Genomic DNA, 72,089 nt, shown 5'->3' on the forward strand with positions numbered 1-72,089 from the left:
GAAAAAAGACCTTTGAGAGATTCTGGGTAAGGGGGTAGGTTATACAAAGGGAAGGTGTTAGCACCCTTTGTATCCATGGTTATCCATGGGCTCTTTAGTTTGCTTAGCTCATTTGCTTTACTTTTCAATTGATTCGGAATGCTTTACCTGTGTTTTTGAAATACCTTTGCAAATAGAATTTGTAATGATCCTTGTGCGGATATATACAAATGCTTGTTTATCTTTCGAAAGATGTTTTGAAAAGATCGTTAATTTTGTAATGATCCGTGTTTGGATGTATACAAAATATTGTCTTTTGGAAAATTTGTTTTGAAAAACAACAGTGTATGAGAATTTTGTTTGTTTTGATTTTGAGCAAGCAAACTAGGAGGTCTACCCTGAGTTAGGAGGTCTTTATCCTTGTTCCCTTTAAAAATCTATCCATTCGTCGGATATAAACAAAAGGTTCGATTTTGTACTCGAAACAGTAGAAATGTAACTTTGATTTTGAAAAGAGTGAAAAGGGGTTACCCTAGGAGGTGCAAATGTGATTGTGATTGAATTCAGATATTTATCTTTGAAGTTAGTGATCTGACGGTTCAGTTTTATCTTTGACATACACGCAGTTTATATGGGTGCTGGAAATTAAAGTGCGGAAATGTAAAGTGCAGAAAGTAAATCTACGCTATTACATCGATTGTGCGGGAAATGTAAACTAGCCTATTTACATGAATTTGACATCCTATACATTTATCTAGGAATTTTAAATTGCAAGAAATAAAAGGCATATTTTTGTATTTTTGTGATTTATTTTAAATATAATTAATGCATTATTAATTAATTTAAAATAAAGAAAAGATGGAAATATGATTAAACCTAGCAAATAAGTTTAAAAATATGTACAAAATGTTTGTTAATTGATTTTAGAACAAAATTAATTTTTTTTGGAATTTTTGAAATTGTTTTTGGATTTTTTAAGTTAATTAGAACATAATTATATAAATAATTATACAAATAATTAAAACTTAAAGATAAAATTATTCAAAATATGTACAAAATTAGTTTATAATATATAAATAATTTTTAACATTAAGAACAATTTTTTTTATGATTTTTTGATTGGTTAGAATAATTAAAAAGCAAATATATAAATATATACTAATTAATTATACAAAATATTGAAATTTTGAAGAAAATAAAATATTTTTATTTCAGAAAATAATATATATTTTTAGAAGTCTAAAATATTTTTTTGTGGGATTTTTTGAATTTTTAAAAAGATTTTTAATTAATTTAACAAAGAAATTAAAATAAAATAGAAAATAAAATAGAAATAAAAGGATACTAATCCTGTGTGGTTTGATTGAGGGGCCATAGCATGGAACTGCGTGTCTGGAGCGTTGGATGGTGGATCAATGAGATCAGATGGTGTTCAAATTGAGACACATGGCACAAGCGTGAGCTGCAAAGCATTGGATCAGAAATTTTTTAAAATAAAAACACGCGCGCGCCCTGGCCAATAGGAAGGAGCCACGCATCATCTTCTTCACCAGACCCAGTCTTTTACACCTTGCGTTTGCAGGTGGTGTAAAAGCTTCCATCTATTACACCTGCAAAAAATAGCGAATGCAAGTAAAACGAAGCATTAATCTGGCGCGATACCATGGTTAAGTTCGTCTGGTTCATACGAATTCAATGGAACCTATTTGAACCTATAATTTGGCCTATTTCAGGAAACCCTAATTTTGAGCTATGAAACCCTAAAATGGCAGATGCATCAAACAGTCATGGAAATCCAATTGAAGCTCCAGAAACGACCAGAGCTTCAAACCAAACATAAATATGCAATTACATCGTGCTAGATTTACGTGTATGATCAGATATGAGTCAATCTTAGTTTGCACCAACCGTGGCTTGTATAGCTCGATTCAGTGGGTTTTAAGACTTGGAAATGATTTGAATAGTTTCAGTGAATCTTAGAGATGATGTTTAAGTGTTTAGTTTGAACTGAAACCAGCTGGAAATTAAAATTCGAATTTTAAATTTCCTTGAAAAAGAACAAGTGAGTACAAGTATGTTATACACTATTCTTTTGTTCTGAACTTGTCTCCCTTTGTTACTGAAGTATGCTAAGCTATATATAAGCATTTGAATGCTTATAATTGAAGCTAAGTTGCCTTGTTGCCTTTGTTGAAAGTTTGGTTTTTAAATATTAAAAACCTTGAATTTTTGACCAAGTCTTGACTTGCCTTCAATGCACTTGCCTTGCTCTCCAATCTTCTGCAAAAATCAGAGATTCTTTGTGGTGAGTCATGCTTGGAAGTTAAGCTACCATTATCCATGCATTTTCCTTTTAATTTTAATCTTAAAGTAAGATAAAATCATGCCAAAAATGGATAAAAATGATATGGGCTTAGTCTTGGTCGTGGGAGGCCCATAGTAACATGGAAATGATGTTTGAATGCTGAAAACTTGGCCCCATTTGGAAAAAATGCAATTTTGAACAATGTTGGTTTCATGCATTTTCCCAAAATTTAGCCAACTTCAACAAGGTGTAAATCCTTCAATTTTTGTCATATGAAGGAGATCTTGCACTTTTTAGAAACCTCAAAGAGTCCTCTAACCAATGTCTTTGGTCTCATGTCAAAATGATTTTTGAAGCTCCTTGTGTGTCCTTTTGAAAAAAGTGTCTTTTTGTTGACTTTGAAAATGACCTGTAATGTCTTTGATCATATTTTTCAAATGGTGAATCCAATGACCATGGGATCAATGGCATTTGAAAGATAATTGAATTTCCTTCAAAACAAGCTTTGGTTTGAATTTTTTGGATGAAGGATGAGAGAGTTATGATCAGTCAAAGTTGAGTTGACTTTTCAGGCAAAAACCCTAATTTTGAATCTTAGGGTTTTGTTGATTTTTGATCTTTCCTTGATGAATTGTGATCATCCAATGATCAAATGTTGAATCCTTTGACAAAATATGGACTTTGACAAAAAATTTCATTTTTGACTGTCAGTTGACTTTTTTGGTCAAACGGGTCGTCTGTTGACTGTTTGAGCTGCTGACGGTGCGTCTGAGTGAATTGAAGTTTGAAAATTTGTATGATGGTACTTTGAGATGTATGGATGTATATGAAATCCATTTGAGCTCTCAAAAACTTGTTGCTCCTGTTAAAACAAGAAAAACCCTGATTAGGGACTGTCTGTATAGGAGGCAGTTAAGCGTACCTGATTTTTGTGCAGTGCTGAGTTTCTGCTAATCGCGTGATATTCAGAAGACTTCTAACACAAAAATCTTGGAAATTTGAATTGTGAATGATTGATTTGATTGATTGTACAAATCACTGTGAATTGTACTGTCTGCAGTTTGTCTGTCAACCGACTGTTCGTGTACTGAAGCAGCAGTTAAAGTGAAAAAATCAACTGTCAAAGTTAATTTTCTTTTTTTTGTTGTTATTTTTGTTTTTTTGTTATATGTGAAGCATGAAAATTTATTTACATGACTTGTTAGAAACAGAAACATAATAAATAACTGGTATTTACGGTATGCGGGCAAAATTACCGATAATAACCTGAAAATTGTTTACTGCACAGAAATAGAAATATTTGACTGGCAGAAAACACACAAGTTAAGATTTGATTTTTGAAAAAGAGATTTGAAAAGATTTTGAAAATAATGGAATATAGTACAAAAGTTAGTGGGAAACCAAAAACAATTGTTACCAGTACAGTGTGAGTTTCCTGCTTTTGCGCCTGCAAAAAAAGTTAACTCTGCATGATTGTGTTAGTACTATTTATCTGTAAATAAATAAATAGTATTTGTGATGTAATGAACAGTATTTGGCGTTTGCGTAAGAATAAATTCCTCTGTAAGCCAAGCTACTGTATAAGAAAAGTTTCTGAAATTTAAGTACTTCATATGCTAGGATATTTGAAATAAAAATCCATGATTATATGAAACTCTTAATTTTCAGATTGGTGTTTTCTTGAAAAAAGATGTGGGCAAATTTTGGGGTATAACACTTCCCAATTTTGGTCAACATCTAGTATGTGAAGTACAACCATCATTTGATCAAAGATTGATCATGATTCCATTAATAGAAACTCAGAGATGAAGAAATACACAAAGGTTCAAATTAGGGTTTCTTAGGAGAAAGTCAACCCAACTTTGACTGGGCATAACTTTCACATGGAAAATCAAAAATTCCCCACTCAAAGCCTATGCTGAAGGAAATTGGAGTATCTACAAATTTGTCTCTCACAAGCCAGGGCTAGAAATGATTCATTTGAGAGATACAGTGCAAAAGATTACAAGTCCTTTTCAGGCATCCTCCAAAAGCAGTTTTTTGTCAAAGAGGATATGATCGAGATAAAAGCTCCAAATGAAAAATATGTTCCAAAGTGGCTTATAGAGGATCTCTTGAGGTTTCCAAAAAGTATTAGAACTCTCTCATAGCTTGAAAATTGAGTGAGATATGCTTGATCAAAGTTGGTTGATTTTGGAGGACCAAATATGAAAAAGGAGGGTTCAAATTGAGAAATTTTGCAAATGGGCCTATGTTTTTATGGTACAAACTTGATCCACAAGCCTTTAGCTTATCCAAAACAAAAGGGCACGAAATTTAGCATATTAATTGATGTAATATATTTTTTATTTCATTTTATGATTTAATTAAGTATGAAAAATCAAATATTATGGTAAAATATTCATATAGGCCAATTTCAATCAGTATTAATGGCAAAATATATTGTTATTTTCGTGCTAAATCAAATGGAAAGGAGTGATACAATATTTGGACCAAATTAGAAACTTTTTATTCAAGAAATAAAATCAATTTTTTTCAAAGAAGCAAGATTGGATTCAAGGGAAGTTTTGGACAGAATTTTAACCTAATTCTACCCTCCTATAAGTACACAACTTAGAGCATAGGATTAGGGGGGGAATTCTGGCCGGAGAAACATATTCAAAAACTCAAAAGTTCTCCAAGAAATTTGAAATCGGTTTCGGATAATTAAAGCGTTTCAAGGAGATTCAAGGTGTGCAAAAGCTCCCTCGAGGCATTCCGAAGCTACCTGGATAGTTACTCTGCTTCAGCAACCCCAGAACTTATCCATACGAGCCCAGGTATGTAGCTTTGAATTTTCGATCGATTGCAAACATTAACGCATCTCTATGTGAATTTGTTTGTGTATTATGTCTTGTTTCCATGTTGTGAACGTTTCTGGATCGTTAGTTTAGCGTTTGTATGCTTAGAACTCACCCTGCCATTAACGATCGGTTTAAGCTTTTAGGGTTCCAATTTGGGTTTTTAGATAGGGCTGAAATTGGATTAAAACAAGTACATGGTTGGATTTGTATGGGTTAAACGAGTAGAACAGGCTGGTTGCGAAATGTTTATTCCTGAACAAGAGCTAATCGCTATTTTTGAGGTCGGTTTGCTACGAATAAGGTTGCAGCAAATTCGTAGCAAAAGTTGCAGGCTTTTTGTGAAATTGGTAGGGACGATGACTGCGTGGCAGAGCGCTATTGGATCGTTTGAAATCCGCGCGCTCGTTTCCATTTGTTTCTTGATTTTCATATATGATAGGTGGAACGTATCTCTTAAACGCGTGTTATGTTTGGCTGGGACGGTATAGAAGCGTTCGTGTGGGTCTGGGGGTGCGGGTTCGATCCCTCACTCCCACCTTCTTTTTTTTTTCAAGAAAATCCTTCTCTGATCACATGCACCCCAGCCTGTACACCTACCATGCGTCCTTTAAAATTTGACCACTAGATCATCATTCAGCCAGATCCAAAGGCCCTAGGACGAATGCCCATAACATGCACCTCAAAGCTGCCACACAGGATTTAAATCCTAATATACTTAAATAATTTTTATTATTTATTTTTGTTTTAATTAAAATATCTTTTAATATTTATTAATTATATAATAATTATTTTTATAAATAAATTATTATATGATATTTATATTAAAATTCCTAATGTGTTGTTCGAGCCGATTAAATCGATTAATCGCCATGGGCAATGATAATTTTAATTAAAACATTATGTAAATAAAATACAAATCAAACTACATTCGATTAAATGGTTGCAATCATCTTATTGATTGTGATGATTAATCATCCCTCGTTCCAAATTTAATTTGTTACTATTCGTAATCGAATCAATCGGTTATGAGAGGTAACAATACAAAACAAAATTCACAAAATTAATAAAACACAATAATTCATTATTGGTGATAATCGAATCAATCGATTTGAATCGGTAATGGTGCAAAAAAACCCCTAATCTTTTGACTATGGTGATCAAACCTATTGATCATTGCGGTTAATTGTGCCATATCAGGGTTGTACGCCCAAACCCTAAAATAATTCTAAAATCCATTCAAACTTCAAGTTCAAAATACAGATTTTTATCTACAATAGGCTATTCAAAGCCTCCAAACCTTCAAATCAAACTTCAAACCTTAAGGGCGTACAACCCGTCCCCTGAACTACGTTGACTCTGATTCTCCATAAGGAGATACGTAGGCACTTGGATAACCAAGGCGAGTCCCCTTCCTCAAAATCTCAATTTTCCCCCTATCCGATTCTTTAGCTATAAAACCTTGACAGTTAGCCATAAACCTTTATCTTTGAATAATAGCCTTTAGGAAAGGGTTGAGGGTGCCTAATACCTTCCCTCGACCTGAATATAGTATCTTACCCCGATCTCTCAACTACGTAAGGTTTCCTATTCGCCTTGGTAGAATAGGTGGCGACTCTCTAAGTTAATTTTTAGGCAGGTTGCTACAGCTGGCGACTCTGCTGGGGACAACTATAATGGTGAATACTATGCTCCTATAGGTTTTAGGTTTTGGCAGAGGTTTTGGCAGGGTTTAGGTTTGAAAACTTTTTAGAGTTTGGCTAATTCGCCTTTTTTTAGGGTTTGCAATTTTTTTTTTGTTTTTTGTCTAAAAATATTTAATTGTTTATAATATGTTTATATTTAATTGTTTATATTAATATATTTATATTTAGTTGCCTAATTGTTATATTTTTATATACACTACTGGCATTATGTGATGTTAAAACCCTAAGTGTGGGAGTTAACTTTGAGACCAAAAGGGGACATGAATCGCCTTACGAGTCTCACTGATAACTCCACTCGGAGTGGGTTAGGTATTTGGAAAGGTCCGAAACGAAGCTTGACTTTGTGGAGGGCTGGACTGGATACTTAGCTGATCTCTCCGGGAACCTACCCCAAAAATTCGAACCTCATGGATAAAATGAGTTGTTCTAAAATCCGAAGAGACAAAAAGTCTCGGAGGCTACGAACGACCCCATGAGACCTTCTAGAACACCCCCTATTAAAAGGTTGGCTCCCAAGAGCCGCTACGTCGAACCTATGAACTTATGTGATTTGTGCTATATGTATATATTGTGTTGATCATTATTTTTATTATTTCTTTTTTCATTCATCATACATCATGTGCATTCGTGCATCATATTTTATTCAAAAAAGAAAAAGAAAAAAGGATATCATACATATCATGCATGGCATACACATCATTTTCATGACATTAAGAGAAGATTCCTCTTCCATCTCCAGAGCAAGGGACCATTGGGAAGGATAATCTAACATCCCGCCCATATTATCAAACAAGGTTTCAGCAGAAGAAGTCAATGGATCAACTTGAACAGAATCAAGCCGCCCTTCGTGAGGAAGTGGATCAACTAAAGGTTAGCGTGGAAGAGGTTAAAGGAGGTATGGCTCAGATGCTAGAATTCATGAAGGCCCTCCTAGACAAACAAGACAAAGCAAAAGAGGTTCAGTCTGGGGATACCCTGGTTCAGGATGAGATCCCTAATGACGAAAACCCGCTGCTAGGGTTTGTTTCAGGCTTTGGCCCAGCTAAGGACAAATCTCAGGCCCGATTTGTCAGGAGAGCTATCCAGTTCCAAGAGAAAGGAGAGACCTCCCAAGAAGGATTTGTCCCCACTCCACAAGCGAAAGGGACAACCCGCACAGTTCGCATTCCTGCTAGCAATGTCCCTAGGGATGAAGAGTACCTGGATCTACAGTACGGAGTGCAAGAGGTGGACAATACAGACCAAGCACCTCAAACACAACAGTCTATTCCTAACTCTGGGGAAGACTCCAAGGACAGTGAGCAAATCAAGGCGCTAGAAGAGAGACTAAAAGTGGTAGAAGGATATGATGTCTTCGACGTGGATACCTTCGAAATGAGCTTGGTCTCAGACTTGACTATCCCTCGCAAATTCAAGATTCCCGACTTCGAGAAATACAAAGGACTCACATGTCCGAGGAATCACTTGCGCATGTATGTGCGAAAAATGGCTGCCTACGCCCACGATCCAAAGCTAATGATACATTTCTTTCAAGAAAGCTTAAGCGGAGCGTCTATTGACTGGTACATGCAATTAGAGAAGTCTTCTGTCTGAAGCTGGAATGATCTGGCCAACACCTTCTTAAAGCATTACAAGTACAACCTGGACATGGCACCCAACCGAATGCAATTACAAAATATGTCACAGAAGAAGGGTGAATCATTCAAGGAGTATGCCCAAAGGTGGAGGGAAATGGCTTCTCGAGTCCAACCTCCCCTAATGGAAAAAGAACTGGTGGACATATTTATGAGCACCTTGCAAGGACCATACTACGACAAGATGGTCGGAAGCATATCTTCAGGGTTCTCGGACTTGGTAGTCATTGGTGAGAGAATTGAAGATGGAATCAAAAATGGGAAGATACAAGGGGCACCCTCAGGTTCCTATCATCCAAAGAAGTCATATGACGAAAAGAAAGAATCCAACACTGTGGGGGCAATCATGGGTAATCAGACTCCAGTGTCACATCAACGGGATCAGCAAAAACAACAGGGTGGCCAACGCACCTGGAGGCCTAAGCCAAAATGATCATTCACTCTGTTGTACATGCCATTGGCTCAAGCTTTGCAACGTCTGCTCAGTTAGAACCTGATAACTCTGCTACCTCCATACTCAGCTCCGGCTAACCCCGCTCCCGGGTACAAGCATCATGCTAGGTGCGCTTATCATTCAGATAGTCCTGGCCATGATACAGAGGATTGTGGGCCGTTGTAGCACAAGATCCAAGATTTGATTGAAGAAGGGCTCGTTGAGTTCGAAGATCCTAGCAAGTCTAATACCATAGGTGGCTAGAATGAGGATTTCTTAGATCATTAGTTTTGTTTCCATTTGCAATTTCCTTCTGTTTGTTTAAACATTAGTCTTATGACATATGCTATGTACTTTTCCAAAATCATTAATGCATTGCTTACGTTTGTCTTGATTTACTTCTGGTGTTCTCACTATATCTAAAACTGTGTTTCTACTCGGTTTTCTTATCTGTGATATTCAACTCTAGTGGAAAGTTTTACACCTTTTGAGGGAGAATGACGAAAACGATACCACAATTTCATACACTATGCTTTCGAACAGACCGTGTTGACGATGTACAGGCATTTGTTCAAATCCCTAAAAAATGGAGATATAAGGATGTTAATCCCTCGTCAACCCCTTTGAGCCCAAAGAAGTAGGAGTTTTCCTTCATACAAAATAAAACCCTTCATATATAACCTGGGGTAGGGTAGCTGCTCAGTTAACTTAATCATTCCAAATTGTTCCTTTGAACATAATCACCGATGGTTCCCCATCATCATTAAGTCCGACAGTCAATGTCCTCAAAGAAAAAGAAAGCAATACAAAAGCCTGCTGAGTCAAAACCTATTAAGGAGACTTAGGCAACATTGGGGCATCCCGCTGACTGCAGTTTTAAAACAAAACAGTTCAGGCAAAAGTTAGGGATAACAAAGTCGAAAAAAGGTTACTATGTACCTTCGACAAAAGGAAAAAATTACAAAAAAGGAGAATGACTGCCTTTGCAGATAAACCTTTGGTTTTGAACCATCACAAATGTCAATATCACAATTCCCAAATTCTTTTGGAGACTAAATGCATAGCTAACTGAGCATAGGACTGGAGAACATCACGAAGATTGGGATGGGTACAAATAAACTTTGAGCCTCTATCTTTTGTTTCTTTAAACCGTGAACCAGGCCATGTTACAACCTTTAAAAGTCCTAACTGAAGCATGGTTAGTTCGAAAGCGTACCATTACCAAAGGTATCCCGACTCCTTAAGGTGTACTATAACTCTTGAGTTGATATCACTTTCTAAAATAAAAAACTTTGTTTTACTCAAAAAATGTTTTCAAACTTTCAAGACAGACATATGCATTTGCATTTCATTATAAAGTACACTTGTCTATATAGATTTAAATGTTAACATCAGGGAGAAGTTGCATGGGGCATGGCTAATGGCTAAAAATCCTACTGACTGATGAAGTAGCTTTTAAAAGCTTGTCAAAAAAAAAAAGAAGAAACATCTCTTACGCATGACCGGGATGGCTAATGTGTACACATGGCATAACCCGTCATCATCCCATTTACATGGGGCAATCTAATCAGGATCCATAGAATCTCTCAAAGACGCTGAATAGCCCATGGGGCAGGCCCATTACATGGGGGCACGTTGCAAAAGTCACTCAGTATCAGATGATGTCAATGCCACTCTCACATCCTTTTCAGGAACATTTATAGGATACTTCTAAATCTGTCCATATAGTCTTCTTTAAGACGTGTTCAAATACTTCTTACCCTTTCTAGGAACCTTTGTCAAACAGTCTTTTAAAGACTCGCCTTCTTATCCTAACCATTTTCAAGCCCTTTCAGACAGTCTTCTCTAAGACAGTTGCCTTTCTACGAATCCTTTCTACGTAGTCTTCTGTAAGACATCTCTTAACTTTTTCAGTTAGTCTTTTAAGACATATTCAAACTTCTCTTACGCTTCCAAAAAAAACCTTGTCAAACTTTGTTTAAAGTACATAGTCTTTTCTAAGACAATTCACCGTCCTTTCTAGGGGTAATCTTCTCCAAGATGTCTTTTCCTAAGTTTTGTTTAAAACACCACAAAAACAATCCTTGTCCTCTATAGGAATATTTTTGACACTCCTCACAAACATACCCCTTTGAGCTTTGTTTAAAGCGCAGTCTTGTTTAAGACAATTTCTCATTCTTTCCAAGGACCTCTTCAGGTAATCTTATAGTAGACATCATCTCATTCATGAGTACTCAGCAAATCACTATCCGTCAGGCGCGACCGAAACGCATGACTCAGCATCTGCTTCATATTCAAACCAACACTTAGCATCAAGGAGACCTCTAAATTGGTCTAATCAAAGACGATCATTCCTGATAAAAACCCTTAGATGGGGAAACCACGTTCAGAGGGTTTTCCTAAAACAGGGGCATACAATCCAGAATCCTATTGACTGGGGGGCATATCTTTCAAGAATTCAAACACTGGGGTAATGCATATCAGGCAAGACATGGTGAAATTCGAGTTCCCTCGAAAGGTCCCTCCTTCAGATTAAGGGGCACATCTCTCAAAATTTCCAATATTCGGGAAGTCACATTGGCATCATACAAAAAGCATTGTTGCATATTTGATCTTCTCACGCCTGTACTATTCACATCCCGCAGTGTGGGATAGGCATATATGCATAATTCTCATTGAGAATCTCATTACATGACACATACATCATGACATTGCATAAAACTAACGCTGCCTTTTCAGGTCACTTCATAATTCAAAAGGGTGTTATCATCCAATTACAGCACGAGTACGATCGTATCAACGATTCAATCTCAACGCTCACAGATAAATTCAAAATACCTCATTCCAAGTCTTTCTTCAAAGACAATCCAGAAGCAATCAAAGAATTTCTTACCTCTCCAGGTAGTCTTGTCCAAGACAGTTATCCTAACCTTTCCAAGCAGTCTTGTTTAAGACATATCCCAAACCTTTCTAGGTAATTCCGTTTAAAACGCTCGCATCCTTTATAGGAATCTTTTTAGATAGTTTTGTTTAAAACGTTTCATATCCTTTATAGGAATCTTTTTAGATAGTTTTGTTTAAAACGTTTCATATCCTTTATAGGAATCTTTTTAGATAGTTTTGTTTAAAACATTTCATATCCTTTATAGGAATCTTTTTAGATAGTTTTGTTTAAAACTCATCATTCCCTTTATAGAAACCTTTCTAGATAGTTTTGTTTAAAACGTATCCCTCCCTTTATAGGAACCTCTCAAGGTAAGTCTTGTTTAAGATATCTCGTATCCTATCTAGGAGCCTTTCCAAGCGAGTCTTGTGTAGGACATATCATACCTTTCTAGGTAATACTGTTTAAGACGTTTTCATTTCCTTTCCAGGAACCTCTTTAGGTTAATCTTGTTTAAGACATCCCATCTCCGTCTAAAAACCTCTCCAAGTGAATCTTGTTTAAGACACATCTCAGCCTATCTAGGACAGTCTTGTTTAAGACACATCATGCCTTTCTAGGTAGCATTCTTAAAATATTTATCCAATCTTTTCTAAGACGTACCTTATTCTTTTAAAAACTCTTGAAGTAGTCTTCTTCAAGACATTCTTTTTCTGAGGACCTTTCCAGGTAGTCTCTTCTGAGACAAGCATCGTCAGTTCCAAAAAAAAAAACCTTGCCAGGTGGTCTTCTTGAAGACAAATTTTCATATCCATCCCAGAAACCTCTTCAGGTAGTCTTATGTAAGACGTTACTTCTTCTCTCCTCAAATACAATCAAATGATCAAGGTCAGAAAAGCATATGCTTTAGAAAAGTATCCTGCCAGACAAACGGGTGGCATCTATAAGCCCATCTCTCACAGAGCTCTTTCCCTACGCAAGCAAATTTCAGGGCAGTTCAGTGTCCAATCATCTTCTACCTCTTCAGGTTCAAGAAGATTGAACAGGGGCAGCTGTCATACCCCAAAATTTGCCCTCCATGTTCCATTCACAAAGCTCAAGGTTCAGTTCCAAAGATCACTCACTCAAAGGTCCAGATGATCCATAGTCAACTGGTTTGACCTAAAAAGTCAACCATCATCAGAGCATAGTCAAAGCTTCCCAATTTTGGTCAACATCTAGTATGTGAAGTACAACCATCATTTGATCAAAGATTGATCATGATTCCATTAATAGAAACTCAGAGATGAACAAATACACAAAGGTTCAAATTAGGGTTTCTTAGGAGAAAGTCAACCCAACTTTGACTGGGCATAACTTTCACATGGAAAATCAAAAATTCCCCACTCAAAGCCTATGGTGAAGGAAATTGGAGTATCTACAAATTTGTCTCTCACAAGCCAGGGCTAGAAATGATTCATTTGAGAGATACAGTGCAAAAGATTACAGGTCCTTTTCAGGCATCCTCCAAAAGCAGTTTTTTGTCAAAGAGGATATGATCGAGATAAAAGCTCCAAATGAAAAATATGTTCCAAAGTGGCTTATAGAGGATCTCTTGAGGTTTCCAAAAAGTATTAGAACTCTCTCATAGCTTGAAAATTGAGTGAGATATGCTTGATCAAAGTTGGTTGATTTTGGAGGACCAAATATGAAAAAGGATGGTTCAAATTGAGAAATCTTGCAAATGGGCCTATGTTTTTATGGTACAAACTTGATCCACAAGCCTTTAGCTTATCCAAAACAAAAGGGAACGAAATTTAGCATATAAATTGATTTAATATATTTTTTTATTTCATTTTATGATTTAATTAAGTATGAAAAATCAAATATTATGGTAAAATATTCATATAGGCCAATTTCAATCAGTATTAATGGCAAAATATATTGTTATTTTCGTGCTAAATCAAATGGAAAGGAGTGATACAATATTTGGACCAAATTAGAAACTTTTTATTCAAGAAATAAAATCAATTTTTTTCAAAGAAGCAAAATTGGATTCAAGGGAAGTTTTGGACAAAATTTTAACCTAATTCTACCCTCCTATAAGTACACAACTTAGAGCATAGGATTAGGGGGGGAATTCTGGCCGGAGAAACATATTCAAAAACTCAAAAGTTCTCCAAGAAATTTGAAATCGGTTTCGGATAATTAAAGCGTTTCAAGGAGATTCAAGGTGTGCAAAAGCTCCCTCGAGGCATTCCGAAGCTACCTGGATAGTTACTCTGCTTCAGCAACCCCAGAACTTCTCCATACGAGCCCAGGTATGTAGCTTTGAATTTTCGATCGATTGCAAACATTAACGCATCTCTATGTGAATTTGTTTGTGTATTATGTCTTGTTTCCATGTTGTGAACGTTTCTGGATCGTTAGTTTAGCGTTTGTATGCTTAGAACTCACCCTGCCATTAACGGTCGGTTTAAGCTTTTAGGGTTCCAATTTGGGGTTTTTAGATAGGGCTGAAATTGGATTAAAACAAGTACATGGTTGGATTCGTATGGGTTAAACGAGTAGAACAGGCTGGTCGCGAAATGTTTATTGCTGAACAAGAGCTAATCGCTATTTTTGAGGTCGGTTTGCTACGAATAAGGTTGCAGCAAATTCGTAGCAAAAGTTGCAGGCTTTTTGTGAAATTGGTAGGGACGATGACTGCGTGGCAGAGCGCTATTGGATCGTTTGAAATCCGCGCGCTCGTTTCCATTTGTTTCTTGATTTTCATATATGATAGGTGGAACGTATCTCTTAAACGCGTGTTATGTTTGGCTGGGACGGTATAGAAGCGTTCGTGTGGGTCTGGGGGTGCGGGTTCGATCCCTCACTCCCACCTTCTTTTTTTTCTCAAGAAAATCCTTCTCTGATCACATGCACCCCAGCCTGTACACCTACCATGCGTCCTTTAAAATTTGACCACTAGATCATCATTCAGCCAGATCCAAAGGCCCTAGGACGAATGCCCATAACATGCACCTCAAAGCTGCCACACAGGATTTAAATCCTAATATACTTAAATAATTTTTATTATTTATTTTTGTTTTAATTAAAATATCGTTTAATATTTATTAATTATATAATAATTATTTTTATAAATAAATTATTATATGATATTTATATTAAAATTCCTAATGTGTTGTTCGAGCCGATTAAATCGATTAATCGCCATGGGCAATGATAATTTTAATTAAAACATTATGTAAATAAAATACAAATCAAACTACATTCGATTAAATGGTTGCAATCATCTTATTGATTGTGATGATTAATCATCCCTCGTTCCAAATTTAATTTGTTACTATTCGTAATCGAATCAATCGGTTATGAGAGGTAACAATACAAAACAAAATTCACAAAATTAATAAAACACAATAATTCATTATTGGTGATAATCGAATCAATCGATTTGAATCGGTAATGGTGCAAAAAAAACCCTAATCTTTTGACTATGGTGATCAAACCTATTGATCATTGCGGTTAATTGTGCCATATCAGGGTTGTACGCCCAAACCCTAAAATAATTCTAAAATCCATTCAAACTTCAAGTTCAAAATACAGATTTTTATCTACAATAGGCTATTCAAAGCCTCCAAACCTTCAAATCAAACTTCAAACCTTAAGGGCGTACAACCCGTCCCCCGAACTACGTTGACTCTGATTCTCCATAAGGAGATACGTAGGCACTTGGATAACCAAGGCGAGTCCCCTTCCTCAAAATCTCAATTTTCCCCCTATCCGATTCTTTAGCTATAAAACCTTGACAGTTAGCCATAAACCTTTATCTTTGAATAATAGCCTTTAGGAAAGGGTTGAGGGTGCCTAATACCTTCCCTCGACCTGAATATAGTATCTTACCCCGATCTCTCAACTACGTAAGGTTTCCTATTCGCCTTGGTAGAATAGGTGGCGACTCTCTAAGTTAATTTTTAGGCAGGTTGCTACAAGAACAACAAGAGTACGAATGTAAATTTGCATATGTTAATGGAGATCTGTGTGAGGATTATTTGTTCGAAGCACCAAAGTTGGGGATTTTTCCCCGTGGGGATGAGGATGGAGGGAAAATTCCCCCGATGACACTTTGGGGTGGGGATTGGGAAAGTACCCCCGCCCTGTGAATTCTCTGACTCCGACCATATTATTTAACTTTATATTTTATGTATTATATAATATATAATTATATAATTTTACATAAAAAATATTAATGTATTAGAAAATGAATAGTCATTAGTGGATCATTTTATTTTTATGTTTTATTGTATAATGTATTGTTTAACTTGCGTTGGATGATAGCGGTGCCATAGTAGTAAATTAGTGGAAGCATGGTAGCAACAAGTTCTATTAATATTTATTATTTTTTTACAAAAAGAATATTAGCAAGAACATGTGCTTTTGTCTTCTTTTTTTTTTGCTATTGATGCAAGATGTATTTTTATTAAAAAAAAGATGCAAAATATATGTGTTTTTTAAATAAAAAAAAGGAAAAAAATTACAAAATACTCATAGTTTTGATCGAAAAATATAAAACATTTCTTCAGATTTGATCTCTATAGATCTCCGTGGAGATTTATGGGGTTGGGGATGGAGGAAAATATTCCCCTGTGGTGGGGATTTGGGACAGGGATGAGGAATAGATTTAGGGGCGGGCGGGCGGGGAAGCATCCTCCGAACATTCTCTGTCCCATTGACATCCCTAAACAAGAGTGGAACTCGTTGAGTACAACGAACGTGAGGGGTGCTAATACCTCCCCCATGCGTAATCGACTCTCGAACCCGAGTTTGGATGCAAGATCATGTTCTTTCCCTTCTGAGGCTTTTTCAATGTTTTCCTGTCTCTCCTTTAGAATAAATAAAGTTCGATGGTGACTCTGTATTTTTTTCGCGATAGTGGCAATGGGCATGTAACACCCGAGGCCGAAGAGGGCGGGGATTGTTATCCGAATTAACATCGAAGTGAGAGAGATCTTGAGGCTGTGCAGAGAAGATACTGCATGGTTAAAGGAAGACTTATAAGGATTGATTGATACTACTTATACCAACAAGATGCATATTCTTTCCGGTAGCCTAACAGATAAGAACTCCATGGTTAAGGAGACTTGACTTGGACTAGTATATGGACGTGTGACCTTCTAGGAAGTTTTCCAGAAAGCGTGTGAGTAAGGACAAATGATGCTGGAAAGACTCACGTTGGTTTGTGAGGTCAGTCGATAATCCTGAAAGCAGTCTAAAGAGTTACATTACTCATTCGCACCTCAGACATTTCCATCATCCATCATTTTTTCTATTTTGAAAGCAAAGAATACTCCATCCAAGACGTCTATTTTGAAAGCAAAGAAGACTCCATTCAAGAGGTCTATTTTGAAAGCAAAGAAGACTCCGTCCAAAATGTCCACCGCTTCTGCAAAAAAGAAGAAAACTCAAAAAAAGAAGGAGGATGTCACTAACAATAAGAAATATAAAGAAAAGAGAGTGGTTGTTGAAATAAATGTACTTGTCCTTCTCCTTGATAATGTCTCATTTCACTCATAAGAAAGTATGCTGAAGTGGAAGTTTGTGTGCCATAAAAGTTGGTCAAAGAATTCATAGTAAATTTGCTTAAATGATTTAATGATACATGAAATGGAGATTTCAGAAAAGTTCATGTGATAGACAATTGTTTTGGGTTCTCACCCAACAATCATTAATGAGTATCTAGGACGAGGACATTTGATAACTACTGAACGTGTGCCACCTTTAAAGATCATAACTCAGGAGATAATTGGAAATGTCCATGAGGAATGGCATATTAAGAGATTATTATATGCTGCAAGTCTGAGTGTCAAATATGCCATTCGAAACAAAATTGAAGTAGCTAACTGGGCTCATACAAATTACAATTCAGATATCACAAACTCACTTGTCGTAATTTTGTATCAAATAGGCACTAGAGTTGCGTTTGACTTTGATGAATATGTGTTTTATCATATCCTAAAACAAGTTGAATCATATGATGTTAAGTTTCCCATAACTTTTCCCTATTTAATTAGTGGTGTATTGATAAAACAAAAATATGATATCTTAATTAATGAAGACGTTGATGGTGTTTCCCCCAGCCCATTGAATTTTAGTTACAGGTTGTTTGCTAGTAACCATGTCCCAAACATTCCAGAATTTGGTATTGCTGATTTGAAAATAGGCGTCAACCTTCTAGAGGTTAATCCTATGTCAAGAGATGCAATAGGACATGTTCTGAATAAGCTCATGCATGTCTTCAAGGACTATGCTAGACCTGATTATCTTCTCCACAACTAGGAAAGACAAGGTTGATGGAATCATTAGGTTAATGAATCCTAAAGTGTTTGAAGCGTCCACTTCATAAGCTAGAAGACATGATGTTGGGAAAAATGCTAGGAATGATGCAGATAATGATATGGAGAAGTATGCAAGTGAAAACAATCTGCAAATTGATATTGTTAGTAATGAAGAAGAAGAGTACGAATTTGTCTTCTTTGGTGACTCTGAGAAATTTTCATGTTGGTTGCTAAAGTTTTTTTATTTATAGTTGTGTATGCAAAATGTTTGGAAGGATTCTTCGTTTTATTCTCTACCCCTGCGTGGGTTTTATTATTATGATATTGTTATTTCCCTTCACGGGTCAGATAATGGTTCTTGTTGTCCTTTGTTGGGTTGGTTCCTATGTTTGTTTTTCTGGTACTTATGCCCATTCTAGGCTAAATATTTTAGTTCTACCCCTTGTCCATTTTGAGGAAATTAGGGGGAGATAATAATATGTAAAAAATAATTATCATGTTGCTTCTACTTGGTGTTATTAAGAAGTTGTGAGTTGTTATTTTTACTATCTGCAAGTTGTGTTGTTAGTATTGTTATTTGTAAGAAGTTTTGTTTAGTTAATGATGATATCTGTAGGTTGTGTTGTTAGTAATGTTATATGTAAGCTTATGCTTATGGATGCTTATGGTTGTGATTTAGCTAACATATTTTTGGTTTCATTTCATTCTGATAATCATATAATGAAAAATGAAATGATATTGTTATTTCCCTTCACGGGTCAGATAATGGTTCCTGTTGTCCTTTGTTGGGTTGGTTCATATGTTTGTTTTTCTGGTACTTATGCCCATTCTAGGCTAAATATTTTAGTTTTACCCTTTGTCCATTTTGAGGAAATTAGGTGGAGGTAATAATATGTAAGAAATAATTATCATGTTGCTTCTACTTGGTGTTATTAAGAAGTTGTGAGTTGTTATTTTTACTATCTGCAAGTTGTGTTGTTAGTATTGTTATTTGTAAGAAGTTTTGTTTAGTTAGTGCTAATATCTGTAGGTTGTGCTGTTAGTAATGTTATATGTAAGCTTATGCTTATGGATGCTTATGGTTGTGATTTAGCTAACATATTTTTGGTTTCATTGCATTCTGATAATCATATAATGAAAAATGTATGTAAGAGTGTGCATTACATTTTGCAAGTTGTATTTGCCTAAAAATTGGTCAAAGAGAGAGTTTGTTATTGCATATAATTGAGGTTATTTTATATGAAACATGTGTCTCAATATGTCATGACATTGTGTGAGACATCCGGTCTCTCCGTGTTCGAACAAGGAAGCAACATGTTAAGCATAATGTTTCCTAGTTTGTGAGACATTTTGTCTCGCCCAACAGCGGCCGAGTGTTGAGTAAATATCGTGTTGATTAAAGATTCGTTTCCTTATTTATCTAATCATGTATAATCTTTTATGTGCTTTTTGTAATACAGAAATTTTTCCAAAAGATCATTATGATCATATTACAATTGAGGAATTTTGATATGATCAAGATTTAATCAATCAAATATTGTCAATCAACATAATGGAATATTGTCTGCTTGCGCTTATAGATTATTTAGTCGCGCTCAAAGACAAAAATCCTAATGGGCTTTGAAGTTGGATCTTGTTGCTATTTAAGGAGGAGCTCTTTATTGTAAAGTCTCAGACCTTGCACAATCAAGCTAGGCGTGTTTATTTATTTTGAGTTTATTTCTTTTGTTTTGAAATACTCTATTAGTGAGTTATTCCTATGTTAAGGAATTTAATATTTTGTGTTGTAATTTCGTTCCATCATTTTTAAACTCTTATAGTTGTCCAAACACCAGGGATAATGTTTTAGTGAAAGTAAGATGTGTCTCATATTCAAAGAGAGTCATGAATAGAAATTTACGATTAGTATTAGGAAAATAGACATTGAAGTAGGAGAGTTCAAATCAGACCAATTAATACTTTTGAATATTAATAGTGAATTTCTATTTTTAGGTTAACGCCCTCTAGACACAGGTGGTTTTGCACCAAACTGGATTACCAATTCCTGCGTCATTTTTTTATGTCTTTATTTTATGGCTAAATTACCTCCATGGTCCTTTAAGTTATTTAATTGTTACAAATCAGTCCTTTATGTATTTTTCATTCCATGTGAGTCCTTTATGTTAATTAACGCATGCACCGTTGAACTATTTCTACTTTATTTTGTTCTATTAATTTTATTTTAACTTCTAAAATTCATATTAATCCGTTGTTGGTCCAAAAATTATGAAAAAATTCCTAAAAATATTTCTTCTCATTTTACACTTCGTGTAATTTTATGAGAATTTTATTTTTTGTTTTACTATTTTTCTTCAATTTTTTCTTTTGCGTGCATTTTAATTAGTTTAAAAATACTTTTATGTACTAAAAAATTATGAAAATTTTATTATATGATCCAATGATGTTCTTTGACCTATGTATGTTACATGACATATCACTACCATTAATGTTATTTCAATTTTTTTGGAAAGAATTTTGAGAAAAAGGTCAACGACGCAGACGTTAGTTAACATAAAGGACCAACATGTAGCGAAAAAGGACTAACTTGTTACAATTAAAACACAAAGGACTAACTTGTTACAATTAAATAACTTAAAGGGTGCGGGAGGTAATTTAGCCTTATTTTATTCATTACATATTACACTTCTCATACACATTGTTACGACATTGCGTATGACATATTGATATCTAGCAAACAAAATTTTAGGACCATTCTCTACTATTTGAAGGCTTTATCACCTTAGCGTTCTAATATAAAACCCCAATGACAACCATTATAGAGGAAAAAGAGATAAGAAAAGTAAAAGCCCATGCTTGTTGATGAAGGAATGAAAGTTGTACTTGGTGGAGTTTGTAAGTAAGTTGGCTCTGAGCTTGATGGAGGTTTAAATGAGAGTTTTAAAGGAGAAGGTATATGAAAAAGGGGAAAGTTAAAGCTAAACCCATCTTTATAGGGTTCAAAAGTTGGGCCTATAGGTAATGAGTAACCTCTCACTAAGTACATCAACGATTGAAAAAGATTCCCCATGTCTCTAACACTTGAAAATAACCCAGTCCAATTTGACTTCCCAAAAGAAACCCACCATTAGCTACATTCAATGTTGCTTATGTGACGTATGAGGGACTCAACTCAAGTTCTACTCGAGGGACTCGCCCCAAGTTCTGCTCGAGGGACTCGCCCTAAGCTTTGTTTAAGGTAATTGACCAAAGGATGACTCTAAAACTTCTTTGGGGATTAGCCCAATGTGAAGGTTAAAAGCGATCGAACTAAATCACTTCATCCTTTACAAGCCCTTGTACTTGAGGGGCTGTGTACTGTTATAATTATAGTGGACCCTAATAAGTAACAACCCACGTGAGGAAGACACAAACACTAGTATGGGAGAGTTACCTTATAAAGCCAGGGGTCGCCCGAAATAGGCCACAAGGTCGCTTAGATTTTAGTAGCTGTCCTTTAGTTCACTTTAGTCCATCTTAACTCAGTCCCACTACCCACTTGCCCAATAAATATGGGAGAGGACATGTCCCATCATAACAGACTAGAAGAAGGGTCAATGAAGATAACCATCACTTTTATGATCCAAGGAAGAATAACTCCCTTACTCTCCATTTTTTCTGAGGGGGAACTGAGATACCCATTCTCTAACCTAGACACAAGAAATCTCTATAAATACTTCAGTCCTATATTTGAGAAGTAGGAACATTTTTCACCTAGACACGTTGTCTCAAAATATATCCTCTTTTCACTATCAATATATATATATATATATATATATATATATATATATCCTATTTTCTCTTTCAATAATTATTTATTTAAAAATTTGATTAAATAATATGTAAAATGATTTTACCACATTTTAATAATATAAAGCACATTTTCTGTGAAAAAATAAATTTTGAAATTTCCAAACGCGTAACCCTTCTCTTCTCTCCTCCCTTCACTCTTAAACAGAATTTAGGGTTTCTGCCCTAAGAAATTCCAATTCTTTCCTCCCAACTCAGCAATGGCTAAAAAGAAACAGAAGGAGCCGCAACAAACTCCTAAAAACGACACCGTCTCATCCTCTTCCAGCGTTTTCGATGTTCTCTTCGGCAACGCGCCGGAACAGATAACCGGAGCTGCCGCCTCTCTTTTTTCCGATGACAACCCCTATAAGAGAAAACCACCACAACCTGCTCTAATTTCCGACGTTACCGATCACACTCCAAACTCCGAAAACGGCGACGTAGATGAAAAGAAGAGAAAGAGGAACAAAGAGAAAAGCCCCGTGCTTGATTCAAATTCTGCAATCAAAGTTTCAGAAAATTCAGAGAAGAAGAAAAAGAAGAAAAGTGGGTTGAACGAGAAGGAAGGGGAAGAGAAAGAGAAAGAGCATATTTTGGATGTAGAAACGATTGGGAAGGAGAAGAAGAAGAGGAAAAGGGATGAGGTTGAGAAAGAGTGGGAGGAGAAGAAGTATGGGATTGTTAAGGGAGGAGATAAGGATGAAAGGGAAGGGTTTGAGAATGAAAAAGTTGGGAGCAAGAGAAAAGTGCGTGATAATCCAGCTGATATGATGGTCTCAAAGAAAGGTTTTGATGATGAAGATAAGCTTTTGAGGACTATTTTTGTTGGGAATTTGCCTCTTAAGGTGAAAAAGAAGACTTTGTTGAATGAGTTTAAGAAATTTGGTGAGGTTGAATCTGTTAGGATTCGCTCTGTTCCTTTGCAAGATGTAGGTGTTCCTTTTGTTTATTGTTTTGGTTTGGATTTGTTGGTACTCTTTGAGGCTTCAATGATATGGTTTTAATGCTAACTTTATGTGTATTCTTTTTTTTTTTTTTCATGAACTAGACTAAAATACCTAGAAAGGGAGCCATCCTTGCGAAGAAGATCCATGAGTTGGCTGAAAGGTAACTGTTACTCAATGACCTGCTTGCAGCTTGTTAAGATTATTAATTGTTTATAGAGAATGCAGTTATTTTGTATATTGAGTTGAAGGAAAAGCCTATATTAAGCTAGGTGAAAACGTTCCGTTTTGATGATTTGTAAGGAGTGTCTTAAATTCTCCTTAATGTAATTTATATTGCAAATTGAATTTGTTCTAGGGTGACTTGTATACAGTGAATACATGCATTTTAATGTAAAGGAAATCTTTTCATACATTTCTAATAGAGAAATATTGGGGTTTGCAGTGTCAATGCTTACATTGTTTTCAAAACTGAGGAATCTGCCCAGGCTTCATTGGCCCACAACATGACTGTGGTATGTACTTGTTTCTCTAAGTTGGATTGGATCAATTATTGCCAATGCCATGTATTTCTGTTGAAGGATTGTGTCTGACAATCGTCGAATATTATTGTTTCGTTATCTGGCTGTAGGTTGAAGGATTCCACATTCGTGTTGACAGGGCATGCCCGCCCCGCAAGAAACTTAAAGGGGATACTTCTCAGCTCTATGATAATAAGAGAACTGTTTTTGTGGGTAATCTCCCATTTGATGTAAAGGTATGTTACCATTACCAATCTGTTGTTTTTATTTAAGGTCACACAATTCCATTTCCCCTTGTTGCATCTATCTTGTCCAATGATTCTAACATGTGATCTTTTGGTGCAGGATGAAGAACTTTATCAGCTATTTGGTGGTATACCAAATCTAGAATCAAGTGTAGAAGCTATAAGAGTTGTTCGAGATCCTCATCTTAATGTGGGAAAGGGAATTGCTTATGTGCTATTTAAAACAAGGGTATGCTGTTTTGGTGCCTTATTTGCTATACATTTTGATTTTGATAAAAAGTTTTCATTGTGTACTTGTATTTTTTTAGCTCAAATATCATGATTGAGGTTTTCATGTGCTTTCCTTTAGGCGCTAAAACACGGGGCTGTTTGTGACTATCCCATAAATACTTAAGTAGCTCAAATTTGTCAGATTAATTTTAAGAATAGCATGCTATTATTACTAAAAGGCACATGTATTCTCGAACACAAACATTGAAATGGATGGTTATGTGTGTTGTGGTTTTGTTAACTTTAGTTTGGATGAGCTATCTAATATGCCTTCTCAGTTACTAGGTACATGTAAATTTCAGAAAATATCACTATTTGATGAGAATATTAGTAGTTAGAGACTGACATGTATGGTAAAAATAGTTAGGAGCATTTACATTTTACACTTTTAAAGAACACAATTTGAAAATCATGTTAAAGCCTGTCTGTTTACCAACAATATCTGATTATTTCAACGCCCAATCCCACTCCCTGATATTTGGGATACAGACTGGAAGAGAACTTGAGCTTTCAGTTGATGAATGATGTCCCTTGGACATTTTCTTAGTAACAAACCCTTTTGGTGCTGAAATATGGGGCTGTTAGAGGTTGATGACAAGCCCCTGAAAATATCCTTGTCATGGAGAAACCATCTTATTTGTCTTATTGCTTTTAGAATTTCATGTTATGTTATCTATTTCTTTAAAGCGTATACATTTTGGAGCATAATCTGGAACGTAAGGATAGTTGCAAGTAATGTGGTTCTGTTGACTTACTCCGGTTTGGATTGGCTACTATTTTTATATTATATTATGCCTCTCTGTAATTAGATACATCTCATTTTCAGAAGTTATCTTTTTTCAGTGAGTATATAAGAGTTGATAATCATAGAACTGGACATTGGCGTGTCATACCAGTAGAGTCAGGCTACATTATACCGATCCTCATAAATTGAAAATTTGATTATTACAGAAATTCTTTTGGGGTGTAACATGGGCTGTTTGTTATCGGCGAACCCAAGTCCTCATTTTGTCATGGGCTATTTAATACGGGCTGTTTGATATCTTTTTTCCTCTCTTTTGACTTCAACTGCTGCCTGGAGATGTTTAAGCTTTTCTTTGTTTTTATGGAATTAGTTGTGCTTCACATAGGGGTGGGAATAGGCTAGGCTAGGCTTTATAAGGCCTGGGCCTGACCTAAGATAAATTTACAAGGCCTGAGCCTGACCTATGGCCTACTATAGGCTCGTTTTTTCAGCCTGGCCTGGCCTTTTTAAAAGCCTGACCTGGCCTATTTAAAAGCCTCTTTCTTATTAATGTTTTCAACTAATTCATATTACTTAAGAAGCCTTTTAGGTATATATATATATATATATATATATATATATATATATATATATATATATATATATATATATATATATATATATATATATGCCAATCTATTTAATACTTTTTCTAATATATATGCATATATAGGCCAATCTATTTAGACTAATTTTAATATATATGAAAATATAGGCCGACCTACAAGGTTTCATAGGCTTTTTTAATAGCCTAGACCTGGCCTATTTTATTAAATAGGCTTTTAAAAAAGCCCAAGCCTGGCCTTTTTATCAAATAGGCCTGGCCTTAAGTAGGCTAGGCTATAGGCTGGCCTGGCCTATTCCCACTGCTTTGGTTTGCACAGTCCAGACCTCAATGAATAACTGACAGAAGATAAAACCATAGTATTCATATTCAAAGTGTTGGTTGACTGTATCTAATTTGAGATATTGCTTTTTGTTGTTGAAGAAAAAACATTATTGCATTTGTAAAGTGGCATAAAGAATGTTCATACTTATTTTCAGGCCTTATCACCTGGAACTCTGTATACCGATACTAATTAATTGTTTGTGATTGCAGGAAGCTGCCAATTCTATTGTTAATAAACGATCCTTGAATCTTCGAGATCGAGCATTGAGACTTAGTCGTGCCAACACAAATGCTGCTACTACCCCATCTAAAAGGCCGGACTCTCCAGGGGCACGACTCACTCATGGCAAACCAAATGCTACTCCATCTAAAAGGCCATACACTCCAGCAGCACAAGCTCATAGGACCCCTGTGAAGAAGTTTTCAGCTGCTTCAAAGTCTCCTTCAAGCAGTAAAAACGGGTCCAACAGAAAAACTACTGCATCTTATCAGGGTCTGCGTGCAACCAAGTCTGATGTCTTCAAGAAAAGTCATGGTGGAGAAAAACCAAAAGTGCGCACACAGAAAAGACCAACAGTAGCTGCCAGAAAGGCTAAAGCAAAAGTGCAGCAGGAGGGTGGTACACCCAAACATGCAGGGTCAAAAGGTACACCAAAGAAAGCAGGGTCAAAAGGTACACCAAAACAAGCAGGGTCAAAACGCAAGTTTGATAGTCGAACTCCTGATAGCTCCGGACGAGTTATGAAAGCACAAAAGAAATGGTAGAATGTTTCTAATGGCATCAGGGATTAGATTTTGTTTTCTTAGAATTTTCTAGCTCTAAAGGACATGGAGGAAAGAGCTTGACACTGATGATTTTATGCAGTTGGGCGTCTTCAGGGTCCTCAGCTGAACTTTCCACTGTTAAAAAAGCAGTAGACGGAGGATAGAAATTAGCTCTTGTATCTTTTAAATCATTTTACATTATCGTGTAAGTTCCATTATAGAACTTGTATAAGGTTTATTGTGGCACTTTGTCTAGAAATTGAAATTGCCCATCAATTTTTGCTCCTGAACTTTTGTTTATCAAGTTTTAGTAAAGCTGCTTTCGCCTAACATTGGCAGCGATATATGTTCGGATCCTCTACAGCTTAAATTTCTATGATATATTTTATTAATATTAGTTGTTGATTTTAAATATCTTATTAATTTAATTTTTTAATATAATTTTTTACGATTTTATTATGTTTCAGATATTATCATTTAATAATGTTAATTTTGGTGTATATACTATATTTTGCATAAAATCTATTATTTCTTTACCATATATCTTTATTATATTAATGATAAGGGGAAATGATAACTTACTTAATTTTTGTCTAAATAAAATCTCAGAAAACAAGATGATATGTCATGATCATATATCCAATTGTTAGAGGGATTTTATGACCTGCCGCTGCAACAAGCAGTGGCAAAGTGGATGTTGAAATTATTCGGTAAATTACAAGAGTAGAAAGATCCATTACACGACAGATTTACAATTTCTTCAAAATTTTCTTAGAAAGAGAAATGATGATTTTACTTGCCCTCTTAGATTTTACGTCCTCTTTTGAAAGTTCAGATTTGAATAGAAAACTCAATCGATTTTTGGTATATAGTCTATAGTCTTTGATTTGGTACAGATGAAATCTTTAAGTTTAACTTGATCAAAGACGTTCAAGAATTCAAAATTTTCTCTTTTAAAAAAAGCTTGCATCCCAAAATGAGGCTTGAGAATAGATGGATTACTCAAAGACGTTCAAGAATTCAAAATTCTCTCTTTTAAAAAAGCTTTCATCACAAAATGAGGCTTGAGAAGAGAGATCGATTACTAAAGCTATTGGATGGAAACGTGACAGGATGGATGAAAAAGGAAGGAAATTTGTACCATTTATAATCAGGTTCTATTCAATTATCTTTTTTCCCAATCGATTAGATACCATTTATGTAATCGATTAGGATGTATTGGTAATCAATTGCAACACAAATTCAAACCATAATCGATTAGACGAAGGACTTAATCGATTACTGGACGCATCTAATAGTCATAATCGATTAACCATAGAATCTAACTGATTACAAGGCGAGAAAAACCAATTTCTTGTGCTTTTCGGGGCTGGTTTGATAGTTCTTTAGCCCAATCCGATATAAAAAGTTTGTCTTTGAAATATAGAAGTCCCTTTGGGAACTTGTACATATCTGTTTCCTCTGACTCTTTGTTATTCATCAAAGTTTGACCTTCTAAATTTATCAAATAGTAATGGCGGAGGCAAGACAACATATCTGGAATTGAGGAAGAATTGGCTAACAATAAGAGTTAAGCAGTGCAGTACTTTCGACAAAGAGCATCAACAACCAAGTTTAATCGACCAGGTTTGTAGAAAATTTCAAAGTTGAAGCCTTGAAATTTAGCTACCCATTTATGCTGTTTCAGTGTTTGGATCTTTTGTAATAACAAATTTCTAAAACGTTTTTGATCTGTGTAGATGTGGAAGGTCTGATCAATTAGATATTGTCGCCATGTCTTATGGATTAGATAATAAACAACATTTCTCACACATACATTAAAGTAGCTTGCATTCTAGGACACGTTTTCTTGCTAAAGAAAGCGAGTGGATGCCTAGCCTGCGACAAAACAACTCTGATAGCTACCCCAGAAGCATCAGTCTCTATAATAAATATTTTGTAAAGTCAAGACCTCACTTGAATATGTTTTGATGAAAACAAATATGATAAAAAAAGAGAAAATATTATATCAAAATTATGATCTTCATTCAAATGTATAAAACAATCCAATACACAAATATCTTAGAATGCTCAAGGTCTTTTATTAAATTTCAACCATCTAAACTTTGATTTTAATTCATTCATCTTAAAACTATTTTAGCATTTCAAATATATTGTGCTTACTTTTCATGAGTGATGGAATTGCTCTAGTGGTTGAAATGCTTAGTTTAAAACTACCTAAAAGGTCTTGTGTTTGTCATTTTTACTTAATAATTTTTCTAAAAGTTTTCATATAAACCAATCGGTTGGTCTTTACAACAATCGTTAAAATTTCTAAGCCAATTAATTGACAAGTAAGTGTAATTGATGGCTTCTCATGCATTTTTCAAAATTTTTGAATTTTCATAACATCTCTTCATGTCATCTTTTCGTGGCATCTCTTTGTAAGCCATTGCCATTTATTTTCTGTTTATATTTTTCAAACCATGCCATGATTAACCAAGAGATGCTTGTATCATATAAATAGAAATTATTTTTCAAAATTTAATCCACTTTTTTCCTTGATAATTTCAAAAAGCGTTCAAACTTTGATAAAATAAGAAACTCGTTTTTCTGCATAAACTTTCATATCGGTAAAAAGTTTCCTTTGAACACTTTGGAGATTGTATGATTATTATTGTTATAGGAAAATGGAAGAACAACTGTTGGGATTTATTTCATCCTATTGCTTCCAACTTTCATTTATCAAAAATTCATATTTGTGTATATACTTTGTTGTCTAGGATTGTTGGAAACAAGAGAATGAAAAAGAAAAAATTGTTTTTTTTTTCTACTTTGTAAAATCATAAGGTAGTTTGTCTTAGTGATTTAGTTAGTAACATCTCTATAGAGGCTAGGATTTGTCTTGTACAAGACTCTAACAAATAATGAAATCTCTTACATGTTGTAAGGGGACTAAACGTACTCTCAGACTGTAAGAGGAACTAGTATAATTCCTTTGTGTTCTTTACTTTTGTGCACTTTACCGCTTTCATAATCACCATCAAACCAGAAAATTAAAGTAACACTTCTCTAAAACCAAAAATCGTTCAAAGCACCTATTTCACCCCCTCTTAGGCGCACTATGTACTTACATGTTTTTGTAAAGTCTGGAAAAGCTAACACCGGTATGTCGGTCATTTTATTTTTTCGATTCTGTAAAGGCCTTACTAGCCTATGTACTCCAAGAAAATTTAGTGGAACGAAGCAAATTGGTGAGCAGAGCGGCGAGAGTGGCATAATTGCGCACAAAGCGCCTTTAAAAACCAATGAGACTAAAAAATCCTTGGAGAGTTGTGAGTGAACGTGGTTCAGGCTAATCCAAAATGGCTTGAACTTTTTCTGGATCTGGTGCAATAAATCCAACTGAAATCACATGACCTAGATAATTAACTGTATCCAACGCAAAAATAAACTTAGGTAACTACGCAACAAAATCATGTGTTTTTAATAAGTTGAAAACAATAGTTAAATAAGTTAAATGATCACACAATATAGCGCTATAAATTATAATGTCGTCAAAAATACAAAAATAATCGTCTTAAGTAAGGACGTAATAGATCATTCATAGTTGATTGAAAGGTAGAAGGGGCATTAGTGAGACTGAACGACATCACGAGGAATTCTTAACGGCCGTAAAACGTATGAAAAGCTATTTTGTGAGTATCTTCAGATGCAACACGAATCTGATGGTATCCTGAGTGTAAGTCTATCTTTGTGAAAATTTTGGCAGAACCTAGATCATCTAAAAGTTTATCAATGGTAGGTATTGGGAATCTGTCTTTAATTGTCACAACATTTAAAGCACGGTAATCAACATAAAAACGCCAAGTTTCGTCATTTTTTTTACAAGCAAGACTAGGGAAGAAAATGGGCTATTGCTAAGGACAATTATGCCTTCCCTTAACATGTCTTGTATTATTAATGTCATTGCTTCTTTTTTAATACGGGGATAACGATAGGGTTTTACATTAATTGTGGTAGTATGGTAAGAGAGGGATGTGGTGGTCATGTGGTCTTGATGGTGGAAACGGCTTGGGGTTTGAAAAACAGATGGGTAGTTTTTTAGTAGAGTCGCAATTTTTGGAGGAAGGGATGCAAGAAGGTTATCCAAGGTTATGGGCATTGGTTCTTTGTTATTTTGGGAGTTTAAATTGGTAAAATTCATAATATGTAATGAAGCGATATAGTTTGTGTATATAAGCTGGCAGAGTTGGTGGAAGGTTGTAAGGGTTGGATGTGATTTAGGGTCCCCTTTCAAGGTAATCGGGTTGTTGTTGTGGGTGAATTTTATGGACGAGATTGAAAAATCTGGTTGAATTGGTTAAAGGGTACGTAACCACGCCATGTCGAGCACAATATCAATGCCTTCAATAGGCAATAAGTAAAATGGGATGGTGAATGGCTAATTTGCAAGAGTGAGCTTAACCTAGTTAGACGACGGAAACTTATATAGAGGGGGTTGAATAGATCCCAATTAAAAATACTTGGTGAAAAATAGTTTTAAAACATTTTTAATTATGGAAAGCAGAAAACACCTTTATCAATTCGTCTAATCTGAACCGTTATTAAAAAACTTAGATATGCGTTAAAACCACTACGACTTGCAATGATAATGAAAAGAAATTGAGTCAATATATTTCAACAAACAACGTAATACGTTAAAATTCAAACAAACAAATAACCTATTTCCACTGAAATCATTAAACAATAGTTGAGTGAAGCAATTTATCAAACACTTATTGTGTAGTCAATTTTGATCAAAATTTTCTTATGGTTTTGTTGATTTGAAATCCAATCACAATCACAAGGATTGTAATCAACACAATAATTTTTTTTGAAATGATAAAGAATCTATCTAATCGTATCGATTCCATAATCATTGAATTCAATAATTTTCAATTGAAAGAAAATGAGAGAGAGGGGACACAAGGACTTGTTTAGGCAGTTCACCAATCATCTTTGCTATGGCTACGTTTGCCCCCAATTCCAAAGGGAATTGAGATAATCAATCTTACTTAGCAAAATATGTTTACAAGAGAAATTTAGAAATCTAGCCCTACAAACCCTATGTTTGATGTTGATCCTAACTCTTTCTATTTCCTTGATCTTGAGCTCGAACAAGAAGCCGACAATACCAGTTGATCTTCCGGGTACCCCCACTTCTTCGACAGAACCACTTTCTTCGAAGCTTTCACTTGGTTGAATCCAATTGGAAATTATCGTGACCCAAGACTCTTAAAGAATCCTCTAGTTACCGCTACTCCTTCGACAGAATCAACTTCTTTAAAGCTTTCACTCGGCGTAATCCGAATTACAAAGTCTTGTGCAAACCTACCAAATCAACACCTTGATCTTGGAGGACAAACCCTCACAGTTTTTCCCAATGAAACCCCTAAAGATTCTCAACCCAATTTACAATTTAACAACCTAAATTCGACGTTATCAACCTAATCTAGATGGCACCCAAATAAAGAATGATTATGTGTAATTTGTTTGTGTGTATGCATAGATGTGAGGTTGAAGATGGAGAGAACTATTTGTATGTTTATGGTTTCATCACTTTGAAATGATGCATGTATGAGATATTTATATGTGTGCAAGTTGGATGCAAAAGGAAACTAGAGGTTTAGAAAAATTATGCGGAATTTCAATTTTTTTACAGCATGTGTCAACACATATGAGTCATGTGTCAACACAAATTGATGCATGTGTCGACCTATATCAAGTCATGTGTCGACTCATGAGAAACATAAGCTACTTGCTTTAAAATTGAGCAGCATGTGCCGACACATTCATCGTATGTGTTGACTCATAGAAGAAAATTTTCTTCTATCTGTCGACTTGAAAGTACTCATGTGTCGACACATCCAAACAGAGGCTACATGCTTTAATAATGATCCACATGTATCGACACATAGCATGTATGTGTCGATACATAAACTTGTTTTTCACATAAAACATGATTTTTGATGCATAAAACCTTTTCTAAGTGGATTTTAAGTTCTCTAATATGAAGATGCATATTAAGAATCAGATGATTCCGTTCAATATACAAAAATGCTAAAATATCCTAGTTTTTACATCATGCAAAAAACATATAATAGGAAAGTTTACTCACAAAGCTTTTTACATATTTTTGGCATTGTAAATGTGATACATTTCCCACAATTACTGAAAATTATGGAATTGGTGTGGCCTTGAGGTTGACATGTTGGGCGATGCGAGGTTGTAGTATGTTGTGAGTGTTGTTTGTGTCAATGAGGACCATCACTTGTAATCCTCCGACCAAACATTTGAATTTAAGAGTTTGTGGGGAAAACTGACCAATCACCGTTTGCCTTGACAGCTAAAAATAAGTATCACTAAAATCTGCTTCACTAGTTTCTGTTTCAATGTTGACTTCCTCCATTTGGTCAGATTGGTGTGAGTCATCCTTAACTAATAGTAAAAGAAATTTTCTAGTAGTACACTTGTGTCCGGGAATAAAATTTTCATCACAATTATAGCAAAGTCCTTAGGCACGACGTTCTTGTAGTTGAGCTTGGGATACTTGTCTAATAGGGAGCTTAAGAAGTTAGGGTTTTAGGTGAGGTTTATTGAGTGGAGGTTGTTGTGATACATTAGACTGTTGGGTTTTAGGATGGTTAAGATTTTATGGGCTTATTGTTTGAGCGGTTGTAGGGAGTTTGGGAAAGGGTCTCGGGAATTCGGGATTGGGTATCTTTTAATTTAAATTCAATGAGTTTGGCAAGTCCAATGGCTTGAAAGATGGATGTTGGGCGGTGAATTGCCATTTCGATTTTGATATCAGAGTCTAAACTTGAAATAAAGCAATTAAGTATAGCATCCTCGGGCAATCCTACCACTTGACTTCCCAACTTTTCTAATTTAGCTTGATAATCAATAATTGACCCTGTTGTGAAAAACGATACCAATAACAAAGTATAATAGGGAATTATAGGGGAGAAGAAGAACACAATAATTGGTTATAACTGCTATTCTTTCACTTTCTCTTAAAACAAGATTACAAGTTTACAAGAATAACAAATAACCTCTCTCACCCTAAATTAGGATTTGCAGCTTAGCAATGATGAGAGACTAGTATGCTATTTATAATAAAACCTAACATACTAACTAATGGGATTTTTCCACAAGGCCCATTACACAAGTCAACTTAATAAACAAGCTAACTTAACAAATTAGGGTTTAAACACTAAAACCTAATTTAACATGCTAACAACCCTAGCATCTTCGACACAAGCATGTGAACAACCTTCGACTTCATGCTTAACCCTGTCGAACCAAGAAGCTACCCTTCGGCCATACTAGAGTTCGATCCAAAATCTCACAAATCTCCACCTTGGATCTAACTCTACAACATCAATGGAACAAACTAGCTTTCTTCATGCAGCTTTATCAACTGCATACAGTGGAAAAATTTGCAACTCGGCAATGTCTTGGTGATCATATCAGCAGCATTGTCTTCAGTCGAAACCTTCAGCACTTGGACTTCTCCACGCTCGATTACTCCTCTGACGAAATGCAGCCTCACATCAATGTGCTTAGTTCGCTCATGATAGGCTGAATTCTTCGACAGGTGTATTGCACTTTGACTATCACATTTAACAGTGATACCTCGACCTTGAAGTTTCAGCTCCTTCGCAAAACCTTCAAGCCACAATGCTTCTTTCACAGCTTCAGTTAATGCAATGTACTCCGCTTCAGTGGTTGATAGAGCAACAACCTTCTGAAGTGTTGCTTTCCAACTAATTGCTGTGCCAAACATAGTGAAAACATATCCAGAAATAGATTTCCTGGAATCCATACAACCTGCATAATCAGAGTCGACATATCCTTCGATTACTGCTTTACCATCTTCACCCAAGGCTCCACCATAAATTAGGACTCTATTCAGAGACCCATTTATGTACCTTAAAATCCACTTCAATGCTTGCCAGTGAGCCTTTCCAGGATTCGCCATGTACCTGCTTACAAGACTTACTGCGTATGCTATGTCGGGTCTAGTACAAACCATAGCATACATCAAAGAACCAACTATATTAGCATATGGGATGCTATTCATATAGGCTCTTTCCACATCAGTACTGGGACACTGATCAATACTCAGCTTGAATTGAGGGTTTGTTGGAGTCACAACTGGCTTCGAATTCGACATACCAAACTTTTCAAGAATCTTCCGTAGATATGCCTCTTGAGATAGGCATAACTTCGACTTCTTTCTATCTCTTCGAATGTTAATTCCAAGAATCCTGGAAGCAGCTCCCAGATCCTTCATATCGAACTCCTTATTGAGTTCAGCCTTCACCCTCATCACATCTTCGACACTGTTGCTTGCTATGAGAATATCATCCACATAAAGCAACAAAATAACAAATGAATTACCAGGTCGAAATCTGAAGTAAACACAGTGGTCGAACTGACTTCTAATGAAACTTATGCGTGCCATGAACTTGTCGAATCTCCTATTCCACTGTCGAGGAGATTGTTTCAGCCCATACAAGGATCTCTTTAACTTACACACATAATCATCCTTCCCCTTTTCGACATACCCTTCAGGTTGCCTCATCAGGATCGTTTCATCTAGATCACCATACAAGAACGCAGTTTTCACATCCATCTGTTCCAGTTCAAGATCGAACTGTGCCACCATGGCAAGCAGCATTCGAATGGACCTATGTTTCACAACAGGAGAAAACACATCATTGAAGTCGACACCTTCTTTCTGAGTGAAACCCCTTGCGACTAACCTTGCCTTATATCTTTTCGACGTCACTCCTTCAATTCCTTCCTTAACTTTGAAAATCCATTTACAGCTGACTAACCTTGCCCCAGCAGGTTTCTTGATCAGTTCCCAAGTGTGATTATCATGAAGAGATTTCATCTCATCATCCATGGCCTTCAGCCATTCAGTCTTATTTTGACTCCTCATAACTTCCTTATAATCTCTAGGTTCATCATCAAGAACCTCACTGGCAGAGATTAATGCATAAGCTATAAGATCTGCATACCCAAGTCTCTGAGGTGGTTTGATGACTCTTCTCGACCTATCTCTCGACAATAGGTAGTCATCGTCAGTTTCCTCAACTTCCTCAGCATCTTCTGCTTCTTCTTCGACTTCATCAGGGACATGCAATTCAGCATCAACATGCTCCACCTCAACAGGAATCTCTACCTGTTCCAGCTCTTCGTCAGATGTTTCTGTACTTCGACCAACATCATTAGTTTTCTTAAAAGCCATTTCAGCTTCATTGAAAACAACATCTCGACTGGTGATACACCTCCTGTGACCTGGCTCTAGGCACCATAGCCTATAAGCTTTGACTCCTTCTGGGTATCCCATGAACATGCATTTCAGAGCTCTAGGTTCGACCTTGTCTTGCCTAATGTGAGCATAGGCTATGCAGCCAAATACTCTCAGTTTGTCGAGATCTGGTGGATGTCCCGACCAAACTTCTTCAGGTGTCTTCATATCTAACGCTGTCGAAGGACATCTGTTTATCAGATATGTTGCTGTCGCAACAGCCTCAGCCCAGAACACCTTCTTTAACCCCGCACTAGTCAACATACATCTAACTCTCTCCAAAATAGTTCGATTAAACCTTTCAGCCAAACCATTTTGTTGTGGAGTACCTGCAGTAGTTCTATGCCTTGCAATACCAGAGGTAGCACAAAAACTGTCGAATGACTCATTGCAAAATTCAAGGCCATTGTCGGTTCTCAACCTCTTGACCTTTCTGCCAGTCTGATTTTCAACCAGAGTCTTCCAACTTTTGAAATTCTCAAACGTTTCATCCTTAGTCTTCTGGATGAATACCCATAATTTTCTGGAATAATCATCTACTATGGATAGGAAATACCTTGCCCCAGAATGTGATGCACACCTTGCAGGCCCCCAAAGATCAGCATGGATGTAATCAAGGGATCCATGTGTTCTTGATTTGCCTTTGTTGAACTTCACTCTGCAAGATTTTCCAAGTACAAAGGGTTCACAAAACTTCAGCTTTTCGACTTTGTCTCCACCAAGCAGATTTTGTTTCCCTAATTCGACCAGACCCCTTTCACTGACATGGCCCAATCTCATGTGCCAGATTTCAGTTTTCGACAAAGGTTTCGTGGATGCAACATTTGTCGAACCACTTACAACTTCAGCCTCAAGGGTATACAAGCCTTGTTTCTTCACGCCTCTCAAGACTTCCTTCGAACCCTTCATGACTCTTAGGATACTTTTTTCTCCTTGGAAAACATATCCTTTCTTGTCGAATTCACCAAGAGAAAGCAGATTTCTCTTCAAATCAGGAACATACCTGACTTCAGTCAACAACCTTATTGACTCATCATGGAGCTTGAATCTAACAGATCCAATACCTGCAATCTTGCAAGCCTTGTTGTTTCCCAGCAATACTGATCCACCATCTTGATCACATAATTCCTCGAACAAGTCTTTGTTTGGAGTCATGTGCCAAGTGCAACCTGAATCCATAATCCACTCTCTCTTAGAGTCACTGCTTGAAACCACAAGAACATCAGATGATTCGAAATCATCTTGAACAATGGCAGCGTTGCCATTATCCTTACCTCCATGATATTTCAGGCGTTCAGGGCACACCTTTCTTGTGTGACCCTCCTTTTTACAATGGTAGCATCGAATGCCAGATGCTTCGCCACTGTAAGACTTCGACTGGCTTTTGCCTTTCTTCTTGTCGAACTTACCATCCTTTCGTAAGAGTTTTCCTTTAACGGCCAAACCTTCGCCAACAGTCGAAGGTTTATGCTCCTTTCGTTCATTCAAGTCCTTAGAGTACAAGGCTGATTGAACTTCTTCAAACGTCAGGGACTCCCTTCCATACAAGAGAGTTTCTTTGAAGTGAGCATGTGATCTGGGCAAAGAACACAATAGTAACAGCGCTTGATCTTCATCATCGATCTTCACATCAATATTTTCAAGATCAAGAATCAGCTTGTTGAACATATCCAACTGCTCAGCCAATACTTTGTCTTCAATCATCTTGAATGAATACAAAGCTTGCTTCAGGTAGAGTCGATTTACCAGCGATTTGGTCATATACAAACTTTCAAGTTTCACCCATAACCCTGATGCCGTCGTCTCCTTTGATACCTGTCGGAGAACCTTATCACCAAGGCTCAACAAAATTGCGCTGTGTGCTTTCTCGATCATAGTTGTCTTCTCCGCTGCCGTTAATGCAGCATTCATGGCTGCCTCTCCCTTCAACGCTTCCAAACAACCCTGCTGAACCAGTAGGGCTTTCATCTTCAAGCGCCACAGACCGAAATCATTCACTCCGGTGAATTTTTCAATCTCATACTTTGTTGACGGCATCTTCTCCACGCTCACCGCACCAATTTGTTGTGAAAAACGATACCAATAACAAAGTATAATAGGGAATTATAGGGGAGAAGAAGAACACAATAATTGGTTATAACTGCTATTCTTTCACTTTCTCTTAAAACAAGATTACAAGTTTACAAGAATAACAAATAACCTCTCTCACCCTAAATTAGGATTTGCAGCTTAGCAATGATGAGAGACTAGTATGCTATTTATAATAAAACCTAACATACTAACTAATGGGCTTTTTCCACAAGGCCCATTACACAAGTCAACTTAATAAACAAGCTAACTTAACAAATTAGGGTTTAAACACTAAAACCTAATTTAACATGCTAACAACCCTAGCATCTTCGACACAAGCATGTGAACAACCTTCGACTTCATGCTTAACCCTGTCGAATCAAGAAGCTACCCTTCGGCCATACTAGAGTTCGATCCAAAATCTCACAAATCTCCACCTTGGATCTAACTCTACAACATCAAGGGAACAAACTAGCTTTCTTCATGCAGCTTTATCAACTGCATACAGTGGAAAAACTTGCAACTCGGCAATGTCTTGGTGATCATATCAGCAGCAGTGTCTTCAGTCGAAACCTTCAGCACTTGGACTTCTCCACGCTCACCGCACCAATTTGTTGTGAAAAACGATACCAATAACAAAGTATAATAGGGAATTATTGTGTTCTTCTTCTCCCCTATAATTCCCTATTATACTTTGTTATTGGTATCGTTTTTCACAACAGACCCCTTTTGTTTTAAATTGAATAATTCAGCTTGATGATTAACATAAGTTGAGGGGCCAAATCTTAATTCTAAGACCTTTGTAAAAGAAAATTGACAAAAATTGATTATGATGCATCCATTTAAACCAGCATAAACCATCACCTTTCATATAAAAAGCAGCAAAAGATATACAATTTTCAAGTAATATTTGATAAAAATTAAAGAATTGATCAACTTGAAACAACCATTCCAAGGGATCAGATCCATCAAATACTGCTAGCTCTAATTTTGGAGTTCTAAATGGGGTTTGGGGAATAAGAAAGGGGGTAAATGGGGGAGGATATGGGTGAGTGTTAGGATTAAGGTAGAATGGGATGTTTGAAAAGACGTTTGGAGGATTAGTATATGTGGGTCCTTAAAGGATTCGGTAAAATATAGGAGTGGTGGTTGTAACGTTCCGATTATATTAGTATTTTTTTAATTATATTAGTAATTATATTATTTGGTGTTTTTAATAATTATTTATTTATTTAGTTATTACGTGATATAATAATTATTTGAATATTTGATTATATATGTAATTTTTCTATTTAGGTTAATTGAGTTATTAGAGAGATTTTATGAGTTGAGCCTAAGTGGTAGAAATATGACACAATAGATGGATTATGGGTTAAGCCCATTAGTGAGAAATGAGATAGTAAGAGTTAGGGTTTTAGAGATTAGTCTCATAACTCATTTGGGAAAAAGAGGAGAAAGAGAGAGGAATAGAAAAAAGAAGAGAAAAAGAAGAGGGAAGTAGATTTTTGAAGAAGGTGGACTAGAGATTCAAGGTAAGGGTGTGAATATAAGTTATTCTAAGTGGATATAATTAGTTAATGTTGTTCGGGTTAGTGATTTCATGAGTTAGGATTTGGGGATTGATTGTATGTTGTTATCCATGAATGTGTGAGTCAAAATTGTTAGGGTTTGTGATAGATTTTCATGAATTTGTGATTGAAATCATGTTTATATTAATGAATGTTGATGAATGATGTTAGTTGATGTTGTTATATGCTTTTAATTTTTGATTGGTAAGGATTTTGATTGGTGGATGTGTGGTTTTACAGGTCTGTTAGTTCTATGATTTTTCTGCATAATCGCGCGTCTGCTAAGCGGCCCATGACTCGCTAAGCGGATGTTGAGTGGAAATTTGAAAATGAGCGAGCTCGATAGGAGGAGCTGGTCCGCTAAGCGGAGACGCGAAGAATGAAAGTTTCTGGATTTAGTTGAGAGAAGCGCGCTTGAGTCTGCTAAGCGGACATTGCTGTGTGAAACTTTTTACAACTTTGAAATGATGTATCTTTTGATCCGTAACACTGTTTTATGTGTCGTTCGAAGTGATAGGAAGCTAACGTATTATCTATATGAAAGGATAGAATATGTTAGCATTTGATGAATTGATTATAATGTTGTTGTGTGAATATCTTACGATTATTCTTATGTGTTTTGTGAATTGGTGAATAACGGTGCAACATGTTACTTGAATTGTGGAACATGATGAACTTGTTGATGTTGTTGTTAATAAGAAAAATTGTTGATGTTTGTTGTTAACATGATGAACTAGTTGATGTTGTTATTAATATGACGAAATTGTTGTCGTTGTTGCTAGTATGTGGAATTTGTTGTTGTTGTTGTTGTTGTTGTAGTACCTATGGTCAATGTTGATAACTTGTATTGTGATGTATTCGTGAATTGAATTAATGTTGTATAATGATACGACATAGCGACGTGATTGAGACATGATGAATTACTATGATAGTAATGATATGGTTATTACCATAGAACCTTGGCATTGAGTTGATGTGGTTTAGACGATGACGTGACGTATTGTTTATGTTTTATTTGTGGATGTGCATCATTTGAGTTGCATTCATTGCATAGCCTGGAAATTATGGCAAACACGACGGTCTGAAAATGGCAAAGCGACGATGGCCTTAATGGCAAAAGCGATGATGTGCCCAAGTGGCTAATTTTAAGACGATGAGAGTTGTACTCCAAATGGTACCACATGCATATGCATAGTATTGAGTCGCATATTGAGTTGCATTCGAGTCATTATGAAGATGAAGTGGTTGCTATGATGTGTGAATGCTTATTGTGAAGTTGAATTCATTTGATATGAATTGTTGATGTGTTGTGGATGTGATATATGTGATTGAAAACATAAATGATGAGAATGTGAATACATATGTGTTAATGATATATGTGTATATGTGGAATATGTGAACCATGTTGGTTGATGAATACATGTGGTAAGAGATGTGATTACTTGTATACTTGAAATATGATTATACTTATATACAATTGTTACTTTGTGAATGTGTTAGAAGGGTTATGTACTTAGAATCTATATGTTGGTGAAATATGATTATATACATTGTTTGGTAATTATGTTTGATTACTTGGAATTATGGATCTTTGTCGGATGAGTGGAATATGTGAATCGTGATATATTGTATCTGATGTATGTTTATGTGAAGGATGATGAATTCTTGGAATATATTGTTGTTGTGTATTACATTTCCTATATTATGTTTACTTATTATGATTTGAATTCTCACCCTTCTGCCGATATTTCTCCTATCATGGGAAATGGACAGATACTCAAGTATAGCTGTGGAAGTTTGAAGTTAATTTATGAAGTCTTCGTGTTGCGCTATAATAAGTCAAGAAGGTCTTGCTCTGATACGTAACACTCGGGGGGATGAACGCTAGTTGTTTGGTTTTTATTATTGAATAACTATGTTGATACATGAAGAGTAAATGTTGATGTTAAAATAGTTTTAAGTTGAAAAGATGTTATGTCATCAAAGTTGATTAATGTAGTTCCGCTGCTTAATGTTAATAAAGTGAATTTGTGTGGTTTTAGTTTATCAGAGTATTTGTGTTATGTATCTATGATATCATGATATTGTTGTTAAGATGTATCATAATACCCCAATTATTTGTCGAAGAAGAACTTTATAACTATGATTTTCTTAATAATTACCGGGGTAGAATTGGGGTGTTACAGTGGTGGTGTTCTGTTTCCCAATGTAGCAGAATTATTAGGGTAAATGTGGTTATGTGAGTGTGAGGCTATATGAGTAGGAATTAGTGAAGTGTGGGTAAAGATAAGGGTAGTGGGGGAATGAATAGATGTAAAAATAGGTCCATAACCATGAGCGTATGGGGGAAGTTGAGATATACCTACAGAAGTTGATGTTGAAAGGGAAGTTGTGTTAGTTGAAGCTGAGTGAGGTGAAGCTGAGTGTTGCCCTCCATTTTGTTGCTAATTCATCAGTTTGGTGAAGATTGTCATAACATATTCATGTCTAGAGTCATGAAGTTGCTGCTGATTGTCCATTCTAGTGTGGATATTTCCCAATTGCAGCTCTAAATGATAGGCTATAATAAAACTATATCAGATCTAGGGTTTCAAAGAGAAGATAAACATAAACAAGCTTTTCAACTTTTTCATTCCTTGCAAAAATAAGAAAGATACAATATAAATAGCTAAGTTTTTGTTGACCGAATGGGCCAAAGGCCTCTTCATTAGAAAATACCCAATTTACTAATTAGAGATAAATACTTACTGCACCACTATTTTACTAAATAAAATCCTTCACCAACACATATCTTTTCCTTTCTCTAAGGGGACTTATTGGGCTACCTAACATCTTGTTTTATGTCTTATTGATATTTTGGCTTCTAAATATTAAAAAAATTTAGTTAAGAAATATTATCTCTATTTTAACCATTATTATTTAGGTATTTATTTTTTTTGGCGATGTTTTTAAATATTTTTTGTGTACTTTCCATGTTAGAAGTATAGTAAACACACTCGAGCTTAGAAAAAAGTAATTTCGATAGAAAGAGTAATTTTTGGGATAAACACACTCGAGCTTAGAAAATTAACTAACACATATTAGTTAATTTTTGGGGTCTAACTAGATAGTTAAATCAATCTGTTGTTCTTGTTATCTATATAAATTTTGTACTTCTTCATGTAACAATAATATTTTTGTTATATAATATCATTAATATTACTACTTATATTATTTTAGTGTATCTTAGAAAAAAGTATATTGTAACAATTACTCTCCAAGTTTTTACTCTTTCTATTGAAATTTTAAGTTAAAGGATGTTCCTCTTCTCTCACTATCTTTCTATATGTTCACCACTGATAATATGCTTTCAAAGAGTTTGACGAATATACCTCTAATAAGTTCTATGAATTAATTGCATGTGATATTATTATTTCTTGGACATCTTGTACTGATATTCCCCAACAAAATGGAGATGTCAAGAGAAAACAACGTCACATTGTTGAGACGACTCATCCTCTTTTGTTGTCAGCTTCATTTCCTAGTGAATTTTACGGTGAAACTATTCTTAATGTTGTTCATTCTATTAATAGAATACCATCATATATCATATTAAGCTTGACTCCCTTTGAAAAGTTGTATGACTATATCCTTGATTTTTCTTCTTCGAAAGTATTTGATTCTACTTGATTTGTTCTTTGTCCACAAATAGAACGTAGTAAGTTGTATTCTCGTTCTATGATATATGTTTTCCTTGATTATTGGGGTGGTCAAAAGGGATATCATTGTTATGATCCTCATGCAAGAAACCATGTTTCTTGTCATATTGTTTTTCTTTAACACATTCCTTTTTACTCTTTTTTCGTTTGATTCTCACATTTATAAAAGTTTTGAATTCACTTATATGATCCTTTTGACCTAAATGATAATGTTTCTAGTGGCCGTAGTCTTGACAACTGTAGTTTTAATCTCACTCATCGTCAATCATTTTCCTCATACACATTATTTGCCTCCTGGATATCCTTATTGTGATCGCAAGTCAACTCAATTTTCTGAATTTGTCTTTTCTAATTAGGCTGCTTCTTTAGCTTCTTTCTTAACCTTTATTCACAATTTTTCTAAGACCTTTTCATATAAAGAGGCTATTTTTAAACCTCTTTGACAGCAGGTTATGTTAGAAGAATTTTCTGCTTTGAACAAGACAAATACGTGGGCATTAGTACCTCATTCTTTTGGAAAACATGATATTGGGTCTCATTGGGTATATAAAATCAAAATAAAGTTTGATGGGCTAGTTGAAAAACACTGTAAAACACATCTTGTTGTTAAGGGATTTTCTTGACGATAAGGTATGAACTATATATGAAGACACTTTTTTATCAATGGCTACAATGACTACTACTTTACCTCTTATTGTAGGTGCATTTTTTTTTTAGTGACACATTTTTGAAATTGATGTTAAAAATGCTTTTGTAATTTGTGATCTTTAAGGTAAGGTTTATATGGTATCTCAATAAAGTGTTTCTCATAATCACAAGGAAATGTGTAAGTTGAATAAGGCTTTATATGGTCCAAAAAAACTCCACGATTTTGGTTTGAGACGTTTATTATTGTGATTGTATCACTTAGCTTTTACTCTTGTCATCATGATTTTACTTTGTTAATCACGACCATTTCTCAAGGTTTTTTTTACATTATTTACATGTTAACGATATGATTATTATATGTGATGATGTTAAAGGTATTGACAATATAAAATTACAGTTAGTTGAGTAGCCTAAGATGAAGGACTTGTGTACACTTCTCTACTTCCCGGGAATTGAAGTTGCCTACTCTCCTAGAGGACATCTTCTCTCTCAATCCAAGTATATTTTCAACATTCTTAAACAAGCTCTTCATTCTAATACTAAACTAATAAATAGTCCTCTTACTTTGTATATAAAGTATGCTTCCTCTAATGGTGTTCCTCTACCATATTCTACTTTGTATCATACTTTGGTTCACACCTTAGTGTACCTTACAATTACCAGACCTAATAATTCTTATGTAAATCAAATTGTTAGTCAGTTTGTTGTCTCTTTCACTACAATACATTGAGAATTTGTTCTTTGCATCATCTGTTGTGTTCGGGAAACCCAACTTTAGAGGCTTATATTTTCCTTATCACCATTATTGGAGTTATATGATTATTCTAACATTGATTAGGCTGGTGACATACACATTGTAATTCAACCACATGGTTTTGAATCTTTCTTGGAGACTCTCTTATTTATTATAAGAGTCAGAAATAAGATACTGTCTCTCATTCTTCTACAAATGTTGACTATCATACTATGACATCCACCACTACTGAAATAGTTTTGTTGCATAGGTTACTTTTTGACATGAATCTATCTTTATCTGAACCAAATCCCATATATTATGATGACAAGAGTACCATTCAAACTGCTCACAACTCGGTCTTTCATGAACGTAATACATTGAAATTGATTGACACTCCATTCATCATTATCTTCAGCTAGAAACAATCACTCTACTGTTTGTCTCATCGTCCTCGTATACTGTCGATTTATCACAAAAGCACATTCTATTAAACATTTTTTGTTTCTTAATTAAAAAACCCATTGCGTTCCATGTTAATGCATCTTGAGTTTGAGGGAGAGATATTAGATGATATTAAACTCACCGCGCTCCGTTGTTTTTGATATTATCAAAAATTGTATTATATATATGATATAAGAGAAATGATCATTCTATTACACTCTTTCTTCTTCCTCCAAAAGAACCACTCATTCTTCACTTTCTTCTTGTTCGTGACATGATAAATATTTATATTCGTCACAACTCAAACTGATTTATTTCTTCCACGTGTTTATGATCAATTATTTAAAAAAAAGATGATAAATTTAAAAGACAAAGATCGATGTTTATTGCAATGTAGGATGTAGGAAAAAGATCTCCATGCTATAAAAACTCTTGTTGATGAATTGATATATATATATATATATATATATATATATATATATATATATATATATATATATATATATATATATATATATATATATATATATATATATATGTTTCATTCAATTTTTTTTTTTTTATTTTGTCGAAACTTTCTATGAAGAATCATATTCAAAATTTGAATATATTGAAAACTCTCTCAATAAAGAAAAAATCATTATCATTTTTTTCTCAATAATTTATTACTTTCAAAATTAATTTCTTAAAAACACCACAACTTTGGTGATATTTTCTTCTTTTTGTTTTAGAGGATAAAGTTTGTTAGTTAATTATAGAGACAAAGCAAAGTTAATTACTTATTCTACTTGGCTTGGGCTTATAAGCTTTGTATTATTTTATATTTTTAACAATAACAATTCTCACTATTCACTGCACTGCACTTTTATTTTATTTTATTTTATGATTTCTATCATGAATTGTAATACTTAGAGCATTTCTAATATGCATACTTTATTTTATGATTTTTATAAAAAAATTGTAATACTTAGGGCATTTCTAATAGACATGATTTAAGCAACTCATCTTAGATAGCTTATCTTTTCAATGATGTTTATCTAATAAATACATAAAATACTATAACTATATTAATTGAGCAATGCTAGATGACACCAAAACTTATTTCTGTATAACAAATTATGTGAGGATTGTATACAATTTTGTACATGCACATATAGTGTGTAGTGTCACAATTGAATGTCAATTTAGTATTCTTGATATTAATTTTATCTACAAGAATAATTAATTATAAATTGATATGAAACGGTAGCTTAAATAAAATATTTTGTAATATTTTAATAGAATAAAGGTTTAAATAGTATTTTGATCCACGTAAGTTAGTGAGTTTTTGAATTTAGTATATAAATTTTGTTTCTTCTAAATCCTATATGTCCATTTCTTGTTGGCGCCGGTCATTGCTATTAAAGATCTGTTAAAAAACGCTTATGTGGCTGACGATGCTGAGTTGACATTTTTTATATTGGATGCATTAATACACGTGGATACTATTTTTTCCACAAAAAATACCATCAAAATTTATTTCTCAATTTTAATTATAGTCCCTGTAAATTAGGGTTCCATAAAAGGAAACGTTAGAGAGCTCAGAGGTCAGTGAAGGTGCTTGCTACGAAGGAGAGCTCTGTGGGCGGCGACTGTGGTAGACAAAGCGAAAATCGCGATCGAGTAAGACAATAGATAGCTTCAAGTATGAGATTTACTATGAACATTCATTATGGGGGAAAGTTTGTTAGAGACAATGTCGTATACTACCTAGGTGGGCATGCCACAATGTCGCATACCTTGTAGACATGCAATATCTGCATTAGGTTTAGGAACCAATTCCCATAAGGCTATGTGGATGAATTCTATTCAAAGGATACATATGTGGCATGCTATGATTTTAATGTTATCCAAATTAATGGGGCAAGATATGTGGCCTGAGGTTTAAATTGAAGAAATGTTGCCTCCATAATACAAAAGAGGTCTTGGAAGGCTAAAGAAATTGAGGAGGAGGGAACCTGATGAAAATCCTAACAAGGGAAGGACACAAACAACTTATTGTTGTACCAATTGTGGTCTACATGGCCATACTGCAAGAAGTTATACTAGTCTTGTGGCTGACCCTAAAGCTCAAAAAAGAAATGTATTAACTTATCTCAATGTTGTTCTTGTTAATGCCAATTTATGTGTGATATTAAATGCATCAATTCTTTGTGCAGAGAAAACCAAAGAAGATTGCAACAGGAGCTGCAAATACAACATAACCACAAACCCAACCTGAAAATATTACACAGGAACAACAACCTCTAACTGAAGCTGTATGAGAACAATAACCTTAAATTCAAACCGATGTAGATCCTGAATTTGAAATGTTTGTTGCAGATATTTGTGCAGCATTTGAGGAAACACAACCTTAACCCAATGTCAATGATGTTACTTCCCAAAATGCACCAGTTCCTAATGTTGATAATGCGCATGTTCCAACTGTGGAAATTACTCCTCAAGTAGATGCACATGACTTTGGTATTGGTGCTTCACAAATTGATTACATTTTGCCCGCACATGTTCCAAATGTGGAAACAAATCCTCAGGTAGCTTCACATGACTCTGGTTATGGTAATTCACAAACTGGTTACATTTTGTCTGCACCTGTTCAAAATGTTAAACCTACACTTCAGGAAGCTGTATTTGCACCTCCAAGATTTCCTAAACAGTGGGGTTACTTATACTAATTCAGTTTATGTGTTTGATTTGGGTTTATTACATGTGGCCTAATTCTTGTGTTATGTTGTATCTTTTTATAAAAAGAAACCCAAACAAAAGGTAGCAAGGAAGTTGGAGTTGATGAGAAGTGATGGAACAAGGGTGCTAAAATGCAAAAATCTCAAGGGAGAAGAAAGTGACCCAACACAGTTGATGACATTGTAGACATTAGTGGTTTGGCTTGTGTATTTATATTATGTTGAACAAATTGGAGATATGATGCATCTCTTTTATGTATTTCTGTTATATTGAACAAATTAGCTTATGGACTTTTTGGCTTATGTGTTTTGGCTTAAGCCTTTGGGCTATATATATTTTGGATACATTAACCATCCTTATGGTTTAGTAATATTTTGCCTTTATGATGTAGTTGTCTTAGCATTTTTTACCTCTTTTCTTATTTTAGACCATTCATAAACAGGGATAACAATAAAATCACAAATATAAATGGTCCAAATTCTAAACATCATTTTGATTCATTAAATAGTACATGAAGGATATTCATAACAACTTAATGTTACAAGGAGTAAAAAAAAAAACATTATACAAACACAATTAAAGAGGATTCACCACCATTTTTGGTAAGCAAAGAAAAAACCCCATGATACAATCAACATAAGCTTGAATAAATTTCCTTTTCTCTTTTCATTCTTCAACTTCATCTTCATCTTCTCTTTCTTCATAGTCTTAATCTCCTTCACAATGCAGCCTAAATCATTGACAACTTTTGAGCACTTGCATATACTTGAAGTTCTGGGTTCAGTTGGCGTGTTTCGTTCAAGTTCGTCATCCCATACGAACAACTTGCAACATGAAACAAAAGTTATGCTTCAACGAAAACGAAAATTATGGATCTATTGCATAACAATTTAAAATTATAGGGAATGCTCATCCCATCCTATGGGGTGCGCCCCACACTTTTAAAAACTCAAAAGTATTTTTATTGGTGTTCGAAAATGTATCTCCAAACGCATCTAAAATCAAACCAGGCCTCATAATTCAGCCACACATTCCATTTTGCCAAATTATGATACAAAGATGCATCTTAGTAAATTTTCTAAGGTGAATCTGGTGATGCATCTCCGTAAAATCCCCTGAAATCATTTTAAACTATTGGAAGCATGTATATTGCATAAAACAAGGAATATTTAGGAGATGTATCTCTGAAAACCCCTCGAATGTTGTCTAGGCAACAACATTGTCATGACTTTGACATTTTTTAGGCCAAATTAAATCTTAGGTCATTTTAGACCATAAATTAAAAAACGCTTTCAAACAAACTACACATACTTTAAAAAAAAATATAACTTGGTATCACTCTTTGGTGAACAACATAGGATTTGAGTGTGGAATGTTAGAGAGCGATAAAGATAAAGGAGAATTAGAGGGAGATGATTGAGGGTGATAATTTTGTATTTTATTCATTAACAATAACAATCATATCTCTAAGGTATATATAAAAGGGATTGGGATACAAAACATCAACTCAAATAAGAGAAAATGCAATAAAACTCGGACATATAACTGGTTACACAACACCTGTAACCACTTACAGCTACTAATAATAGAAAAAAATAACAAACAATGGTAAGTGGTTACTGCAAATGCGTCACTGGTTACAACAACTCCAAAAGCACTTTTCCAACCTTATTTGACTTATTTTGATGCCTGTAACCACGTGTTAACCAGTTACACCCCTCGTGTTAACCAGTTACATGAACTTGAATTATCAAAAACTCTTAACTCACCACCTTAATTCAAGTTCTCAAAGTCTTCCATGCCCATGTTCATCTTCAACCTTTTGAACACTCATTTGTGAACTTCTTAGTCAACAAATGAACCATCTGGTCTTCACTTATACAATATCCCATTCTTAACTTTCCTTCACTAACAAGTTCTCTCAAGTAGTGAAACCTCATCTTAATATGCTTTCTCCTCCCATGTTCAATTGGGTTCTTAGCAAGATTAATAGTGGAAAAGTTATCAACCAAGAGCGTATCAACCTCACCCTCATTGCTGCCTAGCTTCTTCAATAGATTCATTAGCCATACAGCTTGGCACACATAAAATAAAGTGGCAATGTACTCGGCCTTGCAAGACGAGAGTTCTACTACCGGTTCCTTCTTCAAACACCATGATATTGGTGTTCCACCGAACATAAAGATATATCCAGCTATAAACTTTCAATCATCTTTATCTCTGCACCAATTAAAATCGGTAAAACCGAGTCAATTGCATTTTCTACCCGTATCCACTACGGGAAAGATAATTTCGCAATAATAGATCCGTTGATGTATCTTAGGATCCTCTTGACTACTGCCAAGTGAGACACCATCAGTATCTCCATGAATATACTCAAATACTGACACTAAACGCCAAATTTGACCGCATATTGCATAAGTAACATAAGGATCTAATCAACCTCCTATACTAAGTTGGATTTATCTCTTGCTCATGCTCATTATTAGACAATTGTAACCATGGTTCAGCGGAAGTAATGGCAGCATTATAATTCTCAATTTCAAACTTCTTAAATATCTCAAGAGCATACCTTCTTTGGTGTAAGAGCAGTCCCATTTTGGACTTGTGGAACTCAATCCCAAGGAAGTATGTCTTGAGACCAAGGTCGGGCATCTCAAAATATTTCATAAGTTCAATAGTGAACTTAGAAATACACTTTTCATCGCTGCTTGTGATCAATAAATCTTCTATGTATAGATAAAGGATGAATACCCCTTCACTTGTATCCATCTTCACAAATACGTCGTGCTCTGATACACATTTCTTGAAACCAATATTCTTTAAGAAACCATTTATACCTTTGTTCCAAACTTTAGGAGCTTGTTTCAAACAATATAAATCTTTTCTTAAATTGTAGAACCTTTCTTCGTGTTGTTTCACAAAAAACCAAGGGACTGCTCTACATAAACTTCCTCTTCTAGCGGGCCATTCAAAATGGAGATTTCACACCCATTTGATAGATGGACCAATTATTGTTATTCACAATACCAACAACTAGACTTATGGTTTTAATTCTATAAACCGGTGCAAATATCTCTTTAAAGTCTATGCATTTCTTATCAAGAATCCCTTTGCGACCAATCGAGCCGAATGCTTGATTATTTCACCTTTGAGATTTTCCTTCACCTTATAAACCCATCTTACACCAATTGGCTTCTTTCCTTCCAGTAGATTAACTAACTCTAAAGTATTATTTTTGTCAATCGATTCCACCTCCTCCTCCATAGTACTAATCCACTTTGGGTCATTCAAGGCATCTTCCGTCTTAACGAGTTTAGATTTGGCCATAATTCAAAATGGACAAAATCACCATCATCATTGACTTTGTTCTCATAGAACATCTCACAGTCTTGGAGTCTTTGAGGAAAACCTCTTTGCCTTATTGATCTTCTAACGTTCTCTTCATTTTGGGCTTCACCATGCGACGTTTCTGCACTTCCCAATTTTGCAGAATTTGGAATTTCGAAGATGTAACCAGTTACAACTTTCTGTTCAGTGATTACAGACTGTTGGTAACCAGTTACAGACTACTTGTAGATGGTTATATGTTGCCTCCCTTGGATCAACTCATCAATCACAATGTCCCGATTAATCATAATACTCCTATTTTCAGCATCATATAGCTTGTAACCTCCAGCGGAGTGATACCCAACAAGTATCACCAATTCACTCTTATCGTCCAACTTCTTTCTAAGTTACCCTAGAATATGTCGATACGCTACAAAATCAAAAACTCTCAAATGGTCCATATTCAGTTTGAATCTAGACCATGCATCTTTCAATGTTATCTTCTTAAGCTTCTTTGTTGGACACCTATTCAACAAATTGGCAGTTGTGGATACCGCTTCTCCCCATAACTCTTTCGACAAGTTATTCCCTTTAACATGCTTCTCACAATGTTCACAATCGATCAATTCTTTCTTTATGTAACACCATTTTTTTGCAGTGTATAAGGTGGTAGTAACTCATGTACCATCCCTTCTTGATCACAAAAATTTCCAAAGTCATTTGAGATATATTCGCCTCCACCATCTGTTTTGAGAACTTTGAGCTTGTGTCCGCTTTGCTGCCCAACTATAAACTTGTACTTCTTAAACACTTTGTATACCTCATCTTTTCTCTTTTTTAGGTATGTCCATAGCTTTCAACTATAATCGTCAATAAATGTGAAAACATATCTATTTCCACCAACTGAATCAACTTGCATCGGCCCACACATATCAAAATACACCACCTTTAGGTGATGCTTCGTTCTACAACCTGCATCCTTGCTTAATTTACCCTTGTGTTGCTTCACTTGCACACACTCTTTATAAATTTCAGTCGGTATGTTGATGAATGGAAAACTAGTTACCATTTCATTCTTTTACAATGCATTCAGATCTCGAAAATTGAGATGCCTAAGACAGTAGTGCCATATCCAGTCTTCTCGACTAGCGAATGTAGCAAGACACCTATGCTCCATAACCTCAACCTTGAAAGTTCTATTGGCATCCATACGAGCTTTAAGGATCGAAACCCCATTTTCATCCATAACGTGTAGCACCTTGTTTTCCATGTGAATCTTGTAACCCTTCTCAAGAAATTGACCAATACTTAGAAGGTTATATTTGATTCAAAAAATGTACATGAAATTCTAGTATTCAGGTTCTGGATGTCCTATGACTTGTTGGGACATTTGATCTGATAGAACATCCAATAGATAAATATCCATTAATGAAAAACAATAATGTAAAGTAATTGAACACACATGATTGTTAACCTAGTTTGGTGTACAACAACACCTACTCTAGGGGCTACCAAACCAGGAAGGAAATCCACTATTATAAGTATTAATTCGAAGCTAAACAACCTCTGGTTTACAACTTCTCACTTAATCCCTACCCAGTGCAACTTCTACCTAAGAACTTCATATATAAGAGAACCCCTCTCACTTCTAATCACCGTAGTGATGTCTCACAATAACTACCCTAGTTACTGATATTGACCGCCCTTTATCACAATCTTCCATTACAAACAAAACACGATTAAGACTCTCTTAATTAACAAATACTTGATCTTGCTTAAAAGCTTTGATCAAGAACAATAGCTTGAACCATAAGCAACACACACTTAGATAACTGTATCAATGATACCTAAGTGACACACATACATTCAATATTTAACAGCTTATGAATGCATGACAAAACTTACAACTCAAAATCCAGTCCTACTATTCTATTAACATGATATTATAGAGGCTCAGAATTTTCATACAAACCCTAAACTATTTCGTAAGCTCCGCGGATGCTCTTTAATTAGGTTTGTAGTCTTCTATTTAAAGCACACCTCTGGTCTGGACTTGGGCTTTAAAACGTAGCAGGGAGACTGCTAAAAATATGTAAAATATTCTACTTAAAAATAGGTCTTCAATCATTAGTTTCCTAAGTATTATCCATATTTAGAAACCATGAAAATAGTTATAACCGCTAAAATCTTTTATCCACAGATTTAGCGTCAGATTGGATTGCATAATATTCTCCAAATATTATGTATTTGTAACAACTTAAACAGAATCCAAAAGCCCAAATTAACATCTCGTCACGATGTCAGATGATATTGCATAGGACATCTTGTTTGATATGTTACACCAAATGCAGTTGATAGAACATCTTGTTCAACATAAAGTCCAGCATATACATTCTACAGTTTGAACATTCTGTCTAACACGTTGCTGTCTAATTTTTTTTACTAAAGTTAATGTCAACCATACAAACAGAGAATTAATAGTATAATACATATTTGATTAAGGAATCTCCACCATCCCTTCTCATGATCAAAACATCACTGGCCCCGTTGGTCGCTAAAGTGGTGTCATCCGTGAATTTCACTTTATTTTTCATGGCTTGATTGATTATGAAAAACCAATCCTTTCTCCCTGTCATATGAGTAGAACAACTTGAGTCCAGATACCATTCCTCGCTACTTTGAACTTCCTCTTTGACACTTATAATAATGCTTTATTCTACATGTAACCAGTTGTTGTCTTTACATAACCGATTACAACATGTTTCTGCAACGTTACCGGGACTGCTGTTGATGTTGTCCAACATCTTGCTACTGCTGCATTCCCCTTATGTGATCAGGACCAATAGTGTGTTATCATCATCAAACTCTTATCTTGCGACCTTGACTTCATCTGCTTGAGGTTTCTTCTTGTTCCCGTTGCGATCTCTTGCATAATGACCGAACTTTTGACAATTGAAACATTGTATATTGCTCATGTCAAACTTTCCCTTTTCACCTCTAAATTTGCCTTGCCATCCACTTTTGTTGCAACTTCTCTCAACCTTTTGACAAGTCGAATTCTTTGAATTTCGAGACTCTATTGCACAAAAATTCTGAAAATTCCCTTTACTCTTCATGGGCCATTTTCCTTTCGACTTCTTGTTCTTCTCATTGAACGAAGCTCGCAAGATCCTTCATTTCCTCAATCGCCGTCACAATGTTGTCAAATCTTGCCGTTAAATAACATAATATCTTCGATACAACATTATGCTCTATAACAGTTTCTCCATATGACTTTATTTGGTTCACCAATCGAGTAATTCTAGTCACGTAATCGTTGATTGTATCCTTTTCCTCCAGTTGAATTAATTCAAGATGACATTTGTGAGTTTGTAACCTCACCACCTTCGCTTTGTCAGCTCCAACATATGTCTTTTCTGAAATCTCCCACGCTTGCTTCGACGATTTGCAATCACCAACTTTTTCGAAGTTGTCGCCATCCACACATTGATGGATCAAGAATAACACCTTAAAGTATTTCTTCTTCTCTTCCTTATGTGTTGCTCGTTGTGCATCCGTCGTACCTTCGATAAGGGGATTTACCCAATTCTTGATCACTTCAAGAACATCTTGGTAGCCAAACAAGACTTTAATTTGCTTGCACCATTTTTCGTAGTTCTTCACATCAAGGATTGGTGGATTTGTAGAGATTCTTTCATTTGAGACATAATTCGTGTTGCACAATTAGTGTTTAGTGGGTAGAACCAGACTCTTGATGTTAAATGTTAGAACTTGAAATCACTCTTTGGTGAACAATGGTGGTTTTAAGTGTAAAGTTAGAGAGAGGTAGAGATAAAGGAGAATTAGAGAGGGAGATAATTGAAGGTTTGAATTTTCTATTTTATTCATTAACAATAATAATCATACCTCTAAGGTATATATACAAGTGACTGGGATACAAAATATCAAGTCAAATAAGAGAAAAAGCAAAAACCCAGACCTGTAACCGGTTACATAAAACCTCTAAGCGGTTACAATTGCTAATAATAGAAAAAATAACAAAAAATGATAACCGGTTACTACAAATGCATAACCGATTACACAAACTCCAAAAGCACTTTTCCAACTTATTTGACTTATTTTGATGTCTGTAACTGGTTACACCCCCGTGTTAACTAGTTACATGAACTTGAATTATAAAAGGCTTAAATGCACTTTTCGTCCCTGTAAGTTAGCGAGTTTTTGATTTTCGTCCCTGTAAATTTTTTTTTTGGTGTGAGTCCCTATATTTCACTTTCGCGTTCGTTTTAGTCCCTAAAATCAAAATCCGTAGGAAATTTTGCAGGGAAATCCGCAGGTAACCAGCAGATTTTCCTGCGGATTTTGACTTTAGGGACTAAACCTCAAGCAAAAAATAAGATATAGGGACTCAAAAAAAAAACTTACAAGGACGAAAATCAAAAACTCGCTAACTTACAAGGACCAAAAGTGCATTTAACCCATTGTAAAAATTCTTAACAAAAAGTGATACATTAATTAAATAAATTCAAAATGTAACAACCATACATAACTTGTTCTCAAAATACAAAAAATAGTACAACCAAACATAAAATATTGTGTGTTTAGTCCCCAACTTCTCACCCGTACTACAAGGCATTATGTGTCTTGACAATAACGCCTTCTCGCCATATCCATAATACATTGACATACGCTGCGTATGTCCTGGGTGTGATCATCCATAACCTTCAGTACCAGCTGATTAGATGGCCTAGATGGTCTCCCAAGAGCATCTAGTGTCATGATATATGTGACACCCTATAGAACTATGCGATGTATCCGCCTACATAAGCCCATTATACAGGAGCTGACACCCTCCGATAGTTCTTTGGTCCCAAATGACTCTCGAAATCCTCAAGTATGGCATCAAGATCTCTACAAGGGACGATGGAAGGAGAAGACTGTGAGGGGTGTCTCGGAATAACCTGCAAATATTCAAACTGGTGCATCACTCACTCGGACATATACACATACATCATATATGACCTACAAAAGTCACCGATCCTGATTATAACAAAATGACGAGCAGAAGGCTATGCCATTTGCTAACGTGCAGTCAAGACACACCCGGAAGGGCTCGAACGTCTGATTCTCTCTCACTCGATAATGCATATCTATATCAGTTATCTATTTCAAATGTGCTACTATCTAATGCATCTTAAACGACCTATGTTACCTAAAACATCATTCAAATCTCAAAAAAGAAAAGAAATGAAATTTTTTCCAAATTAAAGTTGTGGATGAGAGGCTTGAATGGAGTGAATGACTTTGGAACAAATGAAGTAGAATGAAGTGAGTGAACTTGAAGAAATTTGCTGAAATGGAGTTTGAAAATGACTTTTACAGCAAAATAGCTTAGATGATTTTTGTTTTACTTTGCAAAAAATGAAGGAAAAGGAAAGGATATGGTGCAAATCAATGAAATAAACGTGTCCGAAGATGTATCTTTGTAAAACTCCATGAATTTGAAATTAAGGTTTTTTTTATAAAGATGCATCTCTAAATTCACCCTTATATTGATACAAAGATATATCTTCAAATTAACTTTTGACAAAAGGCAAAATAAAGGTAGCTCATCAATTTGTGCTGATGAATATAAAACAAAAATAAAATTTGTTCGGAAAATACATTTTGAGACCCTAGAAACAATTATGACATTTTACCGTGCTAAAGAAGCATCCCACAAAATATATAACGATATGCTCTTAGCACCCAATTTCTTTTAGAAACATTTTAAATTTAAATGTCCCGTGCTGTAAAGGTGTAGATGGATTTAATTGTATTTTTGTGCCAATAAATTGATTATTTAATGTATTAAAAAATTGAATTTTTTCAAAATAAGAATCCGAAGGAATACTATAAGATATTCCCCTTAACACTTAAAAATAGAGTTCTGTTACGTTTCCTTTAGGATTACAATGAATAAATGGAACTTAGAGGACATCACTTTCATTAACCTTCCATTACTTTACTTTAAAGCATCCCCTTACTTTTTCTGATACGAAACATTCAGCAGTATGACATTTGTACAATGAAAACTGAAATAAAAACTGATATGAATCCTAAAGATATGAAATGTCAGGAGAACACTTTGAACGAACTAAATTATATTATGAATCGAAAAAACAAGATAAAATAAACTACTAACTAGTCAATAAGCGTATGTTTTATACATAACAACTTATGAACAATGTGCATAAATTGATTCTTCCAAACCCCGTTTCTTGCCGCGTGCGTCAATAATATGATTGTCTCGAATTACTGCAGCACTTGGCAATGAATACATTGGCAGAGAACCAGGTAGCAATAGTTTTCTGAAGATTCTGTACACATACTAGAGTTGGTGGTTTCTGAACTGTTATGAATCGCTCTTGCCCATTAGTGTTGGTGTAACTGAAACTATGCCTATGAGGAATATTGTAGCCATTGAGTTGAAATCATAGAGATCTCCAATTGATTGTAGTTCCCCAAGAGCTAACCCAGCCTGCACAACAAACACAAGAAAGTTAAACACGAACCCATTGACAGTTGAAATTCTCAAACCAAAACTCATAAATAAAGATGTTGGTTGTCAACTTGTCATATAAGTACTTATGTATAAGCAATTTCTATTAAATGCTAAAGAGAACAAATTATAGTTATTTTGATAACCACATACCCTGACAGTGACATAAGCAGCGGGTATGAGACCAATGACAGTTCCAATGAAGAAAATATGATAAGGAACATCGACAATTGGCGATGCGAAATTAATAAACGTGTTAGGAAGGGTCGGAGTCAATCTAAGAAAAAGCATATAGTTCAACAAACTCTTTCTTCTCTTAGCCACCTGAAAAACAAAAACAAAAAAATTACTTCCACGTCGATCTAACTTAATTAAATCCAACATGGTCGAACATTGAAGTCGAATCAAACCTGTGTCTGGAAGAACTTCAACTTCTCCGGCCAGAGACAGAACAGAATAGGTCTTCCAATAACCTTTGACAGGAAGAAACACGAAGAAGCTCCGGCAGTGGCTGTAAATACAACCAGAGCCACGCCTTTAAAAACACCAAAAAGTGCTCCAGCAAGCAATGACATGAATACAGTCCCCGGAATCATGAAAGTCTGCATGAAAATATAAACCACGCAGTATCCCACCAAGACCTGTGCAGTGTAGTCACTTGTATAACTCTCAAGGTTATCTCTACAAACCCAAACAAAAAATAGATTCAGTATCGCGTAATTCATAATCCCAACTTCCCATTCTAAATCAGGATCCACAATATTTCTCTTCTACATAACCACAACAATCAACAATCGCGCTACAATCCTTGTTAAAGGATCATAGCGCGATTGCGATTAAAACCTAAAGATGAATCTCTTCCAGATCTGATGTAAAAAATCATAATAAAACAGAAAAAACGGCATTGACTCAGATTTCATTCAACAATTAATTACATTTACAACAGATTAATGAAAAAACATGATACACAAAAATAAAATCGATGAATTTCTATCTCCAGGTAAATCAAATTTCCGCACGTGCGTAATAAGAAACATACCCAAGGGTAATATGGTAAAAACATTTTTACCTTAGAAGTTGAAGATCTTGGAGGCTTCTCGGGCGTTTAAGGAAGCTGTAATCGGAATCTGGCATGGTGAGATAAACACCGAGAAGACCGACGATAAAGCTCAGCGCCACCGTGGAAGCAACCGTAGCTTCGAAAAAGCTCAACGGAAACTTCAAGGATGAAAGCTTAGGGGAAGGTTTGTTGACGTTCGTGATCTCAACGGTGTCGCCGTCATTTGCCATGTTGGTTTGTTTTGATTAGAAGCGGCAACGATGGTGGTTTTTTTCTCTCTTCTCTTCCTTATCTAAGTTGAAAGGAGGAGAGAGAGAGAAAAAGAGAGAACAATTCGTTTTGAGAGAGAAAGAATATACCTCAATTCTTGGTTGACGTATATATTTATATATGCGTTCAAATTTACGATGGAGCTGAGATAACAAACTTTTGGATGTTGCTGTTAGCGACAAAAACGTTTTTCTTAAATATTTTCGGATAATTTGTTTTATTTAGTAGTCATTTTAAAAGAATGTTAACTTGTATTTAATTTTTTACAAATTTTAAAATTACTTTTTTGTATTATTTAAATTTATTTAATAATAAATGTACTTAGTCTAATTTAAGACTATGTACATCATCTATTTAAGATCTCATTTAGTTAATGAATATATATATATATTTTTTTTGGTATAAAGGAGGGCCAAAGGCCCAAACAACAAAGAAAAAACTACAAGGGGATATCCCTACAAACACAAAGAGACTCCTGATCCTTCTTCAAAGGAATGAGCATCCAAACAGGCACCTCAGAATAAAATCTACTACCTCCCATCATCTTCTTTCCCTCCATGGCAAGAATATGAGCACATGTGTTTGCTCTCTGTAAATGTGCAGGATCTCTACATGCTCAAGAGACTTCAAACAACTCAGTGATATTCTTTACTAAATTCCCCACCACCATATTCTTATAATTTCCTCTTTGAATACACTCTACTGCTTGCTTAGAATCTGTCTCTACTTCAAGGATTTTATAGCCAAGCTCACTAACCAACTTTATACCAGTATAAATACCCCAAAGCTCCGCCAATAAGGGACTGCAAATACCATTTTTTTTGCTAAAACCACCTACCCAAAAACCACGCGAATCGCGAACGACACCACCACACCCAGCTGTGCCATTACTATCACAGGCACCATCTGTATTCAACTTCACTCTTTGGTCTTTAGGGACAATCCAATTTACGTCAATCTTCTCTATGCCTTTGTATATGACATTCTGATGCACAAGCATGGCTTTATTGTATTGGTGAACTTTGTCTTCTACCACTGCCTTCATCGACACCGGTCTAACGAACGCCGAGTCATGAACTTCCGAATTCCTCCAAAGCCACAAAGAATGACAACCGATGGACCATAAATTACACCAGTCCCGAAGCCCGGAGTTAGTTAATGAATATATTGAATCTTCTTAATCTATGCGCGTATGCGAGTTTGGTTAAACTAAATTTAATTTAATTTATTATTCAACCTATTTAAATTTGAACGAGTTGAGTTTATCATTCGGTCTATAATTTATAACTAAAATCAACTCGAACCAACACGACCATTTACCAATTAAATTAGATTTACAGATTGTATATAAAATATAAAATATTTATTGTTAAAAACTTTGTGACACTTTGATGTATTAGTTAGGATGTATCCTCTGTTTTGAGTTTCACTTTTTTCATGTCTCTTTAGATTGTTTTGGGCTGGATCCTAGCGATAGCCTGGTATAAAAAGTTTTTGAATTAATCAAAGTTATATTGATTAAAAAACACTTTAAATAATATTAAATAAATTTCATTTATGTGACCAATTGTTTTTTTTTCATTTATATATCATAACACATAATAATAATAATAATAATAATAATAATAATAATAATAATAATAATAATAATAATAGTAATAATAATATCAAATTATACAAAACATATAATTTCTATCTATAAGGTAAATAATATAAAAAAATAAAAAAAATCATACTTATTATTGCTTAAAAAAATATTTATGGAGAGTGAAAAGATAGAAAAAAAATAGTTTGGTTGGACTAAATTTAACCTAATTTATTATTCAACTTGTTTAAATTTGAACAAGTTGAATTTATCATTCAGTTTATAATTTATAATTAAAATCAACTCGAACCAATACGACCATTTATCAATTAATAATTGAATTCACATATTGTATACAAAATATAAAACATTTATTGTTAAAAAATTTGTGACACTTAAATTGAAAAAAACACTTTACATAAAATCAAATAAATTTCATTTATACTATATCATAACACTTAATAATAATAATAATAATAATAATAATAATAATAATAATAATAATAATAGTATCTAATTATACAAAACATATCATTTCTATCAAATCTATAAGATAAATAATATAAAAAAAAATATGATACTTATTGTTGATTAAAAATAATATTTATGGTGAGTGAAAAGTTAGAAAAAAAATACTAGTACTTTGTAGTTATATTAATAATTAATTGTATTTTTTATTTAAAAAATAATAAATTATCAATTTCACATCAACGATACGTCGATTTAATTTAGGTCAATAAATTCACATATTTAAAAACTCAAACTCAATATCCAAACTAAATAAAATTATACGAGTTGGATCGGATATAACTATAAATGAGCAAATTTAAATAATTGAATTGATAGATTCACGTGTCAACCGCTCTCATGAACACCTCTTCTAACATGAGAGTGTTTTCATCTCAATGTCTTCGCTAAGTGTTAAACAATCTCGGGTTGAAAGTCCATATAAAAATCTTGCTCTACTTTAAATGAATTTTCATTAATAGATGGCAAGAGTGGTCATCTTAAGTTAGTCGGTTATAAGATAGATACTAAAATTTAATAGTAAATAAATAATTAATATTATATTTAAAAAAAACAATTATTTCAAAAAAAAAATTAATAAGCGAAGAAAGTACTTTTATTTTAGTTTGTAATGTTTAGACTTATAAATATTATTTTTGATGATTTTTTTATATTTAAATTAGATATTTCCATTTGCCATTGTATAGTACTTTGAATTAGATAGGATTCCATAGATATCAAAATAGTCCATTTAGGATTTTTGCGATATATAGTCACCATTTATTGAGAAATATATTTATTATTTCAAAAGTGTTAGTGCGTGAGGCACTTTTACTAAGGAGAGAATAAAAGAAATAAAAATTATATTATTAAATTGAATTGTACCAATAATGATACATACTATGATTATTTATATATAACTCTGATTGGGCTTGGGCTTATCCAACTTGAATTATATTTGATATTATTAGATTATATTATATTATATTTTATATTATATCAATAATATATCAATCCCAATAATATCTCAACATATCTCCTATAATCCAAGTTGTCAAACAACTCCAAAAATAATCTGACTGATTCCTAATTTATTTCTCAAGTTTAGAAATCTGTTGATCTTAAATTCTTTGGTGAAAACGTCGGCCAACTGTGCTTCACTTGAGCAATGCCTAACTTCAAGTTCGCCTCGATTTACCGTCTCCCTCAAGAAGTGAAATCTAGCTTCGATATGCTTACTCCTTCCATGCAGAACTGGATTCTTCGCCAGATTTATGGCTGACTTGTTGTCGATTTGCAACACAAGGGGTTTCTTCACTTCGACCTCCATTTCTTCAAGTATTGATCTGATCCAAATTGCTTGACATGCAGCATAAGATCCTGCTATATATTTAGCTTCACACGATAATAATGCCACCACAGGTTGTTTCTTCGAACACCATGAAATTGGGGCACCAAATACTTGAAAGAAATATCCAGTTGTGTTTTTTTCGATCTTCCTTATCTCCACACCAATCAGCATCTGAAAAGCAAGTAATTGTTGCTTCTTCACATTTTGAGTCTCGTCGAAATAGAATTGCATAGTCCATCGATCCTTTTAAGTATCGTAGAAGTTGAAGATCATGGAAGCTCCTAGGGCATTTAAGGAAGCTGTAATCGGAATATGGCATGGTGAGATAAACACCGAGAAGACCGACGATAAAGCTCAACGCCACCGTGGAAGCAACCGTAGCTTCGAAAAAGCTCAACGGAAACTTCAACGACGAAGGCTTAGGGGAAGGTTTTGAAGGATAGAAAAACACTTAGAAAGGGGGGGTTTGAATAAGTGTAGCTTTAAAACTTGTAAGATAAAAACAATTTGAACAATGATTTTTATCCTGGTTCGTTGTTAACTAAACTACTCCAGTCCACCCCCTTGGAGTGATTTACCTCACCTGAGGAATTAATCCACTAATAACACTTGATTACAATGGTTTTCCACTTAGACAACTGCTAAGTCTTCTAGAGTATCCTGATCACAACCTGATCACTCTAGGAACAAACTGCTTAGACAACTTCTAAGACTTGCTAGAGTATACTGATCAACAACCTGATCACTCTAGTTCTTACAACTTAATGTAAATAAATTCTTTTAAGAGTTACAATGCTTCTTATAAAGCTATTATCACAATTGTGATTTTCTCTTAAGTTTAAGCTTAAATCTCACTAAGATATTACAACAGCAATGTAGTGAGCTTGATGATGAAGTTTGAGAGCTTTTGAATTTGACAGCGTTTCTGGATAGTGCGCAAGTGTTGTATTTTATAAGTTGTAATCTTGCTTCTCATCAGAACTTCATATTTATAGGCACTTGAGAAGATGACCGTTGGGAGCATTTAATGCTTTGCGTATTTCGTACAGCATTGCATTTAATGTTTCACTCTTTTGTCAACTACCTCGAGCCTTGTTTCCGCTGTGTCTACTGACGTTGCCTTTAATAGCTTCTAACGTTCCTTTTGTCAGTCAGCGTAGCCTGCCAGTCTAGTACTTGCTTCTGATCTGATGTTTGTGTAAACAACGTTTGAATGTCATCAGAGTCAAACAGCTTGGTGCAGAGCATCTTCTTGTCTTCTGACCTTGAAGTGCTTCTGAGCGTGATACCATGAGAACTTCAGTGCTTTTGCTTCTGATCTCAAGTTCTTCTGATGCTTCCATAGACCCATGTTCTGATTCTGCTTGACCATCTTCTGATGTCTTGCCAGACCATGTTCTGATGTTGCATGCTGAACCTTCTGAGTCAGTGCTTCTTGCGCTGATTTTGTGCATACTCTTTATATAATTCCTGAAATGGAAATTGCATAGTATTAGAGTACCACATTATCTCATACAAAATTCATATGCTTGTTATCATCAAAACTAAGAATATTGATCAGAACAAATCTTGTTCTAACAATCTCCCCCTTTTTGATGATGACAAAAACATACATAAATGATATGAATTTGCGATCAGAATATCAGACGGCTAAAGACAATTACACAGCTATAGCATAAGCATATAAACATAGTGTGTGAATATGTCTCCCCCTGATATTAACAATCTCCCCCTGAGATAAATAATCTCCCCCAGACATAAATACTAGAAGAATTTTATAAATAAAAGACTTCCCTGAGTATTTCAGTTGAGACGTTCACATATGCTTAGATCTTCGGAACATTCACATCTTCTGATTCTTGCTTCCAAAGGACAGCTTCAGAACTTAATTTCCTAAATCTTCAGAATATTCATAGCTTCTGATTCTTGCTTCCATTGGACAGCTTCAGAGCTTGAATTTCTTCTTGAGTCATTGCATGCTAGATTGTATCAGAACATTGTTGAATGTACCAGAGCATCATCAGAGCATCTTTACATCCTGAAATGTTACAGAACAAACTAAACGACAAAAGTCAGCATGAATGAATCAGAACATAAAATATGTATCAGAACATATAGTTATGTATCAGAGCACACAAACATAATGTTGCAGAGCATATTTTGTAACTAAAAACATGCATCAGAACATATAAGGAATAAGAACGAAAGCATATTCTATCATCAGAATATCAGAACATTCTTCCTTCTTGCTTCTGATTCTTGAAGCTTTATAGCACTCAGCTTGCTTCAATTTCCATGAGCTTGATTCTTTATAGAATTGCTTTTCCCCATGTCTTTGCTTCTCATGTTGAGCTTTAAAGAGGATCTTCAATTCCTGCAAAACAACACTCAAAGACATAGAACTTTGCAAGTTCTGTTAGAAATGTGGAGCCTTTCTCCCAGCAATTGATAAAATAAATCAGATCATTTATCACATTTTTCTCCCCCTTTTTGTCATAACATCAAAAACATAAAAGATTCAGATGAAAAACAAAAAGACAAACACTTGAAGAAAAGGATAATTTTCATTAAGCACGGAGAAAAGGTTCAGAAGTACAAGAGGGCAAGGGAAGATGCATAGAAAAACAGATGCAGCAAAACAAAAGAAAACAATCTAAGACTCAATGACTAAGATGACCCTAGTTTTGACATGATCTTGGCCAGCATATCATGAATCCCATTGTTGCTCTCATTCTGCCTCTCCATGAAAGCACGAAACTCAGCGTTGATCGATCTCTGCTCATCCTGGTTCTTCTGAATCACTTCCAGAGTCCTTGCGAGACGAGAAGGTTCATCAGAAGAAGCTTCACAACTTCTTTCCAGAGGGATGGCATTCTGATCCGTAGCTTCCATAGTCAGATCATTTGCAGGATTTTCCTCAACAGGAATGGTTTCAGCAACATGATCTTCAGCATCTGCTTCTTCCATAGAAGCATCTCCATACTCTGCAGCAGGAACCTCAGAATCTCCATTCTCAAGAGCCTGAAGAATGGCAGCCAGATTCCGTGGAGCAGAAGGACCTTCAACTTCTGGTGGGTCAACAACTTCTGGAATGACCAAGCTTGGATCTTCCTCAGAAGGATTTTCCCTCAGAAATTCAAAGAGAGTCCTGAAGTCTCCAATCAGAACAGGATATTGAGGTCTCCAGACCACAATCTCCCTGCAAGGGTTAGCTTCCATTGCAGCAGCAATTCTTGCTTCTTCCAGCTCATCCACAAATCTCTTCTCTTCTACAGCAACCCTGTTTCTGAGGGGATGATAGTAGATACCAATATCACCCTCCAGAAGATAACCAGCATAACCAGGGGCAGCAGCCATTAGTCTCTTCTGAACTCCCATAGCTCCTACTTGAAAATCCTTGCGAAAGCTTCTCCAGAGGTTTCTTGTAGAAACATCATCAAGACCATTGAGGAAAGCATCCTTCAAGAGGTCCAGCCTAATGATCACTTCACTTCTGAACAACTCCAGGCAAATGATAGGTTCAGGTTCAGGAGGGTTGAAGGTGAATTTGTAGTCTGGGTAGAGAAGGCAGTAAGGGTTGGATTTTCTGGTAGTTAGGGGATGGGATAGAGAAGATGGAGGTGCAGTGTTTGAAGAGGATGGAATATCAGTGAAGGGGGTTGATGAGGAAGGTATATATGTGGGTGTGGGAAGGATGGTAGTTATGGGGGTAAGGTTGAGAACTTGAGAAGATGATGGTGTTTGCAAGCTATTAGGTAAAGGTGATATGGGGGTAGGAGTTTGTGCAGAAGGAGGTGATTGAGGGATATTTGTAGAGGTAAGGGTGTTTTGAGGTTCAGAAGGAGAGGGTTGGATAGGTGGAGGTTGGTACACTTGCCTGGAGAAGTTACCTGTTCTGATTGCCTCGAAGGAATCAACCTTAAGAGGGTCATAAGTGACCTTCTGCCTTGTTTCTCTCTTCGCAGCTTCTTCTGCAGCCTTTCTCTTTAGCCTTTTCTCTCGCTTCTTCTTATCCTTCTTCTTGAGGTCAGCTTGAGAAGGAAGCACTCTTCCACGAATCCATGCAGGATCATTAGAAGATTGATTTCTCACAGAAGCTTCCAAATAGAGCTTAACCGCCTGGCAAAGTTCTGCTTGGAACAAAGTAGAGAAACCTGCAACGGGAATTCTTTTGAGTTGAATGTCAAAGGGAACAGCAGTTATTTCCTTGACAAGTTCCATTCTCAGCAAGTCAAGACCATTGAAGATAGAACCCCGAGTGACTCTAAAGAAGTTAGGTGTTCCAATAGTCCTTAGGGAGTCCATCAGGTCACTTTCAATCAGAATGTCTGAGATCATTCTGGCGAAAGGAACAACATTTCTTTGGAGATGAGGATACTTTGCACGTTCGTCATCTCTTGACTCTTCAATAGCCAACTTCAGATTCTCAAAAATGATGTTAGAGATGTTGATTTCAATTTTTCTTCCGACGCAGAAGAGAGTGTACTTGTGGTCAGGACTGATGTAAGATGAAGAGAAGGATCTCTTTCTGCGATGAAGAGAGCCCAGAATAATCTCAGCCCAAACTTGATAAAACGGCTTCAAGGTACCAGTTTGACTGGAGTCAACACCTATAACACACGAAATCAGCTTCTCAACCTGGAACCAATCAACTCTGCTAGGAAGAGGACCAGTGACTCCTTCTTCATCGTCCAAGTTGTACAGCTTCCTGATTAACTTCTCAGTTATCACAACTTCATGCCCTAGCACGAAGGAGATAATGGCGGTTGGAGTGACGGTTGCATGAACCCAGAAATCTTTCACAAGGGCTGGATAACTTGGTCCAACCAATCTAGCCAGATAGTTTGACCATCCCTGTGCCATGATCTTAGCATCAGGTTTGAAACCATATGCTTTCAAATTTTCAAAGTCCACTGAGGACTCACAGAGAACTTCCAGTTCTGACTGAGGAATGGAGCAAGTCTTCAGAGGAGTGTATCTGTGCTAGTTGTATACCAGTTGAGAGGAAGACATTTCTTCTGTTGGGTTTGATGTGCTTGATGAAGGATTCATGATGATGTTGCTTGGTTTCAGATCACAAACTAGGGTTTGAAAGAACGAATGCAGAGAAAGAGATGCACAGATGGAGAGAGAGTGAAAAAGATGAAATGAAGATGAAGCGGGTTATTTAAACGGTTTTAAAAGAAGAAGAAAAATAAAATAAAAAGAAAACTGTTTAAATGAAATGATTATAGAAAAACATGACACCAATATGCATTTAATGAGAAATGACGTTAGGAGAGATAAAGTGACAAAATGAAATGATTTGCACAGTTACCTAGGGCGGCGTCTCCTCAACTGCACGCATGCTTGTCCAAAAATAGTGAACACGTGTTCATTTTCTGGAAAGACTAGTGACAGCTGTTTTACTATAAAAGAGCTTCTGAATCAACTTAGATAATGAAACGTTAGTAATAACAGAATTAGAACTTCTAATTAATCATTATCAGAACTTCTTATAGCTGCCTAGTCCTAACACATTTCAGAAGTTATTCATACACAGATCTTCTCATCTTCTCATTCTGGGCATAAGTCCATACTGATATTCTTCAGAATGAACTTAAATCCATCTTCAGCAAGGGGTTTTGTAAAGATATCAGCCCATTGATGGTCTGTATCCACAAAGTTCAAAGAAAGAACACCCTTCTGAACATAGTCCCTCATAAAATGATGTTTAATCTCAATATGTTTAGCTTTGGAATGTAAGATAGGATTCTTAGATAAACATATAGCAGAAGTATTATCACAGAAAATAGGAATGTTACTCTCATATATCTGATAATCTTCTAGCTGACTCTTCATCCAGAGCATTTGTATGCTACACCCAGCAGCAGCAACATATTCTGCTTCTGTTGTTGAGAGCACTATGGTAGCTTGCTTCTTTCTGTACCAGGAGATCAGATGACTTCCAAGAAATTGACAACTTCCAGAAGTACTCTTCCTTTCAATTCTATCTCCAGCATAGTCAGCGTCACAGAATCCTACTAAGTTGTATTCTTTAGATCTTTTGTAGACTAAACCAACGTTAGTAGTACCCTTCAGATACCTCAGAATTCTCTTAATAGCAGTTAAGTGAGATTCTCTAGGATCTGATTGGAATCTAGCACACAAACAAACACTGAATAGAATGTCAGGTCTAGAAGCAGTTAAGTATAGAAGAGATCCAATCATACCTCTGTACAACTTCTGATCTACCTTCTTACGTACCTCATCCTTACCTAGAACGCATGTTGGATGCATAGGAGTTTTGGCTTCTTTGCTTTCAGAGAGATTAAACTTCTTCAGAAGTTCTTTCACATACTTCGTTTGATGAACATAAGTGTGGTGTCGTTTTCTTTTACCTCCCCGTTTCACTTGGGAGGACGGCACGCTAGACCCTTCACGCGAAATTTGGAAGGAGAATGCGCCCGTGGCGGGATGAATTTTATTTCAGTTCTTCCTACGATATCACACGAACTTTCTTATTTGTCCTACGAGTAGGAAAGGGGAAAAAAGATCTCAACTAAACCCTAGGAGTTTGCTAAGTGTGGGGATTTCACCTAGACTAGAAATTCTGGAGTCCGGGGGGTCGGTTATACATAGGGAAGTGTTTAAACACCCTACATATCTGTAGTACTCTACAGGAACCTTCTTTGTGTCATTGTGATTGTGTTTGCTGCTAATGATTGGGAAAGTTTCTCCTTTGTGTTAGGAGAAGGAATTGATTTGATTTGAAAAGACAGACAGACAGACAGACTATTTTTGGTATTTTATTAGCTCGCTGAGATTCCTTGTGAACCTCATGCCTACATATCCCTAGTGGAAGTCAGAGCTTAATGTAGTTCGGGGAACTAACTAGGGAAAATAATTGTTTTTTTTTTGGTGCCTTGCTTGAAGCTCAAGGTTGAAGCTTGGAATTAAATCTCTGTTTACAGTAAAGAGACATGAAATCATCTCTACAGAGAGGTATTTGTACTATTCTACCACAAACATTTTGAAAGAGTGACAGAATAACTGAATTCATTTCATTCAAGAGGGGGGCCTTACTTGTGTGTGTGCAAGTATGCCAGTCAGATGCCTCTTAAATGAAAGAAAGATGCTCGTCCAAATTAGGGAAAGTGTACAAGTCTGGGGATGTGCCAGAGCATGTCTTTCAGAGTCCTAAATGGGAGACTTTGATTGAAATTGAAATTGAAATGTTTGTTTGTTTGAATGTGGTAGAGTAGTAAAAATATCTCTCTATAGAGATAAGCTATGTCTATCTACTGTATAAAAGATTTGAATTTAGCTGGCCTGTATGAGGCCCAAGCTTGAGGCCTTTTGATTGATTAATTAATATTATTGACTCTGGGAGATGACTCCGTTGAAGATTAATTACAGGGTTTTTTAGTGTTCTGTACAAAGCCCAGAATTGAGGCTGACTCTATTTGGAGAGTGTTTATTTGATGGATTTTATTTGGTGTTCTGTACAAAGCCCAGAATTGAGGCTGACTCTACTGAGGGAGACTCTATTTATGTGCCTTGTACAAAGCCCAAGGTTGTGGCTGACTGCTGAAGATAACTGAATTTTTGAGACTATGAATGACTCTATTTTGTGTGCCTTGTACAAATCCCAAGGTTATGGCTGACTCTAGCTATGAAAAACATTATTTTCTGCCTTGTACAAAGCCCAAGGTTGTGGCGGACTCTTAAATAAATGAATTGAGTATGGATGACTATATGGGGAAAGATCCTAAGTGTTAAGAATCCTTGACACATGAAAGTATGGTTTATCTGCCTTGTACAAAGCCCAAGGTTGTGGCTACTGAATGATGAAGAACTCACTGGGGAGACTCTATTATCTGCCTTGTACAATGCCCAAGGTTGAGGCTGACTCTTGACAGGGGAGTTTTATTGTTTGGTGCCTTGTATGAAGCCCAAGGTTGAGGCTAACTGTTTTTGTTGGTTTTAACTCTACTGGAGATTAAAAAGACTGTTTTTCTTTGGAAGCTAACCCTTTCCAGGGATTTTGACTCAGCTGGTGAATTTGTCTATTAAAAGACTGACTTTTATCATGTTTTTGGAGGCTGACCCTTTCCAGGGGTTTTGACTCTTTTGGGGAAATTATCTCCTAAGAGAAATGAATCTTTATTTTTTGACTTTTTATTAATTGACTTTGGAGGCTAACCCTTTTCAGGGGTTTATTGAAATGGAGGTTGATTTTAATTGACTTTGGAGGCTAACCCTTTCCAGGGGATTAAAATGAAGGAATGTGTGGAAGCTAACCCTTTCCAGGGATTTTATTTTAGACAGATGTTGGAGGCTAACCCTTTCCAGGGGTTTATTGAAATGGATGGCAGAAAGATTATCTAGTGGAGACTCCTTGTTTAAAGCCCAAGATGAAGGCTGACTCAATACTGAGGATGATCAAACATGGATCCTAGACTCTGCTAAGGAAGATTGATGAAGATAAGGGTGACAGAGACTGTCCATGTCTCTCATTCCAAAAGGTGTACTCAATGCAAAATTGAGACAAACTTAGCTTGTTTAAAGTCTGGTTTAAGTTGGAAGAAACTCACCAGGGTAGGCTAAAAGGTGACTAAAGACATGTTCCTATGTTTATAAGAAACCTGATGGGTCCTTGTATACAAGCTCAAGAGGAAGCTGGAAATGCTTTTAAGAAGCCTGTGGGTCCTTGTACAAAGCCCAAGAGGAGGCTAATCGAGGGTCCTTGTTATAGCACAAGAGAAAGCTATGTAGTTTTGAACTTATTTTGGCTCTAAGCAAATGGGTAAGAGGTTTCACCGGGAATAATTCCTCTTTGGGTGGATGTGTCCTATTATTTGGATTCTAAGGTTTTTACCAAGATGTTTCACCGGGAATAATTCATCTTGGGGGTTTGAACTACAGATCTCTAATTAGGAAAGAGCCTTCACCGGGAAGACATTCTCAATCCTAGGCCATATTCCTATAATATATATATAGTTTAACTGTCCTAAGGTTTATACTCAAACGCAGTTCTAAACAAATATATGTACAGTTTATATTTGACAGTAATTTAAATAAAGACTGTAAATTGAAAGCTTGTAAAGCCTAACCTGGATGGAGTGGAGGCCTTTGAAGAAGTATGTACAGAGCCTTACCAGTAATTGATGGATAACAGTTGAATATATAGGATAAACAGTTAATGGTTTTTGGAAACAGAAGAAGTGAAGATGGACAAAGGTCACATAGGTATCTGAAGAGTTTCACCGGGAATAATGCCCTTCAAATACCAGAAGAATGTTTTGAAAACAGAAAGAAGATTTTGAAAATACAGTTTTGAAAACAAGCTAAGAAGAGAAGGTTTTTGGGACTTACACTCTATTAGAGGCCCAGTACTTTACAGTACTGGTGTAAAAGCAATTGAAAATGATTTTGAATGATACAAGGTTTTGTTGTTTGAAAACCCTAATCATTTGATTTATTTGGAGATTTGAAAACAGTTTTGAGAATTGACAAAAGTCAACTTAATTAAAGTAAAAATAAAGATTTTTTACTTAATTAAGACCTAAACAATTAGGGTTTTATCATAAACTTTATTTACAAAATGATTGGGTTGAAACAAAGTAAATATATGTATTTAAAGTATTTAAGAAAACACTTAAAACATACTATTTTAAACCTAATAAAAATATATGAAATAAATAATATTTTTATGATTTTTTTGATTATTCACAAAATAGGTATATTAAATGATAAGTGTGTGAAAAATGAAGTGAAAATAAATTAATTTGATAGGTTAAATAAATATGTGAAGTTTATGAGAAAATGAAAGAAATTGTGTGTTAAAAAAATAGTTTTGGCCCTTGGAGGGTTTGAACCCACGCCCTCTAGGCTACA

The 72,089-nt window shown here is 35.3% G+C and overlaps 2 protein-coding genes across 2 annotated transcripts; one reads left to right on the plus strand and one right to left on the minus strand.

Moving 5' to 3' along the window:
- Positions 1–22,022: 22,022 nt before the first annotated feature.
- LOC131624748 (nucleolar protein 12-like) lies at positions 22,023–26,627 on the plus strand. The gene is made up of 6 exons (XM_058895667.1): positions 22,023–22,852; positions 22,972–23,030; positions 23,313–23,382; positions 23,499–23,624; positions 23,734–23,862; positions 25,787–26,627. Exons 1-6 carry the CDS (start codon positions 22,142–22,144, stop codon positions 26,339–26,341), a joined length of 1,650 nt encoding a protein of 549 aa, XP_058751650.1. The 5' UTR covers positions 22,023–22,141; the 3' UTR covers positions 26,342–26,627.
- Positions 26,628–56,879: 30,252 nt separating this feature from the next.
- Positions 56,880–58,863, minus strand: LOC131624742 (uncharacterized membrane protein At4g09580-like). The gene is made up of 4 exons (XM_058895660.1): positions 58,507–58,863; positions 57,848–58,118; positions 57,591–57,761; positions 56,880–57,416 (listed from the first exon to the last, which is right to left on the minus strand). The coding sequence occupies exons 1-4, from the start codon at positions 58,725–58,727 to the stop codon at positions 57,291–57,293; spliced, it is 789 nt and encodes a 262-aa protein (XP_058751643.1). The 5' UTR covers positions 58,728–58,863; the 3' UTR covers positions 56,880–57,290.
- Positions 58,864–72,089: the final 13,226 nt, after the last annotated feature.

This window comes from Vicia villosa, unplaced genomic scaffold (assembly GCF_029867415.1).
Source record: "Vicia villosa cultivar HV-30 ecotype Madison, WI unplaced genomic scaffold, Vvil1.0 ctg.000159F_1_1_3, whole genome shotgun sequence".
NCBI lineage: Eukaryota > Viridiplantae > Streptophyta > Magnoliopsida > Fabales > Fabaceae > Vicia > Vicia villosa.

What these genes read in the sequence shown, in the direction of transcription:
- LOC131624742 (XM_058895660.1), bottom strand. Translation starts at nt 58,727, where the DNA reads ATGGCAAATGACGGCGACACCGTTGAGATCACGAACGTCAACAAACCT. An exon ending in CAAGATCTTCAACTTCTAAG is followed by an intron (nt 58,119 to 58,506) that starts GTAAAAATGTTT and finishes TTGGGTTTGTAG; the next exon opens with AGATAACCTTGAGAGTTATA. An exon ending in CTGCTTATGTCACTGTCAGG is followed by an intron (nt 57,417 to 57,590) that starts GTATGTGGTTAT and finishes TTTGTTGTGCAG; the next exon opens with GCTGGGTTAGCTCTTGGGGA.
- LOC131624748 (XM_058895667.1), top strand. Translation starts at nt 22,142, where the DNA reads ATGGCTAAAAAGAAACAGAAGGAGCCGCAACAAACTCCTAAAAACGAC. An exon ending in TGGCCCACAACATGACTGTG is followed by an intron (nt 23,383 to 23,498) that starts GTATGTACTTGT and finishes ATCTGGCTGTAG; the next exon opens with GTTGAAGGATTCCACATTCG. An exon ending in ATGTGCTATTTAAAACAAGG is followed by an intron (nt 23,863 to 25,786) that starts GTATGCTGTTTT and finishes TTGTGATTGCAG; the next exon opens with GAAGCTGCCAATTCTATTGT.